General features: G+C 42.6%; 1 protein-coding gene across 1 annotated transcript; it reads right to left on the bottom strand.

Annotated features, from left to right (window-relative positions):
• Window positions 1-16655: 16655 nt before the first annotated feature.
• NDRG1 (N-myc downstream regulated 1) lies at window positions 16656-71157 on the bottom strand. Its single transcript, XM_065398619.1, has 16 exons — window positions 71110-71157; window positions 56103-56181; window positions 52194-52229; window positions 37965-38070; window positions 35517-35637; window positions 31420-31482; window positions 29990-30050; window positions 29464-29550; window positions 26708-26764; window positions 25264-25367; window positions 24833-24889; window positions 23245-23296; window positions 22367-22414; window positions 19803-19838; window positions 18244-18295; window positions 16656-16921 (listed from the first exon to the last, which is right to left on the bottom strand). The coding sequence occupies exons 2-16, from the start codon at window positions 56163-56165 to the stop codon at window positions 16656-16658; spliced, it is 1209 nt and encodes a 402-aa protein (XP_065254691.1). The 5' UTR covers window positions 56166-56181; window positions 71110-71157.
• Window positions 71158-72089: the final 932 nt, after the last annotated feature.

Genomic DNA, 72089 nt, shown 5'->3' with positions numbered 1-72089 from the left:
AAAAGTGGTGGAAAGCCCAAATACTGGCGGAGAGAAGAAAAGGCCAGTCACTAACATTCCAGGCAACAATGTCCATCATTGGCGCATGCTCTAGCCCTGACTTCCAGTCCCAATACACCAGGGATTTTAGAGGACTCTCGTATATTGCAGCACTTCATGTCTTTTGCATTCGTTTGTCAACAGTCTCTCTGCATCTGGCTATAAATGACAGAGTGTGAATAGGCCAAGGTAGTTTAGCCAGAGGGGGAAAAAAATCTCATCCTCAATGCCAAATCTGTAAATCCTAGCCATAGTGTCCAGTTGATGCACTTCCTATGTAAATAATATTTTATAACTAGAAATAAATTGCACTTAGGGAAAAAAAACCTGTGGACACAAATTAAAAACTGGGATGAATATTGCACTTAGAAAGACATTCAGAGGAGAAACTTTTCTGGGACTCTCTAGAGCATCTTGGTTCAAAGCATATCCCTGTAACTTCTCTCTTTCTCCTTCTCACTGCCCTGCTGCTAACCTTTTATAACCTTTCTGCTGGGGAGGTGTCTCTATTGCCTCAGACAGTTTTCGCCATCTCCTTGTCCACAGCACCATGATTACTTAAGCTGTCAGTCCCTACCCTCTCTGTGATTCGAGTTCCTTATAGCCTGTCTGTATTTGAAGAGGTGACTTCCAAGGGCCAGATTTTAAAAGATATTTAGGTGCCTAATTCCCAATGAAATCAATGGGAGCTAGGCAGTTAAATACCTTTAAACAAAATCTGGCCCCCAACCCACTGCAAATCCCAGCCGGAGCTGCTAGGGCAGATCCTTCAGCCAGATTGATGGAGCTATACCAGGCTACACCAGCCGAGGCGCTGCTGCTGGCTTTGCACTGGGCTCAATCCTGATGCACTTACTTTTACTTAACCCTTATTCAGGAAAAACCCTCAGTGCCCTGCAATAGGTGTTCTTCTGGGGGCAACTGGTCCATACATTTGTATCAGGAAGTGAGGATTAGCCCCAATCTCAGTTCTCCTTAGCAGTCAGTCATTCCTCAATGTATAGACCCCGCTATTAGTTCTTTCTGAGGCTTCACTGTGGCCTGGTCTACACTAGAAAATTCTTGGCTTAACTATGTCGCTCAGTGTTGTGAAAAAGCCACACCCCTGAGCGGTGTTATGCTGACCTAACCCCCCAGTGTAGACAGCATTAGGTTGACAAAAGAATTTGTCCATTCTTCCAGACTTCACCTGTCGGGGAGTTGGATTCCCTCCGCCGATGGGATAACCCCTCCCAGCAGTGTAGGCAGTATTTGTAGTAGTGCTGCTGTGGCATTTCTAGTGTAGACAAGCTCCAGAAAACTAACCCGCTTGCACCTGACTCCTGCCTGGGTGCACTAGCTGAGGAGCAGGTGCAAAGAGCTACACCACCCCGCCACCCCCCATGAAACGTCCAGGGGCCAAGGAATGTCAGAGTCCTAGAAGTCAGTGACTGCAAGGGTTGCTGTCCGGGGGAGCTGGGGGACAGGTGTGAGTTGTGCCAGTCATCCCAAATCAATGCTCATGAACCTTCGTACCACACCCACATGAGCATGCATTTTTCCACTTAAAACTCCATAATGCACCATAAAAGATTTATGGTGCTATAACGCAGAGTGGCCAGAGCCAAGAATTTGAGCCCTGATCCAAAGGCCTCCAAAGGGTGAAGAGGTTTGCGTCTATGCTTCCAGGTCATCTCTTGCACTAGCTGTACCTGAGCTATGAAGTGGAGATCAGGAGCTAAACTTTCCCAAAGTCTGAGAGAGTTTGAATCCAGTGTTCTGATTCAGGCTAATCTGTAAACCCATGTACATAACACTGGGCACTTGTTTGTGGATATATACACACACCTATGTAGGGCACCATAACGCATTTTCCTAGACACTTACAATGGCAAAAAGAGGACCAGGCAAAAGGATCAAAGGATATAACATAACCAGAATCATGCTCCAGGGTGCATTTGTTTAACTTTTTTTCATGTTGTGATTAGCTAAACATTAGAAATGCCAGAATGAACTGTTGGCTGTGGATGGGACGCACTGTTTACATCAATGGCTGAAAGATGCGATTGTGAACTGATACACGCCCATCATCTCCAGGATATGGCTGTTCTCAAGTGAAGTGAATGCCTATCAGCCACAGAGCTTTTGTCAAGACAATTCTGTGTTTCATTTGTACCAGAACTCCAACTGAGAGAATAACAGTGGAAGCAGGTAAACTCCAGTTGTGGTTTGAGATGGAGACCTTCTCCTAATATACTTTCGAGAGAAAGATTAACCTTGTAGTGTAAGACTGAGGACATCTGGGTTCACTTCCTGCCTCTGCCACAAGCTTCCGGTGACCATTGACAAGTCACTTAATCACTCTGTGCCTCAATTGCCCCATCTGTGAAATAGGAACAAGAAGAATCTTATTCTCTATGCTTTGTCTGTCTAGTTAATTTAGACTGTAAGCTCTTTGAGGCAGGACTGTCTCTTGCTATCTGTTTATACAGTGCCCTAGCACAATGGGATGCTGATCTCAGTTGGGACCTTGAGGTGTTACAGTAATACAAATAACACAATAATAATGCTAGGGAGGAAATACCAATCTCTGAGCTGGTGCTAGAATTCTTTTGGTGCTACGTTCTACAGCAAAGATAAAGCTAAAATACTCTGTGCTGGGGGAGGGCAAAGACAAGGCCCTTTGGCCCAAACCCTGTTCACTCCATGCACGTAATCCCAGGGACATTCATGTACTTGTATGAGGAGAGGTGTGTGTGGAATTTGAGGGTCTGTTCCTGCTGTCATCAGCAGCAAACCTCCAGTTGGCTTTGAGGTCAGTAAATCGTGATGTCTCGCCCTCTGTGGGCGCTTTACCTCTGTAAGGACTGAAGGCACAAGCCTCAGTGGTTTGGAACCATTTAAAGCAATAAGTACATCTGATGCAAAAATAAAAGTACCAAATATATAACTTAAACGAGGTGCCTTTGCACTGAGTCAATTATAACTTAAAAACACTGAGAAATGTATATGAAATTGTAACCCCTGCTTGATGGAAGTGGTGCTCTGTCCCCCTCTAGTGGTGGCTAAGCCACCTAGAGATTCATGAGCCTGCTACAGCCTTGGATAACAGACATTTGTCGTTTAGCTCCAGAGGTCCCAGGTTTGATCCTTGCTGCTGAAGCCCCTGTATGGGTCTTCTGTGTTACATAATTAAAATGCAAGTACATTGCATTCTGTTTGTTACTGTCAGTAATATGATCACTAGCATTGTATTGTATATAGGTAGTGTGGGAAGTTACAGTGCTCATAAATACTATGCAATATTTTAAATTAAGCCACTGATTCCCCACCCCCCGCATTTTGTTTTGTTTTGGAAGACCAAAAAGTGCAAGGTACTTTAAGAGCAGCGTATTAAAATGATGGGAATAGAATGCTCAGTATTACAAATTAAATCCAAGCACAGCCTTGTTCATACACATATATCATTTCAAACTGTGATTTCATTATGTATGTAACTGCCAGAGCTGTATTTGTAAGTATCATTTTCTGTGGTATTTAGAAATCTGTTGGGAAGGTGCAATTGGTTGGGGTCAAGAAGCCTTTGAGTTATGCTAGCTTTATAACAAATGTAAATGTAGGACTTGGCTGTACAACATGGGGGGGGGGAGGGGTGTTTTCCCGGCAGAAATGCTACAGCTACACTTTAAAGGGAATAAATTACTGCAAAAATAATGAATTAATACACAACTGCCTCCTTATTCAGAAGTGTTTAGAAAGTGTGTGTGTGTGTGTGTGTGTGTACACACAAACATATACATCCGTCCTGTTCCTTCCTTCTCTTCCGTACCTCTCAACCTGCAGGGCCCAAATATGAGGTGTCATGTGTGTCAAAGACCCAAAATGAAAGAGAGACAAAAAATTAATCATTCAGGAAACGTAAAACACAGCGGGATCCTTTCCTCTAGCAAAAAGCCCCTCATGCCCCAAATACCCTTTGATTTGTATCCACTTGTCTCCTGCCTTCTACAATACATCTCACTGAGCCAGGACAACCCTGCCCCTACTCTTTACCCAAGCCTGAGTGGGTAGTTTGGGCTCCATAATGCCTTTCAACACCTCCCCTTGGAGGGTGCAGGGTTTTCCTCACTAGGGAGGAACGGCTTGCAATCCCCACACAAGATTTATTGACAGACAGAAAAAGGAATTAAAAGAAGCTATTTACTTAGTGTATTCAGATTTACACTTCTCCTACGCTAGAGAAGGCGCTTAACTAGAGACAAAGCTCATTACTGTGTGAGGTTTGGTCACCTTTCTCCTCAAAACCAGCTTTTACTAACCATCCCCTCCCCATCGCAAGCTAGGTTACCCAACCCAAGGGGAAGTGCAGGGGAGCGACTGTTCTATGGAAAAGCGCTTGGAGGCCAAGGAGGCCAGATGCCTATATCTATAACTCTTCTATGACCGAGGAATGCTGTAGCCATGTCAGTCCCAGGATATTAGAGAGACATGATGGGTGAGGCAATATTTATTACTATTCCTTGAGGCATATAAGACACGCTCAACCCACTTTCCAACCCATAAGACTGAAAAGGGATGGGGGACCTTGCAGAATATATAACACTGTTGGGAATTAGACGCACAGGAGGAACGCACCTTCTCCAAATTCAGGGCCTTGATTGCACCACAGCATGAGTCCTAGCTGGTACCAATGGCACCACTTGGTGGCACGTACCCCAGTAGCAGTGTCAGTCACTGCCATGGGGGGAATATTCAGCACCATGGAGGTTAATAGAAATGCCAGGTACGCTGTCACATGTAGATCTCCTGGTACCACAAAGGTCCTCAGTTCAGCGATGGTGCCACAATTCTCCGTGCAGGAATAGACTGCACCAGGATGGGTGGTGCTGAAGTGAATAATGCTGAAACAGACGATGTCAAGGTGCATGGTAGCCTGGGAATCGGGTTCGAAGGGACTGGCACTGAAATGAGTGCAGAGAATGGCACTATGGGCTTGGTATCCAAGGCAGCAAGTCGTGGTGCCAGAGATGGTGCCATGGATGTACTGTGCACCCTCGGGGCTCCAGCAGTACCCATCCCGCACCATGAAGTCCCCTTAGAGTGGGAAGTGACTTTGAATCTCTTTTTGCTGGGAGTTTCCAATGGATCTTTGTCCCCACTCTCCCCAGAGGAGCGATGTGCCTTTTTCTCCAAGGAGCTAGCAGTCCTACTTGAGTCCCCATCATGGCAGGCTTAGAAGATGGCACTCGGAACCTAGATGCTGATCTGGAGCTCACTGATGCAATTATGGACTTAGACTGAGAAGGTCCCGGGGGGGAGGAAAGGGGGCATCATGCTTGGGTGAGAGGAAGGCCGCACAGAGTGAGCTAACTGGGACAATTTAAGGCTGACCTCTCTTGCCCTTTGGGCACTTTTAATAAAAGACTTACAAACAGAGTTTTTCAGGGACGTAACCTTCCCCAAGGCAGAAACAGTAACTAGTGTGGCCACTATCAGAGGGAAAGGCTGAGGACTGAGGCTTGACCATGTACCAGAGAAAATCTTCCAGCCAATAATCAAACAAAATCACTCCACTGTGAAAGAATTGCCAGTGGACACGCTGAACTAATACACTAGTGCTAACTGATGGGACCCCCGTATTTACACTGAATTTCAAAAGAAAGGGCCTTGAGAGGTGCACACTGTGGCATTCTGGCTCACAGCCACAGACACTGAGAGGGAGCTGAGAGGTGGTTTACCCTGCACTGCCCAACCACCCCTCAGTTCCCTCTCTGCCAAAACGACTCATGTCAAATCTGCAAATAGTTTCAGGTTGACCAAAGCTGCGTTTCCCCTCAAATAAATATTCATCTGGAAAATTTCCACCCAGCTTTACTGAACACTGCAGGCCAAGAGAGTCTGATCTCAAGTACATGGGGGTGGAGGTGCATGCACCCCAACAGTGGAAAACATCTGGATGCTCACCCTAAGAAGCAGCCTCAGTTTCTCTCCCCAGGTTTTGTTTGCAGACTCTGTTCATTCATTCGTTCAATCAAGGCAGCTTTGGATTCAGTGGATCGTTGCCATAGTCAAAGCCCAGACATTTGGTCGTTGCAAGGAAAAGCATGAAAATACAACCTGAGAGCTCAGATCCAGAAAGCATCAAGCAGCCAAGTACAATGCGGGCCTGCTTTATGCCTGGGTGGCACTGCAATACAAACAAGAGACCTAAACGTATTATTTATAAAACTATCCCATGATTTTTTTTTTTAACATTTGGGTGGGCAGAACTGCTTTGCAACAACCGCTCCTGGAGCTTGCCCCAGCCAATTGATTTCCCAGACAGTGAACACATAGCCCTGGCTGGCTCTCAGCCACTTTCACGACTGTTCATGTCACTACTAGGTTCTCAGCTAATTTGTCTGTCAGTTCCTCAGACGAGATGAGAAACAGCTGTCCACTGCTTCTCCCTCCCAGACACGTGGCATCTCCCAAAGCGTGCGGCTTCCAGTTGACAGCCGCCGGCCTTTTGTTTTACTGGCCACATTTGAACCAGATTACGGAAGCCACCCGAGTCTGTGTCGTCTCCACTTTGCGTGCTAAGACCCCATCTCAAAAGGGTGACGCACACGTCACATTTTATGCATGTGATAATGTTCCACTGAACCAAATGAGGCTGCTCAAGTGAAGCCTGGGCTAGATTCGCAAAAGGACTTGGGTGCCTCACTGCCCCTTTAGGTGTCTAAATCCCAGAGTCAGGACCCACAAAACCCTCCGAACCCACAAGTGCCTAAAATCACTGAGCGCCCCGTACATTTTTTGCAGTAAAATCTCTCCGGGTGCCTGTGTTTCTGCCTCAGTGAGCATGTGCAGTGCAAAAACTCATTGGCACAGGGGCCTCTCTCTCTCTCACGATTCTTTCATTGCTTATCCAGTGGAACAGCTTCAGTGGGAGAGACTGAGACCGCCACAGCAGAATGGCCCATAGCCCAGGGATCCTGCCTGAGAAATAGCATATCCCATCTGAAATCCCTTCTCCCTTCCAGGATGGGACTTGAACCAGGGGCCTCCCACCTCCCCCGTGAGTACCCTAACCACTAGGTTAAAGTTATGCGGGGTGGGGGACTGCAACTGCTGCCTCCTCCTCCCCCACCCTTGCTAAAATGGCATAGGCACCTCACACCAAGAGAGGGTTTGCAGTTGAGAATCCCAAGCAGCAGGAGGTGCCTCCCTCCAGTCCAGACTTGGGAGCCTATCTATCTGAGAAAGGGGCCGAGCTTGACGGACACCCCTTGGCTTGGCAGCTAGCTTAGGCGGGGAGCCTCTGAGGGTGCTGGCTTTTGTGTCTCCCCTTCTGAGGTGCCCGTCTCTCCCCATTTGTTGTACGGGGAGCCGAGGCGCTCAACTCGGCTTGTGAATCCCAGGGATTTTTCTAAGCACCTAAAAGTTAGGCATGGTGATGTTGAGCTTTCCCACGCCTGAGTGTCTTTGAGAATCAAGCCCCACATGCTTAGGGTACATGCAGGATCAAGGCTTTAGTCTTGTCTCTCGAAGTCTCATTTGAGACCTCAACTGAGAGGTGTCATTTCTTCAGCGGGCCTTGCAAAAAAAGAATTGAGTTTAGATTTTGTTTCCCCAAAACTATGCCTGTCACAAATGTGGTAAAAAAACCCACGTGTCTAGCACAGTGGGATCCCGATCCTCAGTGGGGCCTTTAGGTGCTGCCAATGATATTACAATGAATTGTTTTGATCAGGACAGGGCCCACTGAAGGAGCAGGAGCTGACCGGAGTGGAGCTCCAGTAAATATTTTCAAACCCCTTGGAGATTTTATAGCATTGGGGGCGGGGGGCATGAAATTATAAGAATTTAAGCCCTGCACATGAGAAGTGTTTACTACAGGGATCAGCAACCTTTGGCACACAGCTCGCCAAGGTAAGCACCCTGGCGGGCCGGGCCGGTTTGTTTACCTGCCGTGTCCGCAGGTTCGGCCGATCACGGCTCCCACTGGCCGCGGTTCGCTGTCCCAGGCCAATGGGGACAGCAGGAAGCGGCAGCCAGCACAACCCTCGGCCCGCGCCGCTTCCCGCAGCCCCCATTGGCCTGGAGCGGTGAACCGCGGCCAGTGGGAGCCGCGATCGGCCGAACCTGTGGACGCGGCAGGTAAACAAACGGGCCCGGCCCACCAGGGTGATTACCCTGGCGGGCTGCGTGCCAAAAGTTGCAGATCCCTGGTTTACCATAAGAGCTCACAATCTATATCACTCACCGTCCTCAGGATGAGCAAATGCAATGAACACAACCACAACAAAACACAAAAATACTAAGGAACAACAAGGACGAGGCCACCTAAAACAACACGGCCTGGTAACCTCTCTATTTGCAGGGCTCACAACTAGTTAAAACAAAAGAGGAGCACAGCGACATCGATAATACAATTAGTGCGGATGAGGAACAACCTCGGGAGGGGCCCTTTGGATGAGCAAGGTGAGCTTTCATCCAGGCCAGCATTGTCAGGGCCAAGCATTCAAAATGTACCAGTCAGATTCCCACCCAAAGTCCCGAGATAGATACAAAACCTCGTGGCTGTTAAAAGCAGTCTGTATAATGCCGCCTTCTGCCCTTTGAGCCTTCGGTGGGGAGCAGCCCACCTCCCATTTGTGGCTGATCCTTTCTGATTCAAGAGTCAACCTGAAATGCAGGCCCAAAATTGCAGGCTCTCTAGCTGCATGTTCAGAGGAATTTCCCCTCTTCTAATCTCTGGGAGGAGGGGAGCTGGTGCCTTCCTTATCACTCTGTAGCCTCCTTCCCTAATCTTCCAGTCACTTCCTCCCTCCGTCTCTTGCCAAGTCACATTTCCCCTTATGTTGCTTCACAATCTCCTGTGCCACAGCTGCTCCTGTATACGGATTGCCTCCCTCCCTTCCTCCATTCGTCAGGTGCCTCTCAGTCTCTCTCTCCGTCCCACCTTTCCCTTGTCCCCACAGATCCCTATCCTCGCATTAGTCCTCTACTCCCCACACAGTCCCAGCCACGCCCCTCTGGCTTCCTCTTGCCCCACACATTCCCTTGACCCCCTCGCCCCCTTAGAGGCCTTGCTCTCCCCTCTGGCTCCCGCACTGTGAAATGACAGGGGAGTTGTAACCACCAGCTCCCGCTACATGGAAAGGACACTGCTCCCCATCTTCCCATCCCTCAAGACCTCACTTCCTCCCTGCCGCCTCTGTTGTTGCTGCTGCCAAGTTGCCAACCCCAGGGCTCAAGGTTTTGCTGATTGCATGCGACGAGGAGCCCAAAACTCGCCAAGTGCCAGTTTACTTCCAAAAGGCCAAATTTTTGCCATTTCAAAAGAACTGCTTCTGGGTTTCTACTCCCCCCTTCCCCACTGACTGCCTCCCCGCCCAAATGGCTGCATCCCGCAGCCAATAGGAAACCTCACTTTGCCATGGCCAGAGGGACTCTGTTGCCAACAGCGTATGTGCCACATGGCTTCTGCTGGCCAAGGAAGGTGGATTTGGTCCACCTGTGTATGCACCTGCATGGCTGCTCATTCATAAGGCCACCAGGTGGCAGCAAAGAGACAGACACCAGGGAGCAGCAGGGAGCTAGGTAAAATTGCCCAAACATCACCACAAGAAAGTGGTGGCCAAAAAGTTACCCGTTGCCACTTCAGGCTTAACTGGCTATCGCCAAGGCATTTTAAAAGTAGCCCAGTCAGAAAAAAAAGAAAGAAAATCAAATCACCGAGGTTGGCAGCACTGGGCTGATGCCTGGGATGGCCCTGCCCCACCTGCATCTCAGCTTCCCGAAGGACATCTCTCAGCTATTTGGGGCGGTCGCTAGGGTGACCAGATGTCCTGATTTTATAGGGACAGTCCCGATTTTGGGCTCTTTTTCTTATATAGGCTCCTATTACCCCCCACCCCCTGTCCCGATTTTTCACACTTGCTGTCTGGTCACCCTAGCGGTCGCAGACCATAAGAGGTTGAGAACCACTGGGCTAGGAGGCTGTGTTGGAGACAGTGTTGTCATCTACCCCTCCCCAACCCCTCAGGCCCTAGCGGGGCTAGGTTTAATCTGAGATAAGAGCTCCATCACCAGCCATGCCTAACTCTGGAAAGCTGAAGCAGGGAAGGAAGCTTCCTTGACTGTACTCCAAAAGACTCGGCAAGTCTCCTCTTTAGTCCAATTGGCTCTTGGCAGGTCAGACAGCCCCCGTGCCCACTTGCAGAAAACTGACTTAGGATGTTCAGCAGATGAGGCGAGCAGAAGCTCTTTGGGGCTATTACTAGTCAGGAGTTGTGTATGTGTGTGTGTGGGGGGGGGGAAGTGCGCATGCTCTGACTTGTTTAAATATCAGGCATAGGGGTCACTAGTTACCAAACGTAAAACCTATATTTGGCTCAGTGGAAATTCCCTATCCACATGTTAAAACCTTGCCTATTGTGGTAGCACCAGCTGTTCACATATGCAGGGGCCCGGTCTGTAGAGAGAGTGTCAGTAACATGTACATGATGATGATGCCAGGAAAGCAGAATGCACACGAGACATGGCAGTGCAGTGCCAGGTTATAACCTATACATGCTAGAGTCACAGCTTCACAGGACAGCACAGCTGAAATCAGAACATACTAAGACCATGTCCAATGCTGCAACAGCTGCTTGTTGCCCGAGAAGACACGAAGAGGATTCCAAACAGCAGGGAGAAAAATAAGCAGCTTTACTGAAAACGGCTTCGCCCGCTTGGCCCATCATTCACAGCAACATGTGACACTAATAAAAATCACATCTAGGTTATTTATCTGGAACTGGAGCGTTCCAGCTGTTTGGCCTGCAGCAACACGTACGCTAGCTCGCTTCAGCGCACACAGCCTGCTGTGTCAACAGGAGCCAGGTAACAACTCATGTCCTCCTGTTACTGTTACGCATTTAAAAGGACAGAGGGGGAAATCTGGGCCAAAAATCTATTCAGAACTGTCCAGAGGGGAGGCTCTCAGGGGGAGAAGAGAGAAAGCAACATTCAGACCCAGATTTCAGACATAACACCTTCCTTTCCTGATTGCGGAAGGAAAGTACGATGTCTCAGCTATACCAGATAGCAACCAGTGATATCTCTCATGGGCCCCCTCAGTATAGTATCTGGGAACTAGCATAATGACAGAGCTGTCAGTAAGCCCCCAGGGCCACATTTGCCTTTGGTGCTGTCAGGTAGCAGGCATGGAAGGATTGCTGGGAAAGGGGGGCAGGAAATTGTGTGTCAAAGTTTTTACTGCTTCTCTCCAGGTAAGATCCTACCCTGTGGTTCCCGATACACAGCCCAATTTATTCCTTTCTTACAACTGCTTCTGTTCTAGAACAGACTGTGAGAGACTGGCCAGGAAGAGTGGAGCGCTAAGTGAATGAATAGGAAACCTTTGTACTGAAGTAGCCAGCCTAACCTCTGCCTCCCATGAGGTAAGCAACACAGAGCACACATCGTCTGAGCTCTGGGTAGGGGCCTTGAAAATATTTTAACATGCATCCAATAACCACCCCATTACCTTCAGGTGGAGTAACAGCAAGTCACTTGAAGACCAGCACTGGGGAAATTATTATATCCCACCCTTTGTACTACTTTAGTCTTAGCTGACTACATACCCACCCTTTCTCAGAGCTACCACACATCTTCACGCTTAGGGCCCTGAAACCTCTTGCAGATGATCACAGAGGAAAGTCATTTTTCAGGCAGAAAGTCAGATCCATCCCATCCCAAAACACTGATTTACACCACAAGAGACTTGCTGAAGGAAAGTTCACAGAGTAAGTCACCTAGGGATTAGTTTGTCTTCTTTGAGCAGGAGACTTACTTTTTAAATCAGCTCTACTAACCATCTGAAAACAAAGTAAACTTTGACAGGCCAGTCCCACAATTTGTTAATACGATGAAAGTCATGTTCTCCTAGTAATTTAAGCTTTTCTGAAGCACTGGGGAACACTGACAATTTTTGTATACATGTAGTTGCATCATGCCATAAAGTTATTAAAAGAAAATCTATTTAAATGTATATTATCAGCTAATGTGCCTATTGAAAACTGACATCTACCAACCCTGGCATTAATGCCTGAGAGAGACACACTAAAAGCCTTAGTAATGTAGTATGACTTATATCACTATAAGATGCTTGCTAGGTAAATTCTGGTGTAGCTTAAGAGGCAAAGTCCTCTGGACAAGATTTGGAAAAATGATTGGGAATTTTGGATGCTTCTGGCCTCTTTAAGACCTGTTTATTTGGGCACCCAAAAATTGATATTTTCAAAAATCTTGACTCTGGATGAGATTCTTTAGTTTTGTACATATTGAACAAAAATTCATCCTAGCAACATGATTTGTAAAGTAGGGATGTGAAAGTAGTACAGCTGCAGAGACTTGGGTGCAGGATCATGAGGAGTTATATCTGAGTGCTAACTAAAAGCTACAGTTCTTCAGTAGCATCAAGCCTAGTTCTTTATATAGTTCAGCATTGTTCCTTGCCAAATGAGTGCTTTTGTTGCAAAGTTGCCATTCATCATAGAGGCCCCGAGCAGCAGGTCTCTTTATTGCAAGAGGGATTGGATAGCTTCCTGCTTGTCTTAGGGTACGTCTTCACTACCCGCCATATTGGTGGGTAGCAATCGATTTATCCGGGATCGATATATTGCATCTTGTTAAGACGCGATATATCAATCCCCGAACGCGCTCACCGTCAACTCCGGAACTCCACCAGAGCGAGTGGCGGTAGCACAGTCGACGGGGGAGCCGCAGCCGTTGATCCCTCGCCGTGTGGACCCCAGGTAATTCGATCCAAGATACTTCGATTTCAGCTACGCTATTCGCATAGCTGAAGTTGCGTATCTTGGATCGATTCCCTCCCCCAAGGGTAGACCAGCCCTTAAAGTCAAACAGTTAATGTTTGTGTAACAGGCAGAATATACTCCCTGGTAGGAGTGTTTACCCATTCCTGGAAGAGATGAGAGAAGGGCACACTTGTACCCTTCTTTCATAGGATGGTTTGGCACACATTCACACTCGGGTTTTACAGACTGGTTATTAAAAAACAAGTCCAGCTCTTAGGATCCATGCTGTCTAATCACTGCTGCCTGAAATGCTGTTACTAGGCTCAGAAACATTAATGATTTTTAAATGGTTTATACTTAGACCAGAGGGAGGAAAAAAAATGGGACCAATAAAGTCAGAGCAAAGCTGAAAATCCATCTATTGAAAATCCTGATCCTTAAATCACTCCCCATGTAAGGACAGTTTATTTATCCAACAAGTACTTACTAAGCTCTCTTTATCCAACACACACACCCTTCTTCTGTTAACCTACTTCAGTTCTCTGCAGAACCTGCACACATTGAACTTGATCAATATTTCCCTATGTCAAACACTCACTCACCATACCATTTTTGAACTCTACTGCTAACTAGAGCTTGGAGGGACTGCTCCTCAAATGGAGTGTGAAGGTCATGGCTGTCCCAGAGAGAATGATTCCAGTTCAGGCTTCATGTGACTTATGATGCCACTACATTGCAGAATAAAACTAGGGTTTTGCAGTAAACAGACACTCAATGTCTGTAACAGCCTATGCCCTGGAAAAACATACAATTCCAATTAGTTCTAAAATGGAGTTGGGCAGAGATTGGTTTAAGAACAGACTTAAGTTTTAGTTAACAGGAAGCTGTATTTGAGACATGTTCTGGACAGGTCTATGAATAGGACTGAGAAAAGGAGCTGTAGTTTAGCACTCAAGACCATAGTCTCTCCCCCCATCCTCCCTTTGCAGGCATAGGACAAAGGGATCTTCTCCAGATCTCCACCAAGGGAATGCAAGTCCAGACTCCTGTATTCCACTCCCAGCTTTACTCCCATGTGACCTTGGCCAAGTATTTTCCCTATTTATAAAATGGTGATAACATCTCCCTCCCCCCCAGGGGTGTTGTGGAATTCAACTTCTGTTGAGTACTTGGTCACAGGATCTCAAATTCAAATTAGAAATTCAAAGTATTATAGTGTGGGACAGTCTAAAGTCCCCATTATGCCTACACATGGAAAAACAATTCTTGCACTGAACAGCTTACAGCGACAACGGACAAGGGGGAAGAGGATCATAGAACTGGAAGGGACCACAAGAGGCCATCTGGTCCAGTCCCCTGCACTCAAGGCAGGACTAAGTATTATCTAGACCAGGGGTTGGCAAACTACAGCCCGGGGGCCACATCCGGCCCTTCAGACATTTTAATCCAGCCCTTGAGCTCCCACTGGGGAGCAGGGTCGGGGGCTTGCCCCACTCCGGTGATCCAGTCAAGGAGCAGGGTTGGAGGCTTGCCCCACTCTGCGCCTACTGTGGCTCCACACAGCTCCTGGAAGCAGCAGCATATCCCCCTTCAGGCTCCTAAATGTAGAGGCAGCCAAGGGGTTCTGCATGCTGCCCCCACCCCAAATGCCACCACCACAGCCAATGGAATTTGCAGGGGCAGCGCCTGTGGACAGGGCAGCATGCAGAGCTGCCTGGCCATGCCTCCGTGTAGGAGCCGGGGACATGCTGCTGCTTCTGGGAGCTGCTTGAGGTAAGTGCTGCCTGGAGCCTGCACTCCTGAACCCCTCCCATGCCCCAACCCAGCCCTGATCCCCCTCTTGCCCTCTGAACCCCTGGGTCCCAGCATTGCACCCCCTCCTACACCCCAAACCTCTCATCCCCAGAGCCCTCACCCCCTCCCCCAAACCCTGTGCCCCAGCCCAGAGCCCCTTCCCACACACTGAACTCTTCATTTCTGGACCCACCACAGAGCCCGCACCCCCAGCTGGAGCCCTCATCCCCTCCTACACCCCAACCTGCAATTTCATGAGCATTCATGGTCCGCCATACAATTTCCATACACAGATGTGGCCCTCGGGCCACAAAGTTTGCCCACCCCGGGGCTAGATAGCAGGCAGGGTAAGCTTAGCCTGAGAGTTAAGGCATGTGGAAAGGATAAAGTGCAATCATCTTGAAAGATTTCTATGCTTAGGATACAGGATTAAGACACAAGACACTGCAAAGTTACAAATTTATTTGTTTTGAAATAAATACAAATAGTTCGTTAAGAAAACTTTTGATAGACTTTACACAATAGTTCATTCTCTTTAATATCTGTTCTTCCTACCAACCACCATGGAAACTCTGCACAAGAGTGTAAGTTAGTCAATGTGGAGTAACCTAAAATTAAAGTTGTGTTCTTCTGAACACTGAGAACTACCCAAAATATTTAGGTATTAACACTTGCTATTTAATTACTCAATCTGATTTTTCATAGCTACATAAGAATTGTGATGTAGCAAATAGGTATCAAAGCAAGTGAAAGACTGTCCCAGTATGTATGGAAGAAAAGCTGAAGAACACTATGAAAACCTGTGGGTGCCATGCCCACTTACTTACTTCCAAAAGAAGATAACCTGGGAGATATCAATAGGTTACACTGAGATGCAGAATCATGCATTGCTAAATTTACAGTCACTAAATATTATGTTTATCAATTACAAAGTTGCCCCTCCCACCGCTGTGGAATACACTTCTCAGCACCAGCAAATTCAAAATCAGAGGTTTTAGGAGCTAGTAATTAGTGACAGTTGAGTGTACAGTATTTAATTACAAGCCATCCCTCAGTTTTTCATCTTTCCTCAACAAAGAACAGCTGCATCTGGCTTTGTTTACAGAATTCTGAGATTTACAATTGTGCTGGATACACAAAAAACCTCAAACTCCAAAGATTAAAAGCCACCGAATGTGAAAGTAAAACTGCTTCCACTGAGCAGTCATCTTTGTCATGTACAGCTACTTAAGTGTCAACTACGCCACCAAGCTTTGCTGTGTTGTGAGCTCTTTGGTTCAAGATCCCGCCAAAGAGAAAATATTAACCTGCTTATAAAAGTTAAACCTGGTCTTCACTTTGTTAAGCAGGTCTTAGGAATGGGGGAGGGTTGGGGGGACTAAATCTCAAAAAAACCCATCAAATACAAAAAATTTGCCTATTTTAGTAACACATTACTGTACTTAGGTAAAACAGGCTCAAATACTAATTAGAAGGCCTATAAATGCACAAGTTTAATTTCAAATAGGAAAAAATTAAACTATATACAGTTTGAGTTTAACTCCAGCTTCAACATGAGGCTGTACCATGTTTTGTTTTGTTTTTAAAGTCACCCATAAAGCACTGCTTTCCCTCCCCCACCCCAAAAAATTTTTTTTAAACATGTGCCACAAACTGGGTCACTTTATTTAGCCAAAGAAAGAACAAGAGATAAGAAGTGGGCATATCCTAGTTTCAAAACTTTGTTTGAACAGGATGTTAGGTAAGTCTGGTTTGATTTTGAAATGTTCACAGCCATATTAACTTTTGGCAAGCAGCCCTTAAATTTTGGCATCAGTTGGAGGAGGGCACAATAGCAGCAACCATCCGTATTAAGTAATAAAAATAGAGCAATTGAGATGTTTGCTTTCTTTGGTCCCTTTTAAACTCTGGTGAACAGAGTTCATCTTACAGGAAAGCTTGAGATTAATACCAGCTATGTGTTGTGATACACAGTGGGCAACCATTAAAAAGGTTTACAGTTTCAAACTACATCCAGGTTTTTGGTGTTTTTTTTTTTTTTTTAAAAGGTATTTAACAGGAAACTTCCATGGATTTGGGGCTAAGTTGTTCAGCATTGCTTGCAGAGTTAGGAGTGAGCTCAACGCGTGTGTCTGTGTGAGCGCGGTTCCTGGACCCATCACCAGTATGGGATCTGTTCCTGTCACCCTCACTGGTATGGGACCTGCTTCGTGTTCCTTCCCCAGTGTGAGATCTGCTCCTCTGTCCCTCCAAAGATGTGACGCTGGAACCAGATGCTGTACGGGACCTCATAAGCCTGGTCATACTAGCTGAAGGCACTGAAAGAAGAGTCCTGTATTAGTGGATTTGTTTAGAACAATTCAGTGTGCTTGAAAACAAGCCCTTGTCTTGAATTCCCAAGCTGGACAGACTAAGGCCCTGATCCTGAACACTTTTGCACATGCTTATTTTACACATGTAAGGAGTCCCACTGTTCATGATGCATGAAGTTAAACAGTGCTTTGGTACTACAGTACATGTGGGAAATTGGGTATAAACTGAACAAACAGGACCAACTTCTTAGATGTGCAAATTGAGGGGCAGTCTTTTTTTTTTTTTTTTTTTACCATGCCTCAGTGTTTAAAGCAGACTAGTAATTTTACTCCAACAACTGACCTTGATTCTTCAATTCCAATTTACACACCTCAAGTCAACTGTGTCTGCTGGTTATTACAATGTAAGAGAATGTGTAATTTCTAAAGCTAAGTAATTTTAGATTCATACTACAGGTATTCTGCATGTCACAGCAGAGCCAATGCTGTATACAGAAGATGCCAACTCAAACATTTACAGGGGGGTTAAGTTTTCCCCTCAAGTTTTAAAATTCAGTTTAAATATCCATGCATTATGTGAATACAGGGGATATGCACAGAAACCAAATTCCAAAATGTCTGCTCTGCAACCAAGTTGTGCATGTATTTTTAAAATTCGCACACATTTCTAATTGGGTGTACAGACAGCCAGTGTCCTATCGACCTGGCCTTTATACAGCCAAGTCAGATGTTTGCAAGTTTGTGCACAGCTGCTAGTGTGCCAAGATGACCCATAGTTGCATGCTCAGTTTGAGTCAGGCTCTGAAAATACTGGTTCAAATTGTGCAAGAGATTAATTTCTTCAATCCATGAGGCAAAAACAGAGAAAGGGGAATAAAAGGCAGTAAAGAGATTCAACTTAGTTCAGTTCATCTCTGTAGATTTGATATAGCAGTACGAGAATGTTTTGTTCTGTGTCTTCTAGTTGGAAAGGAGCACTTTAAAGGGCATCTTTACAAGCCATGCATCCAAACAACCTCCAAGTTGGCACCACGGCAATTTATTACCAGTGAAGTACATACAATGGTCACAATCAAGTCACACTGAGATAGCAGGGACAAGACAGGAGAACTGCAGTATCTCAGATATCACTACATATAATATCTGTGGGCACCAATATCACTGATTGGACTAAGAGTCCTCATGCTACTCTGCTATGGTCCACAAGCCCTTCCTTCCCTCACAGACAGCCGAAATTGTGGTGTAATCTAGATTTTCACAGACAACAACAGGTTACTCTATTAGCCCACTTAACTATAGCTAGTAATTTTCTTTTAATAAATACTTACTGTATCCCATTCCCTGAACAAAATATTTGAAAGCTTCTGCAAGTTTTGCAGGCTGTAAAAGGAAACGGAAACATATTGAATACAGTAATGGTCAAATGAGAGACACCGTAGTATATACACTGTCTTATTGTCTCCCTGGGTTCTACTCAATAGTGTTACACATGTAAAGAATGAGTACACAACTGAGAAAATTCCCCAGTTCCGATTTTGTTCTCTCCTCCTCTGCCCTGCTTCCCCCCCCCCCCCCCCCCCCCGGTTATATACCTATTGTACATTAATATTAGCGTGCAGCATGTTAGTTCAGTCAATTCTCCAACTGACCTCGGCCTGAACCAGGCCCAAGTTTTGCTAATGCAGTTACTGAAGCAGAAGGTTCAAAGGAACAGTGTCTCACAAAGCACATAGGACAGTTTATTTATAGCAGTTTCTAGACCAATTCCAACTAGCTGAAGTTTTAAGTGTGTTCTGCATTGACAGGTTTTTCCTCCATAAAATGAGTGAGACTATGCAAGAATCATTTAATAGACTGCTACTACTCTTGAACTGCTGCACTGACACAAGAATGTTTTCCTCTGCTGCCAGGCAAAGCAGTGACTCAAGTAACAAACTGAGGTGACAATATTTGTAATTGAACTTATGCAAGATTGTACCTTGCAGTACAGGCAACTTTTTTTTTTTTTTTTTTTAACACCCCAAATCTAGAGAATAATGGCTCTTTTTGGTCTAAATTTACATACATCAATGGGAGGGGCAGAATAAGCTCTACATTGGTATTCAAGCTTCTTACTTAAAGTTTCACCATTCTAAACAACTTGAAAAAAAAACAAAAACAAGGATGGAGTGTCTTTCTTGCACCCCTCCCGGTCACTAATCACACTATACAATGCTAGCGCAGTCCTCCTCTTTTCAATTGTAGCTGTTTACAAATTCCAGTTTCTTCAGAGTAACAAAAATTCAGGCCTACATTTCAGAATGCCTCCATTTGGCTCAGACTATAACAAAATGTATACCCTACAAGTTAATGTAGAGGCCAGCTTCTTTAGTAAATCACCACTAAATAATATAGTTAAAATTGTAGTGTACATAGCCTGTTGTATTAGGAGCCTTGGAATTTATGTCTAAACATGTTTCAAAAACACTTCATTCTCCTAAACCAGATTAGTGCATGCAAGAACAGACTAGTTATTTCCTGCCTCCCACCATGAACTATAAATAGCACAAATAACTAAATGTTTGACTTAATGATCATCCAGAAGCAGTAATCCATGTTAGTTTAGTAGGCATTCCCAATGCATTCTACATTCCCAATGCAAACCTTTACACGGTTAAGGCTTAATTAGTGGAAATATATATCCCATCCTAACCTTAATTTTGTGCTTGGTTGGTCTTCAGAGAAGCGAGATCAGGTGACTGAATGCCATCATTACTCATGAATGCCCACCAGTCATTTTAACACTTGGGAACAATGAATACCCTTCAAAATGGAGCCCATTTGTCACATTTTGCAAAACAGATTAGTGTAAGTAGTATTAGCAAGTTTTCAGTCAGTCAAATCATACCTGGGAAACTTGAGGGAGACCACCACAGTCTGCCATCTACAAGAAAGTAAACAAAAGGTAGGTCAGCATAATGCCAGAACAGGAGTTCCTTTCTGAATTCAGAGATTGTACCAAAGAAATATATTCAAGGTTTGTTTATCTGGCACTTCAAAGCACTTTAGAGACAGACATTTATTCTCATCACGGATAGGAAAGCTTGAGTAGAAGGCAACATGTAAGGCTTTTTATAAAGTGAACACCAGTTTCTTAATGTATTACCCTAGAAATCTGGATATCCAGCTCTTTTTACTGGATTTCAGTGGTATGTCTTGGCTATGAACAGGGAGATGGCACACTGGTGAAGAAGGAAAGTACCTAAGATCCTTACAGGTGAGGGTATTAAAATCAGGCAGCAATGGCTGAGACGGTGGAAGACTCCAACAGGAGGTAGATTTGTTAAGGGAAGCCAGATCTGTGAAGGCAGTCAGACTGCCTTCACATTTTTTGTACCACTTCAGTTTTCCTGCTTGTCCACCCCTCAATCAACAAGAACAGGGCTATTCCAGTGAAAGCTATGAACAGAAACAGTCAAATTGTGAATTATAGAAAGTCTGCAGTCCTATCTGGATTAGCTAAAACAAATCCTGCTAAATTCAGGGCTTTGGAGCAGAGCCCAGAGCAGCTCTGGAGCAGTGGAGTTGCAGGTTTTTGCCTGGAGCTGGAGCGGAGCCGGAGCACAGCTCCAAAGCCCTGCTGCTAATGGTCTAGAAGTAGGACTATAACATAATTCAGAATCTCAACCTCAGAAAGAGTGGTCATGTAAGGAGGTCTCCAGCTGAACAATGGCAGAGATGAAAATTTATGATTGCAGGGTGAAGGGGGCAGGAGAGGATTTGGATGGGTAAAATTCTCTATTAATGTTAGACAAGAAAAAACATCGAGAGTCTATTGCTTAGACCAGGGGCAGGCAACCTCTCACATGATTTTCAGTGGCACTCTCACTGCCCAGGTTCCTGGCCACCAGTCCGGGAGGGGGGAGGGGGGTCTGCATTTTAATTTAATTTTAAATGAAACTTCTTAAACATTTTTAAAAGCTTATTTACTTTACATACAACAATAGTTTAGTTATATATTACAGACTTATAGAAAGAGACCTTCTAAAAACATTAAAATGTATTACTGGCACGCGAAACCTGAAATTAGAGTGAATAAATGAAGACTCGGCACACCACTTCTGAAAGGTTGCCGACCCCTGGCTTAGACATTAGCACTGACTAACTGCCTTCTTTAATTATATCCTAGTAGGGAATATGGCAAGAACTCCAAATCCTGAGCAGACACTTTTTTCCTATTAACTTTTATTTAACAATGGTTAAGTACTGCAAACTACAGATGCACCCACTGCATGACTATCAAATAAAGGGAAATATTAGAATACATTTCTGATTCTGAGCTATGCTGGAAAGTAGCCCAGAGTAACAGAAAAGGCAGCCAGGTATGACAGTGCATGTAAATCAGAACATTATGTATTTATTCTACAGAGTAATTACAGCTTGTTTTGTTATTGCAGGAAGAGGTAGTGAGAGTATGGGTACACAAACAGGGAACTCACATGAAGCTAGCACAAGTATAAATGCTGGTTGCAGGTGGGTTTGTACTTGGTATAGCGCAGTAATGCCTCCACTGCCACCATGGCTATGCTGCTGATCTGGGCTGTAGCCCGTGTCTACCAAACTCAGTAAAATTGATTTAAGTCTGTTTCTTTATATATGTAAAATATTAAAATGGTTTTCATTTTACTTCAGATATAGCCTAGGTCTTGACACAAGACAATTAAGATAAAGTTGTTCACTTGTGATTAATAGATTCTACAAAATGTCCGGCTACTAAAATCCAGAAGGAAAGACATTTGTGACTATTCCTTTGGAGGCAAAAATATCCTAGTAGCAGAAGCCTGACTAGTTCACTCTACAGCAGCATTTTGCACTGACAATACAGTTTTACTTCATTAAATGACCTCCTAATCCTGTTAAGTGCCAGTTTTTAAAATCCATTATAGGATAAGTTTCTAAATATACAGCCAGTATCATCCGCCTCTGAATGTTTAGCTCAGGGTTTCAACCCCTGAGGTTCTGTATGTTCATGAATAGGGAGTCTACAGGTTAAAGCCACTTTTGTCCGCAAGTTTAAAGTACTGTGTACATATGTTGTGTATAACGAAAATAGTCTTTAATTTAAAACAAACAAACAAACAAAAACCACAGAAGATGAAAGTGAGCCCACAGCTATTTCCCCTCCCTGCTAAGTCTGAAGCATGCAAGCAGATTTTTCTCCCCAAATATTGTTTCTGCAACTACTGACCTATTTTTTATCCTCCATTCCAGTAATATTTCATTCACTAGTGCTGACTGCTCTGTGCTCAAGAAAACACTTTCCCCAGTTTACTTAACTAATCTTAAACAAATGCTCAGTATGTACAGTCATGCACCACACTGGGCTAACTTGTGCTCTCTCACTTGTTTAAGACCAATGAGGCTGCATCATTGTAACACAAATATGTAATTTACAGTTCTTATTCCTATTACCTTTAGGAGTGTGGTCTTTGTTGGGTCCAGTTTAGAGTTGCACTCTACCTATATGGAAAAATAGCACTGTTATTAGCATCTTATTCTCATCTTCAAGACCATTATTCTGAACTAATTAGTTCTTCGCGGTTCTCTCATCCAACTACTTTTTCCTTAATTGTATTAATACCTAGTTCTCCGAAAGGGTTGGTATATCCTAAAAATTGCATATTTTAGATTTTCCCCCCTGAAGCTTTTCTAAAATATTATTCAAATTTTGCTCTAATAGTCTATTCCCACATGTACAAGCAAGTCCATTAGCAAGGAATTAGGAGAGTTTTGTGCTTCACACACTGTAGTGGCAACAAACCCTGTCATGTGACTGGGGATCATGTGGTAGAATCCCAGATGGTAAGCAGCTATATGGCCAAAGAATGGACATAAAACATTGTGCCTTAATGGGTAAGTCATTCAGCCATTGAGGCTAGCTATATCGGCCAAAGCAACACACTGCTTCCAGAGTAACCGAGAGCAAAACTCCATTTAACAACAGAGAACACGTTACAATACTGGCTACAGATTCTCCTCTAAAGGAAAACATTTGTAAATTACATTTTTCTCAACCAGCTCCTTATATGCCTAAAGTACTGCTGTGGCAACTGTCCTAGAACAGTAGCCATTACATAACGGTATCCAGACAGAGGCATAAACATCTAAGAACAGTGACAGCTCTGTCTTGAAAGGTGTGAAAGGGAAGCGTTAACTGGGCTGGGTCAATAGCAGGAGACTTTCCTATATGGGGTATGATTTCTGCAATGCCAGCATAATCAGTATGCAAACTCGGAAGTTAATACAAAGGAAAAGAATGTTCTTTATTATGAAAGTCTGACTATACATACCACAGCATCAACAGCAGGAGAACTGTCACCAACCACCAACAGTGAAGGGCATCTGCAAAGAAGAAGAAAAAAAACATACACCACAAGACAGTGGTTACTTCTATGCTCATTTCAACTTTTCTATGACTCCACCCTCGCTTTTCCCAAAATTCTCCTTTAGTATGATTGGAAGGATCCTGACCTGGTTAAGTGAGTAGAAGAAATAGCATCTGCTGTCCCAAAAATGTAACTGACTAGTTTTATTATTATTCCTGGAATCCTCTATATATTAGTGAGCAGCCATGCATTTTCTCTACTTATCTCCTGAATTCTTATGCATCTTCCCCCCCCCCCCCCCAAAAGCATTCATCAGGGAAATGGTTATTTTTAAAAAAGAGTGGAATGAGTTTGGTTACAGAATTTTATTTACATGTTACATTTCATGAAACTTGTTTTTTCTACTAGCTAATGTGCAAATTTGTCCTCTTATTCCCGCCCCACCCCCAGTAAATAAAAACTTTGTAAAAGCACTCATGCTTCTATTTGTCATATATTATTCATACTTATGTTCAAATTGCAAGGTGATTGACTTAATTTGGAGCCTTACCCCACATAAGAAAACAATTACATCCACTTTCTAAGTAAAGCAGTTTAAACACCTTAAACTCAGGTTTACAAATCCATCATGGGTAAGAGTACAAGCACCACCAGGCATCACCATCTTCTCCACTATTTAATCCCCACTTGAAGAGCTACCCATCACCGGCATGCTTCCCCTGTGACAAATTTAACTAGAGACTCTTGGGGGGGCGGGGTGAAGAGATTAGAGTGACAACACACTCAAAGAGATTTAAATGCTTGCAATTGCTCCTCCCTTCAGGCTAATTAAGTTTTTAAACAAAACACTATACTCTGATCTCTTCACTATTCAAGTTTGAGGGTCACTTTACACCCAACTTGTGAGACTGCAACTTTAGGAGGGCACAACAAACTCTTCCTAAGAAAGTCCAGGATGTGCAGCAAGTTTTTAAACCCCAAATCCAAATTTTGAGACCCCTTTGTACCCATAAGCAGCAGCATGCGTCTGCAATACTGAGCTTTAAAAAAAAAAAAAAAAAAAAAAAAAAAAAGTCTACTGGAAGCTTTTATTTCAATTACAAACCTGGAACGTGTATATGCAGAACACCCACCAATCATACCACTGCTTTAAGGCCTTTAACACAGCGATACTCGAAAGGTGCTCTTTAATGGGTCTCCTTGCGGCACATTATATTAAAACACTTATTAACCAAAGTTAATCAGGATGCTTTTATTATGTTATTAACCAATTGTAATTGGGAAAATACTTGGTCAGTCATTTTATAAAAATATATTTCCCATCATACTGTTTAAATATTAATATATAGTATTATAGTAAATGAAACAATAAGTTCACACTCACGTGGTTCTTTTGGGTAATGCTGATTGCTCATTTGGCTCCTGAACCACTGAGGTCTGAGTATCACTGCTCTAATGACTGTCCCCATAACAGTGTCCATGCCATTAACAGTTACTTAAATCTAGCACAGATTTTACATTTTTCCAATTCATATGAACCAGTAATACTTACTGTAGAGTAACAACATTTGCTCCAGGAATAGGACGCTCAATCTCAAGATCTCTTCGACTGAAGATTGAGAGACAAAAAGCTTATTGATACATTGGGCTTCAGGTATTCACGTGAATTTCTACACATTTCCAAACATGAAATTATACAAGTTACTTAAAGATACATACATATACACACACACACACACACACACACCTGAATTTTCTTTGGATTTGTAGTTTTAGTTTAGTCAGCCCCTGAAGTTTAAAAAAAGGACACACTATAGGCAGTGTCTCAAGATGACCCTTTGATAGAGTTATGGTTTCCAATACAATTCTGCTTGACCTTTCATTAGAGAGCATCTCTGCTGCATAAATGATATTTGCTGGTCCCTTGAGTGATTGCTTAACATGTTTCACTGTAAAGACTAATTGGAGAACAAAGTATATTACCTGTTGTACGAGTTGACAAAGAGATGAAGATTGGTTTGATTCATATCGTTGACAATATGTTGGCGATAAGTATGGATCAGATCATGGTTGTTATGAATCTCTTCCTAGATTAAAAAGTGTCATTTAATATTAAGATACTACTATGATAAATGGCATTGTAGCATTGCTTAATTACAAATAAAGACTTATTAAAACAAGCAAGCCCCTTTAAGAAGCTTTTCAGGCATTAAGTGTTCTCAAACCATTAGTACCAATATTTTTTTTTCAGGGTTGAAGTAATGCAAGTTGTCTGAAAGTCAGTTCCAGACTTAGTTGTACAGTTTTATTAATTCAAGGCACTTAATCTCATAACATTGCATGGTTTGCAGTTTGCTTGTGCAGTGTTGATGATCAACCTGAAATCCACATCCTTTCTAACAAACCAAAGGATGCAAGGAAAAAGTCATTGAAGAGATGTATAGTATCAAGGAAATACAGTTGAAACTGCTGAGAGACTTCAGGATTAAGAGCCAGACTTTTAAAAACAAGTCAAGTTAAAAAAAAATAGTAATTATGTTCAGACCAAAACAGATGTTCAAAGCGTGACAAAAATTAGTGAACATCTACAAAACTGCGCTCAATTTTGCAAGACAAGAGCAAGTAGCAGAGCTTCAAGGTCATTAAAATAGTTGTCTTTGAAAGTTAGTGCTTTAGAGTCTACCTCTACACAAGCCTTAGAAAATAGAGTATTTGACATTAAGGTAGACACACCCAAAAAAAGCTTAGTTTATACCAGTAACTTGTTTTCCAGATTTATGACTTATTATGGTGCCAAAATACAGCAGGAGAGCTCTTATCAGGAGCTAAAACAATAAGCCGTATTGTACTATCAACGTTTAGAGCAGAAATTGCCACTGAAATCAGTGAGGAGTTCTGCTTAGAACTTTATTTAAACAACCAATTTAACAAGCAATTAAATCTCTCCACTATGGCTATATGCAGCCTTTCATATACTGCATATCAAACTTCAGTGATAGGGCAAGTTGCACCTGGAAACATTTGAATTTAAAATGTTGTGAACAGTTTGTGGTTGAGACAGAAGTTACAGCTTGTGTTTTAGTTTTGGTATTTTAAAATGGTACAAAGGTACACGTTTTCCAATGTTTGAGGGATGATACATTAGCACTACAGAGCGTGGTGGCGTGCATGCACCTGTATTCCCAGCTACCTGGGAGGCGGAGGCTGGCAGATCACTTGAGCCTACAGGTTCTGGGCTGCAGTGTGCTATGCCAATCGGGTGTCTGGTGCCACTGACAGCCTGGCCAGCGGGTAGTTAAAGGAATGGCTAGAACACGAACGACGTGTTGTGATTGGCACTCTCTCTGAGAGGACTGATCGATCAAGGTGACATTAGCATTCCCCGCAATATGAGAGCTAAACAAGTGGGAGCCTCAAAGTAGCTTACCTTCCCAAAAAGATGTGAAATGACCATATCTGGAAGGGCATGAGCCCATCCTGAGATCTAAACAATGAGAAAGAGTTAAACAAGAGACATTGAACAGCATAATCAAAAAGGAAGATTGGTCAGCTAGAAATATCTTTGCTCTCCCATGATTGGTCAGATATTTACACTAGTTATGTCAGAAGGCACTACAAGTGCAAGTAGCACAAATCACACTTGAAAAGTGCCCACAGGATAGAACTCTTGGACTATCCTTGCAGTTTACCTAGTGTAAGCACATAAGCGTCAACATAACGAACGCACAGTAGATGGGGAAAGAATGCCCCATACTCATGCAATCATTCCTTAGAACTTTGGACTAGCTGACATGATATGGGCAGTTTGTGAACAAAATTCTACCCTTAGGACAAAACCTGCATCTGGATAACGTTCCTAAATTGGTACCCAAGACACATGCAGTAGTAGTTCCCAGAACAAATGCAAATAAATTTTGAAAGGAGAAAGGGGCAAAATCCAATGGTACCACCTGCTAGGCTCAGTGATTCCAAATGAGTGTTGAGAGAAGCATGGGGATTGGGACACTGAAGAATTTAAAATGAGCCAAGGCTATTGGGTGAGGTGATCACCTATTTTGCAGGCCAGTTAGCCCATCTTTATAAGTAGCTTTCCAGTCCCTCCCAGGTCAAGTAATGTTTGTTAATCCAGTAAAGTACAAAAAACCCCACCCTCTTCTGTTGTTAAACCAAGGAGGTAAATAGCTCTCAATCTGAGAAAGACTGTCCTACACCCCCATCTCTGGAACCAGAGCACATTGTGTCATGACATTACAAGGTGTGCATTGATTTGCTCAATTTGGGACTTGGCAGACAAGTTGTTTAGCCTAGAAATACCAGAGTTTTTGTAGCTTCCAATGGATAAATGTAGGAAGTTCTATATGCAGAGATTTAGAGCCACCCATCTGTTTTCTGGGGTGCAAGTGTGCCCACACACTTTAATATAAACATGTTACTGGACAAGATGCATGTTTTTGGACATGTTTGTATTATCTTGTACAGACATACATTTGTGTACCATATGCAAGCCTAAAAATGGTAACATTAAACCTATTACTCCTCACTCATTTAAATGTTAGGCCTTGAAGCTTACAGTCGTTAGTATTCCTTAGTCTTCAGATTAAAATGTGGTCAGAAGATGCATGAAGATTTTGTTGTGCATTTTCCTGCACAGCGGTGTCACTTCTAAAACAGTAGTGACACATTCTTGACAATCCTTTGTCATGATCCTCCTGGCTATTTTAGTTATTTAATGCATTTGTCTGATTTCCTTAACATTTTTGAAACATGTACTCCCCACCCCCCCTAATTTTCAATACCCTAGCTCACATTATGGATTGCTGGTTGGCAGGCAAAGCTATGGGCAAAGAAAGGGTTACTTATCTGTAACTGAAGGGTTCTTTGAGATGTGTGGTCCCTATCTGTATTCCACTAAGGGTTTACACATGAATACCATTCATCTGGAGCCAGAGAATTTAAAAGTACAGTGTCCATTGGTGCATGCATGCGCCCTTGCTTTACCTCCTGGTTTCAACTGAGGTAATAAAGAGCAGAGCGGACTGACTGTGCCTCCAGTTCCTTCTCCACAGCAAATGAACAGATCCACAGCAGAGGGGAAGAAAGGTGGGAAGTGGAACCACACATCTTGAAGAACCTCCAGTTATAGGTAAGTAACCTCATCTTTAAGTGATGGTCCCTATTGTATTCCACAGAGGGTGATTAATAAGCAGTACCTAAGTTGGAGGAGGGTGCAAGGAAGAGGATGGAACAGTTGACCAGAGGACAGTCATGCCAAACGAGGCATCTGTCAGAATCTTGTGCAAAGGCGTAATGAAGGTATGTACTACCCTACATGTCTGGAAGCAACACATTCCACAGGGCGGCCGTAGTCAATGCTTGCACTCTTGTGGAATGGGCTCTCAACCCAAGGGGTGGAGGCAATCCCAGTAACCAATAGCAAAGTGTAATGCATCCTAAAATCCATTTAGAAATCCTGTGTGGAGATTGCCTGTCTCTTAATCCTTTCAGCTATAGTGACAAACAGTCTAGGAGATTTCCTGATTGGTCTCTTCCTCTGCACTTTTGTAAAAGGCCAAGGTCCTGCGGACATTGAGGGAGTGAAGGCGCCGCTCCTCTGCTGAAGTTACATAAAGAAAGTAGCTAAGTATGGGTTGGTTGAGATGAAAACCAAGAAACAACCTCTGGTAGAAACTTGGCTTGCAGGTTCAGGGAGACTGCCCACTTGGCTTGAGTGGTCTGCGGTCCTTCTGTTCCGGTCAGTACTTGCCTATCCCTCATTGGCCACATATCAGCCTGCATGTACATCACTAGCTTTCTCGCTTCGCCTTCGCTGTCTTCAGCTGTGGCTCCAGAGAGTCTATCCACCTATGCGAGCAACGGGGTGGGGGAGATCCTGGGTTGCTCTTAAATTCAGAAAGCGATCTTGGGCATAAAAAAGTTGGAGACCACTGAGCTAAAGTTTATCAACCCTACAGGAAGTACTCTAGTTAAAACTGAAGAATGGAACCAAAAGCAATTATCCTTCAATATTGCAGCCACAATTTTAATAGGGAATACACACTGAAAAAAGCTTAGCTAAAATCTGATGTGACATTTTAAGAGCCCATTGTTCAAGCGCAAACCTTCACATGCAAACTCAAGATAGACATTTATTGTTTATTTAAAAAAAAAAAAAATTTTTTTTACCTTAGTTGCTGCCCAGTCCATCCATCCTTCAGCACAAGGGTTTACATTGATGAGAACTAGTCCTTCCACCATTTCTGGATTGTTCAGCTGCAGTTTAAGAGATCATGCAAGTAGCCAGATACATGTTGTAAACAGATTAACAATACAGAGTTTAAATTAGAGGGATAATCATTTTGGGGCAGGGCATTGGGAAGTCTAATTTTATCATGTGAAAGATATGCAATAAGTTTGTGTCTTTACTCAAAGTAATTTGGCTGGACAACTTTGATAATATTTAACTTCTTCTCCATCTTAAATTTAAGTAGAGAATTTCCATTAAGAAACAACCATCCACAAGTTAACTGGGTAGAGCCCTGGGTTTAACAGATTTGATCTTCTGAATTTACCATCCTGAAGATCAGGTTATTCCACTTTAAAAACTTGACTGCTTAAATAAGTGGGTATGGCAGGGTAGGAAATATTTGCATAGGCTACAGGTGTCATGTAGATGAGCATCAAGGTTTTAAGAAAGCTCCATGAAACTTACAGCAAACCTAGTTAAGATGTAGGCACCAGCTCCAGTTCCCATTCCAATAACACTTTTCAGCCTACATAGAGCAGTTATGTGCAATAAAACAAAAAGAGAAAGTGTCAGTAAAAGTGCACTAAAATAAACAAGTTCCATCCAACCAATCTCTCTCTTTTAGGTCACAACTACTACATGCCAGTTCCTGTTTATTATAGAGCGGGTCAGCAGTTGGTGTAAGTGGTCACAACTGCATGGACTTCAATGGGGCTTCAAAAATTTACACCATTAACAGATCTGCTCCTAGCAGTTAGCAAAGTAACTCAGTGCTCTCTTGGTTTCAGCTAAATAGTTATATTCATGGGACAACTGTCCATCTGCTTTCCAGTATTGTGACAGTTACAGTATTTCTTTAGAGAAATATACTGTGTGAACTATAGTATTATTCTGATTCTGGCAATCATGACCACTGGACAATGTCACCCCAATCTTTTTTTTTCCTTCAGTAGTGAAAGAAAAAGGCTGCTATGCTAGTTATCAGGCAATACATAAAGTTACCAGAATACACTAAATTGAAGCTAGTCTTATGAATAACTTGAACGGCATATACCTGTTAGGCATGAATAGACCAATTTCAGTTCAGTGCAAATTAAAGCATTTACTGCAATGGGGTCTTTGAAAACCAGTAGAAGGGGAGAAAAATCAGCACAAGACAAACACCTTCACAAAAACAAATCATACAATATTTTAATAAAAAGCTGGCATGAGACTGGTGTATTCTAATCAGTGACATTAATAAATGGAAACATATACCAAACAGGCTTATTGTTTAACTTTTATCTGAATCCACCTTAGAATGTCTTGCTCTCTGAGAGGAAAGATGCTAGGAGAATTTTCAGTGATTCAGAGTCTTACACAAAAATATTGAGACATTTGATCACATTACATTTTCAAGACAACTTTATCACCGTTGGGGCAGGGAAAGAGCAAGACAAAAGGAGTTCTGTCCAAGTTCTTGCAGTAAGTAGTCTGCACCATGAACAATTTAAATTAAACTAAATGAGAAAAGTCTACCCATGGACAAATTTGAAATGGTTTAAAAAATTTTAAACTAGCAATAACTGAACAAGACTTCTCAAAACAAGGACAAGTACCAATAAAATTAAGTACTTTTAGAAAAAAAGGACAAGTGCAATATAGGGAATAAGGTGGAAATTAAAACGAAGAATAGCAGTGAATCAATCTTTCTATAAAAGGATTTTTTTTATAAAGAGTTGGGACAAAAATTGAGAAGCAGCGCATATGAACATTTGAGTTTAGAAGCTGGACACATTCTCCCAAAAGTTAGGCGAACTTTCTTATCTATTCAGTACACCACATGCTGAAGGAACTGTCAGAAGACCATAAAGACCAAAATGAAGGCTGAATGATTAGTAAACAACTCTACTCACCCAAATTGTTTTAGGATCCCAGGGAGCATTTCTGCCAGCTGATCCATGGAGGGATACATGTATCTACAAGAAAAAGGTATTGGTAAAATTTGGTAATTACCCATGCCAGGAAGGTTTCATCCACGGGAGCAGACACACATTTAAGACTAAAGAAAAAAGAAGTAGGTGTTACATCTATAACACTTTGCACTTCTGGCTCAATTCAGGCAAGGATCTTTAAGTGCTTTTAGAAACAATTAAGCCTCAGCACTGGTACAATGGAGAAGTCATCATTTTGCAAATGGGGTAAGGAGAGCCACTGGGGGGGGGGGTAGTAGGGCTGGAAGGAAAGTCAGTTAATGAAAAAAAAAATTAAGTTTTGATATTTGTTTTTGTTCAGATATGGAACCAAAGCCATCATGAGTTTTTGTAAAACAGCCTGGTGGTTGGGGCACTCACTCGGGACATGGGAAACCCAGGTTCACATCCCTGCTCTGCCTGATTTGGAGCGGAGACACAACCCAGGCAAGTGCCCTAACCACCAGGCTACAGCAGCAGTCTCTCTCCATCTCTCCAGTTGGAGCTATTCCACTGTGTGGAAATTAAATGTTCACTGTGCCAGAGAAACTGACTATATAGCCCAGGGATTAAGGCACTTCACCTGGGTTGCAGGAATTAAGCAGAGCCAGGACTTAAACCTGGACCTCCCACATTCCAGGTGAGTGCCAACCAGACTACTGGCTATTGTAGAGTCTCTCCTCCCCCCACCCAGATCCTGACTGATCTTGTTGAAACGGAAATGTTTCGCGAACCCAGACCGCGTTTTGATAGAAAAAAAAAGTTTAATTAAAAAAAAAATAATAATAATAATAATAATAAAATAATAATAATAATAATGTTGACCACCAACTCTAAAGGTAAGTGACTTGCCTAATGCCACTAGTTTTGTGGCAGGAGCAATTAAATGCAGAGCTCTTGACTCAGTTTTGTTCTTTGGTCATTAGAGGCTTCCTTAGTAAGGAGACTGTTTACTGCCTAAATTCAATGACCGAACAAACTCCCCCCTTTAGAGCATATTTCAGCAAAAAGTTATTTTTGTGTAATTTTTTCCACATGATTTATTGCTTACTAGCTAACAAGCCTAAAAAAGCATCAGAAAACCAAACAATATGTGTCCTAAATCCCACCATGCAGTGAATAGGCTGGAGAAGTTTAAGGGTCAAATTCACTGTAGATATAAATTGGTGCAGCTCTATTGAAGTCGGAACTATGCCAGCTTGCCCCCGGGGTTTAAAATAAGCCCATTTGCCTTAAGCGTACTTCATTATTAGCGTTAACCTATGGCAAGTCTAACAGTCAGTGTGTCTATTGTGAGTCTAAGAGAATCAGCTAATGGCTAGCTGGGCAAAATTTTGGGAATTAACTCATTACTAACTGGCCAGAATTTTAATACCCTGAAGTACTGGCCCCTACAAAGGCAATAATACAGGACTTTTATAGAAGGCGTCCAAGTGGATTTTGTTTTGGAATCCAAGAAATATCCCACCAAAGTAGATGCTACTGGGGTAAGCAAAATGAAGCCCTTGCTGCTGACTAGTGTTGAATAACTGATGAGCCTCTCTTAAAAACACTTGGCAGAAAACCACAGCTATCTCCTGTGACGTGCCTACTTTCACTCATTATCAGTTTCCTTGAGGTGAAGCTATGTTGGGTCATGAAAGAGGTTTTGTATATTGGGCAAGAGAGAGGAAAGGTATTTGGCTTCCTACTCCCCCTTGAACCACAAGCCCCCAATTAATGCTGGCACTTAACAGTAGGATAGAACTACATTTAAAAGTTTTGAATAAAGGAGGCGCTCTTCTCTCTGTGATGCCAATTGGCGCAAGGGGGAATGCCATCATCCCTGCCCCCAGCCAGTTTTTGCACTTGCTCAAAGTTCCATAGGCCATGACCTGACCACTTTTAAGAAGAACCCTGCTTAAATCAATACAGTTGCTGCTGGAGCATTACTCTGGCCGCATGGTTGCAATATCACTGAAATTTGACCTGCCATCCCTCTGTACAGACAGGAGAGGCAGCCAGGCCAAATTTCAGTGGGTGGTATTGCAAACTGGCTCATGGGGTTGCAATGCCACCCCCAGATAAAGGGGAAGCTGGGCCAAATGCTGTTGCGACCTGGCATACAAAGTGTTCCTCTACGACAGCATATAGGGGTGTCCACAGAGAACTCAACTCCTGGTGGCACTGGCTCACGCACTGAGAGTAAAAAAGGGGAGACTTCCTGGTCGACAGAGACAGGGGTCTCTGCAGGAAGATTGGGGAGGAGGGATGAGCAGGGACTAGAATAGGGTCCCTGACAGGGAGGCAGGGGCTAGAATTTGCCACCCCACTCCACCAACAAGAAATATCTGAATTGACACCATACTGCTATCTCTACCCACTTTGGGCTAGAAAAAAAGTGTTTGTTAAAAAAAAAAAAAAAAAAAAAAAAAAAAAGACACAAATAGTGTTTTCAACTATTTCTACCAACCTGGTTTAAGAACATATGTACAGAAGACAAACTGGCACAGGGGAAGAATCTAATCCAGTGGCCCTGCCAGAGACTGAAGTGACATTCCTGATAGGCCACTCAAAACGACAGCAAGCCCCAAAGAGAAGATATTCCACAACATGTACAAATTGCATGCGTTTCCTAACTAGTGAAAGCAACAACACTGTTGGCTGTGGTACATGTAGTCTTTTCAGCAATGTCAGCTAGGGGTGTGATTTTTTGTGGGACCGCATTTCTATACTGGCAAAAGCCCCAGTGTAGATATAGTTGTCCTATAGTTGCTTTCTGCCAGTATACCTGATTTTGCTCAAACTGGTATGAACTATCTAGCTTAGACTAGGCCTTTGTCTATGAAGCCTCTAACTCCTAGGTTGTGGTTTTTTGTTTTTTAAATTAAGTCTATTATAGGAGATGTTGGGCAACGTTAGCGGTTAGGTTGCTTAGAAGCACAAAATCTACAAGTTTGAGTAGATGAGAGACAAAGCTCTTGCACCAAGAAGTACACTGAATTCACATAAGGTCAGATTATCAGCGGTTGTAAAATCTGTGTAGCTCCACTGATGTAAGTGAAGCTATGTCAATTTAAGCCATCTGAGAATCTGGCCCCCAATCTTTTCCAACGAGACTTCTCACTGCCATACCAGCTTAAAAGCAAGCGATCTAGCCCAACTCACATAACATGGGTAAAAGTAAGCCAATTAATTAGTACTACTACACCTAGCTCTTACACAGTACAACTCTTACTTCCTTTGCCCATTTCCCTTTGCCTGGTGGAAATTCCTTCTACATCATGTTGAGTATTATCCAAAATATATCTTAACTTAGGGCAATCCAGTCTTATTTGGCTAAAACATCAGACACACACTTTGGCCAAGATAATCCTTTTACACGTTGGCAGGCTTTACTAGTACAAAAAATTCACACTGAACAGGACAAAGGATTTTCAGCAGGGTTACAAAACAATGCTCAGGAGTTAACAGCTTAAGATGTATAAGGCATCCTATTAAGGAACTATTTGTGTTAATATTCAGCAAATTGGATTTTCCAAGTAGCACTAGCATTTTAGTTTATCAATTCTGTTTTACCTCTTTTTTTAAAAAATAATTTAACACGGTCTAAAGATACCACAAAAATGGAGATAAATACCTATAATGTTTTTATTCTGATTTCATTTTATGTTTGTACTTTGGATAGATACAGCTATGAGGGAACAAGATACAGATCCACCGCAATAGTAGGAATAAAAGAGCTGGAAAGCATTCTTTAGAGATTAAATTAGTTGATTCATAATTTAAACTGACCAAAGCACAGATTGCTTTGAGAACCACCCTGGGACCAGAGTCTCATTTAAGAAATAACATATTGAAGTGTGAATTTGCAGACCCAGATTCTGATCTCTATCACACCACTGATTTAAGTGGAGATTCTCTACAGATACCAGTTCAGAACATACAGAAGTTTCCACAAAAGTTTTCTAAATTAAAACTGCAGATCAAAAATATTCTTTTCTGACCAGTTAACAAGCCAACCCTGCAAGCATCAAGATCTTTCCCCAGCTCCAACTCACCCAGCTGGGAAAGATGCTGCTCCATCTTGTTGCCCTGGTGCATCCACATGACAGACTGCGAAGTGTTGTGTTATTTCCTGCATATCTTCAAAGTTGAAGAGGGGGTTGAAGCAAGTTTTGTCTTCAAGAAACAGAGGGGGAAAGAACGTAATAGTCATTAAGATGAAAGACTGAATGGCTTATACAGTTTTAATCCAGATATCACAAGAAACTGCAATTTGAGAGTTTGTATGAGTATTTTAGTCTGAGTTTCTTTAGGTTTCTCTGCAGATTTAATTTTTCAGTAATTTGCAGTATGGTTCAACCAGCTCAGCTTTGTTGCCAATTCTTCAAGAATGTACCACTTTATTGTTAGAAAGGGGATTAACAAAATCCTGCTCCAAAGATAAAGTAATAAAGCAAGTTAGCACCATTTAACACCTTGAGGCAGAAAACTGAACAGTTTCCCAAGAAATTTTTTCATGTAAGTGGTTAAATTCTGGTACTCGTGGTCAAAATTTGTGGCAGACCAAAGTCTCAAGGAAATTCCTGACATGAAAGTTAAACTAGAAGTCAGGTGGGGCAGAAGTGTTTATCCCAGGATTTGGCTTTTAAAACAACTTCCATTTTACTTCACTTTAGTCATCTTTCTTAGGGTTATAATAAAAGAGTGGGGGGTGGGGGGGGGGGAAGCAAATCCAAAGTAGAATCCAAAGTCAATCATCTTTTTTGCAGTATTCTCTTGTCCTTATGTCCAAGGACTGCAAGTTACACCAAGCTAGTCTGAGATTTCCTATGGTAGCTACAAGCAGAATACATTAAGATGAAAATTTTTACAGGAATGCTATCAAACAGATTAGGCCTAAAATTTAGGGTTCTTTAGAAATATGAACTTCTCACATTAAGGTTTCAGCGGAAGCCTGTTTAAGGCTTATTCATTTCCTCCTGAACTTAAAACCTAATGCCAGCTGTATTGCACTAGGGTGAGACCCAGACAGAAATAACCTATTTATACTGTTCAACATGAAAAGAAATTCAGAAGTTAGGCAATGCACCACAAATAGATAAAGTAATTTTTTTAAACCCTTCCCTTGTTAAAATGCAAGGTAAGGAACAGCAAAGTTAGCATAAAAATGTTTAAATATCAACTCCTTTAACATCACATGTAACTTAAGAATTGAGAAGTTTTAGTATAAAATGTGATGAGCAATAAAACTTTACATAGCATAGACAGGTTTTTCTTCCTTCCTAGATAGAAGTCTTACAATCTCAACAATTGTTAAGGCCCAGAGGCCACCTGTCCCTAATCCATGGAAAATAGGAAATGAAATATAGGGATGCTTCTATCAAGCCACCATGAAGAAATGAGTTACAATAGGCTTACTGATGGAAAAGTAAACTCTTTGGAGCAGGGACCATGACTTTCTGTGTTTACACGCAGCACAATGGACCCCTAAATCCTAAATGTGGTAGTGTCCAATAGTAAACATTAATAACTGAGTAAAGAAATGCCGAGTCTTGTGGAGTGACAGTGGCCAAAACATATTTGGTATTAGACAAAAAAGTCAAAATCTAACTGGCATTTTATTGGATTGCATCTATACAAGATTAAACCATGCAGCACTGAAGAGAAACGTCACACTTTGTGCTGACACCATTTCATCATCCACTGATTTATTCTAGTTTGAATCTATACAAAGTTCTAGAGACATCCTGACACATACATAGCTAAATACATAAAAACCCTCAGCAGTATTAGGACAATTATTCAAAAAGGAATCTTCCACAAGCTTCTTTCCACCCGTGTGTCATTTTGTGACACATACCCTTTTCCCTCTCCAAAATCCCTATCAAGCACATGTTGCTGCATGGTGCTTGGAAGGTCCCCAAATATAGGCTATTTTTGACCCAGAGGTCCTTCACCTTTCATCTAGAAAGATTTTATTTATAGGTACAAGGATTTATACAGAGGGAAAAATCCTCTTAGAACTCAAGCCACTTTGTCCCTTAAATCAGGGTATTAAGAAAGTCATGTCTATGAGAGGAAAGAGTGGCTCCACACAAGCCAACAATTAGTCTTTTGATGCCCTTTATCTTAGTAGAAAGGCTGTCAAAGGGCACCACTTTCTACTCACATTTGCCTGCATTCAGCCTCAAGTCCCTCCTCCTGACTGCCAGCTAGCCCATTTCTACCAGGAACAAAATCTAGGCCCCTTGTTCATCTGTACCTCCATGTTGGTTTGTTGCATATAATGGCTCACAGCAAAGTCTGGGATGCAGCAAAGGCCAACCTGGATCAATCTGCACTGTGCAACAATTTACTGGCAAGCTCCCACACCAGGATCCTAATTTTACCCCTGAAAATTATATGGTGCAAGGATCATGGCAGGTTGTAAGTTAAAGAACCACAAAGTGATCAGCTGTTACAGCTGGCCATCACTGTGCTGTTGTATGAAAGATCACACTTACGATTCAGTCCAATATCATGGTATGTTAGGATGGCAGGCCTGTTTCCTTTGGGAGTCCCATACATAGTAACATGGACAGAGCCATGCAGAGTCTCAACATCTTGCTCCTGCAAATATGAAACGATTACTTATTTTAATGCTCCACTCAGTAGATACTACTAGATCTTTTGCATCATGCACATCCAGCATAATTTGAACATCATTCAAAGTGAAAGGAAAAACCTTAAGGAACTCATCACAGCAATATTAAGACTCTTGATACAGACACGAAGTTCATGGTCATTTTTATTTTATGGGATAGATGTCAAGAGCACTGGATGGGTGTCTATAGATGTGTTTTAAAATCAGACTAAATAAGACGGGGGGAGGGAGGGGGTTCATACACTTTGTTGCTTCTTTAGGCCAAGCTTATTGCACACACAAAGGGTTCCTTGTATCCCTCTATTCTCCACCACAAACTCCATGTGCCATCCTCCCATTCCCCTTTATTTTAGGGACCCAATGCAACCCTCCTTCATGCCAAGGCCAGGATGCCCCCCCCATACCAGAATTGATCATTCCCCACATGCCAGGGGTTGTGTGCCCCTCATTCCCCCCCCCCCCCATCCATGCCAGAGGATCTGTGGGTCTCCCACCAGGATCCCCATTCTACCCCCACCAGGGGTTCTACATGCATCTCCAATCCCACATGCCTGCCATTCTTCCTGCCCCAATCATTCTTTTTCTCCTTTCTTTGGTCTTTCAGGATGTCAACATTTCTCAAATGTATTGAGGAAATGGGCAGACCTAAAGTGAAGGGTACTGTTATCCTGGAATGCATTAATGGACACCATCAACTGGTTATTTGATCTACAGACAATTAAATGGGCAGCTGAAGCTGCTAGCTCTGCTAAACAGATGCTAGAGGGTAAATGTGTCGTGTCCCCCGACACCCAATTTCTTCCTTTCAGTTTTCCAATTATAACCAAAAACAACACTCTGCCCTCTAATGCCTTGAACACTCCCTGAAGTTCTGGGATTGACTGGATAGGATGTTCAAAAGTTAGTGTTACATTATCCAAAGAGAGAAAGGTTTTGAAGTGACTATAAGGCCTTGAAAACTTGGCCAATAAATAACCACCGTTAACAGCATGTACAGAAATCAGAATGAGTCACATGCAGTGCTGTTGTAGCCATGTTGATCAAGATATTAGAGAGATAAGTAAGATAGCATTTGTCAAGAATTCCCACACTGTGGTGCTTGTGATGACTACAACATAGCCCTTTACTTTAAAGAATAACCTTTACTATGGCAAAGTGCCCTGTTAACTTCATTGATTTTTACTGTAATCATCCACACACAAAAGTGTCACACTCAGATATCAGGATGACTGCATCATCTCTAGACGTCTGTGGTCAGTACTAGATAAAGCCACTCCATGAGTGTTATAACCAGTGGTAGCCCAAATCTTAACTCCATTAGAGGAAGAGACACTAAAAACAAATACAAATAAGTAGTACAAAAAAAAAAAAAAACCAGCCACCCCTCGCTATGCCTGCAAGTGTTAAATGACAAACCCTTATACTGCACTAGTTTGAAGTTTAGAACATCTTACAGCAACTCTGTGGAAGGCCATTGTTAGGGGGCTATGTTTCTCATTAAGCAGATATCAGTAGCTTACTCCTGGGGGAATACTGCACCACTGCACAATGCAGAATTTTGCAGAAATTTAAAGTCGTGTGCAGAATTTCCTTTCCCCCACCGTAATACGCTGCAGTGCTGCTGGCTGCCACTAGTGGCCACTGGATCCACTGCTTGGGGGAGGGGGCTAGAGGGTTCCTGGCAGCTGCAGTTCCCAGCACGCCCTGAGGGAAAGAAACAGTGGTGCAAAGGAAACTCTGTGCAAGCCTGGGACCAACTATCAGGCTGTTTCTCCCTCTGGGCTCTGGTATGTGGAGGGGGCAAGTGAACATGAGTACCTGAGTTGGGGGGGCCCTGCGACTGAGTTTGGGTGTATTGGCTTGGGGGGCAGGGAGGGAGGAGAGTTGTGGGTGTCTGACCCCCCAGCTGGCCTCTAGGGGAGGAGGGGGCAGAGGAACTGGGTTTTCAGAGGGGTTTCTTTAACACTATTTCTGAGGGAATTTTGTGTATCTGTATTGTTACAGACATACTTGCTGACTGGCATTTTGAAATAAATTACCAAAATAATTGAAACTAGTGTGATTATGTAATGTTATTCTGACAAATAAAATTTGCAGAATTTATTTTTTGTTGCAGAATGTCCTCAGGAGCAGTAGCTGTAGGAGTTGTGGTTCAACCTTGTACTGAAATCTAGTATCTGCATGATTTAAAAAAAAAAAAAAAAAATTAATAGTTTGAAGTTTTCATTACACACACACACACACACACACACACTCTAAATTCTCAACTAAGTCTTCTTATGTTTTAAGTACCAAAAGAGGTGGTGGAGAATACAGGAGTTTATGAAATATTTTATTCACATGTTAGTTGTCTACATCAGTGTTTTTCAACCTTTTTTTGGGCAAAGGCACACTTGTTTCATGAAAAAAATCACGAGGCACACCACCATTAGAAAATGTTAAAAAATTTAACTCTGTGCCTATATTGACTATATATAAAGTAATTCTCTTGAATAGGAATCAAATAAACACAAAGAAAGTATTTTATAATTACTTTATTATGAAATAGTAAGTAAACAGAAATATGAAAAATTATAAAATACTTTATTCAGTGCGCAACCTGGGCCTGTTTGGCTGAACACAAAGCTGATATTCTGAGCTATTTATAGTCCTTAACATCAGTGGTGGGATTCAAAAATTTTAGTAACCAGTTCCGACATTCAAGCATGGTTTAATATTTTTTTCCCACGGCACACCAGGCAACATCTCGCGGCACACTAGTGTGCCGCGGAACAGTGGTTGAAAAACACTGGTCTACATTATGGTTGACTTAATGCTTATCTAGTGATATGGACTTACACTACTTATTCATGAGATATACATCAATGTTTTCAGTCCCATAGCATACTCCTCCACCCTAGGCATAGTTAATATTAACTACAAGGGGGAAGGAATGCAAGCCAAAATAGGGAAAGAACAGGTTAAACAATTGTGACACTCTATACCTTGGGGAACACCCTGCACCTACCTCCCCCATGTTCATCCTTATAAAATGATTGTGTGGTATCCAATGCAGTTTGTCATGCCGGGTGTCTTTGGAAGGCTCATGATGCACTCAGCATTGTTATTGGTTGTAACTTCATGTACAGTAACTCCTTGCTTAACGTTGTAATTATGTTGCTGAAAAATGCGACTAAGCGAAACCATGTTAAGCGAATCCAATTTCCCCATAAGAATTAATGTAAAGGGGGTGGGGGGGTAGGTTCCAGGGAAATCTCACACACACACACACACACACACACACACACACACACACACACACACACTTTAATTCGGTACACAGTGATAATGGTTGTGAAGCTTGGTTGAGGTGGGATATTTCCCAGGGGATGCCTTACTGCTAAATGATGAACTAGCAATTGGCTGAGCCCTCGAGGGTTAACTCATTGTTGTTAATGTAGCCTCACACTCTACAAGGCAGCAGAATGGAGGGAGGGGAGACAGCATGGCAGAGACACCCTGTGTGTGAGAGAGATGCGCATTGCTCCTTCCTTTAAGTATGCTGACCCCACTCTAAGTAAACTGCCTTTCTAAGTTGCTCAGCAAGCTGAGCCGGCAGCTGCTGCCAAGAAGCTCCCTCTGTCCTGAGCCCTGTCGTGTGTGTCCCCTGCTCTATGGAAGATGGGGTAAGTGGGGTGCAGGAGCATGGGGGAGGGGGACACCCTGACATTAGCCAGCCCCCCTCCCCCGCACAGCAAGATAGCAAGCAGGAGGCTCTGGGGCAGAGGACAGGAGCAGCACATGGCAGTGGGGGGAGGGACAGCTGAACTGCTGGCAATTGGTAGCCTGCTGGGCACCTGCAGCACAGGGAACTTAGGAGAACGAGGGGCTGATGGGGGGGGCTGCTGGTTCACCCTGGTTCCAAGCCCCCCACCAGCTAGCTGCAACGGGTTGCTCTTCCTGCAAGCAGTGGACAAAACAGGCAGCTGCCAAATGACATTATAAGGGAGCATTGCAAAACTTTAAACGAGCATGTTCCCTAACTGATCAGCAATGTAACAAAACAACGTTAACCAGGACGACTAAGTGAGGAGTTACTGTATATATTTATGAGGCTGAAATGGTGTCCTCATGGCTTAAAACAAGCCCAGTCCAGGACTGTCCAGGAGCAGAGGGGCAGTTCACACCTCATCAGGGCATGTATTGGACAAACCCAGCGCAGCCTCACAGGAACAAAGGACACTGGCCTAGGCAACAAAGGATCTGTTGGACTCTTAAGTGAGTCACCCCCCCCTTCTCTTGGTCAGTTTGGGACTACGATGAGATAATGCTCATCTGACTGAAGCTGCGGGGGGGGGGGGGGGGGGGGGAAGAGGGGAGGCAAAGCCAAGAGGGAAGAAACAAAAGGGAGAGACGTTTGCCATGCTCTCTCTCTTTTCCACCTCGGTCTACAGACATCACCAAGCAACTGAAGCGCTGATCAAAGGGGAGAGCCTGGCTGAAGGGCGACCAGCCAGCTTGTGGTGAGAAGCATCTAAGTTTGTAAGGGCACTGAAAGTGTTAAGATCAGCTTAGAATGCATTTTGCTTTTATTTCATTTGACCAAATCTGACTTATGTTTTGACTTATAATCACTTAAAATCTATCTTTTGTAGTTAATTTGTTTGTTTATTCAGTGCGCTTGGTTGAAGTGTGTCAGACTCCCCTTGGGATAACAAGCCTGGTACATATCAATTTCTTTGTTAAATTGACAAACACATATAAGCTTGCAGTGTCCAGTTAAGCCTGCTGGACACTGCAAGACAGATGTTCCTAGGGTTGTGTCTGGGACCAGAGATATTGGCTAATGTCATTTGGTTGTACAATCCAAGCAGCGGCTAGCCAAAAGTGCTCACTCACATAGCTGGGAGCAGCTTAAATGCTAGACGCTGTGTGTGAACAGCCTGGGAGTGGGGGTTCTCACAGCAGAGCAGGGTAAGGCTGGCTCCCAGAATCGAGGATTAAAGTGGCCTAGCAGATCAATGGTCCAGATAACACCAGGGGAATGTCACACCAATATTTAGATAAGTTAAATACAGTCAGTCAAGTTGGTAGGGCCTGATAAGTACCTTAGGATGAATTTTAAGGAACCAGCTGAAGCAATTATCTTCAAGAACTCATGAGGGTAAGTGAGGTTCCCACAGAGATGGAGAAGGGCAAACATAAGACTATCTTTAAAAAAGGGGAACAAAGAGGACCTGGGAAATTAAAGACCTGTCAGCCTAACTTTGATACTCAACGATGCTGGAACAAGTTAAGCAATCAGCTAGAAGGATATTCGGGTTAAGGAACAGTCAACTAATCATGCCAAACCAACCTAATTTGATTCTTTGACAGGGTTACTGGCTTAGGGGATGGGGCAAAGCAGCAGACCTATTTTGATTTTAGTAAGGCTTTTGATAGTCCCACATAACGTTCTCATGTGTGAAGTAAGGTCTAGATGAAATTATGAGGTAGATGTACAACTGGTTGTAAGACTGTACTCAAACGGCTCACTGTCAAACAGAGAACATATCCACTGGTATCCCACAGGGGTCAGTCCTAGGTCTGGTACTATTCAATATTTTCATTAATGACTTGAATAATGGAATGGAGAGTATGATTATAAAAGCTGCCTACCAAGCTAGACAGGGTTGCAAGCATTTTTTAAGGATGGATTAGAATTCAAAATGATCTTGACAAATTGGTCTGAAATCAACAGGATACAATTCATTAAAGACAAGTGCAAAGTGCTTCACTTAGGAAAGGGGGGGGGGGAAATCAAATGCACAACTACAAAATGGGGATAACTGGCTAGGCAGTAGTACTGTTGAAAAGGACCTGGGGGCTATAACAGATCACAAATTGATTATGAGTCAGCAATGTGATGCAGTTATGGAAGAGGGCTAGAATTCTGAGATCTACTAACAGAAGTGGTGTAAGACACAGGTGGTAATTATCCCACTTTGCTATGCACTGGTGAGCCATCAGTTGGAATATTGTGTCCAATTCTGGGTGCCACACTTTAAGATGTGGACAAATTGAAAAGAATCCAGAGAAGAGCAACAAAAATGATGAAAGGTTTAGAAAACCTGATCTATGAGGAAAGGTTAAAAAACTCTGCATGTTTAGTCTTTAAAAAAAAAAAAAAAAAAAAAACACGACAAGAAGGCTGTAAGGGGACCTAATAGTCTTCCAATATGTTAAGAGCCATTATCAAGAGGACTGTGATCAATGCTTCTCCATCTCCACTGGAGTGAAGACCAGAAGTAAGGAGCTTAATTCGTAGTAAAGGTAGTTAAATTCTAGAATAGGCTTCCAAGGGAAGTTGTGGAATCCCCATCATTGGAGGTTTTTAAGACTAGGTTAGATGAACACCTGCCAGAGATGGTCTAGGTTTACTAGGTCCTGTCTCAGTGCAGGAGGCTGGATTTAATGACTTCAATGTCCCTGCCAGCCCCACATTTCTAGGATTCTGTGAAAATCAGTACTAAAGGTAGCTGAAATAAAAACTCAAAGAAAGGTAAACCACAAAAGATTATGCTCAAGTGTAATGAGTCTGACTAGCCAAGCAATGAAATTCAGGTAAGAGCAAGAGTGCTTGGTAGAACCTTATTCCTAGGTATCGCATCACTGTACTGTATGGTATGGAGACACCCAATGTTTTGGCACCCTGCCAGCTCCAGGCATGCATTTTCTTTTTAACTTGCCTTTAAAAAAAATTAAAAAAAATAAAATAAAAATAAAGAGCTTTGCCTTAAAGCATACTTTCAGGGTAGCTTTGTTTTTCTCATCAAATCAAATAAAGGACTGCACAGAGGAATGAATATATATCCACATCTGAACACCTTTACAGTACAAAGCCAAAATACCCAATACTTATAAGTAGGGTCAAAAAACACAAACAAAAAAACTTCACCTTTAATCTAATTCACAACTCAGTAATATTATAAAAAAAATACACAGTACACCTTAGACATCTAATACTAAAGTAAAGTAGAATTTACAAATTCTAGCATTAAGTTTCTCTTTTTCGTCACATTTTTGGTTGTATCCGCACCAAAATTGCAAGACCCACAAACACTAAATGAGCCTAGATAACACTTTATCTGACCTATGTTCAATGTCACTAACATTCAGTCTCAAAAGTATTTTCACACCCGCCCCCCAGATCTCAATACTTACTGCATTATTTATTAGGTAAACAGTATCTTCCACATCCAGCACCATTTTTAGAAACAGCAGTGTGATATAAATCCAACAAGTCACCAGGCAGAAACAAGCAGCAGGTTTTAGTTTGACTCTGTAGAAAACTGGGTTATATAGACAAGCTGCTATTCTGCATAAGCTCACAGCTCCCGTGATACTCCAGACAGAAAACCAAAACAAACTAATTTAGGAGGACGTCATTCTTAAATAGGATTTGAGTCAGGTTTGATCAGAAGACATGTCTATTCAATACAGTTCAGATAAAGGGCAAAATGCAATTCTCCACTGTACATAATGCTGAACAACCTGTTCTGAGGGGAAAAACAAAAACAAACGAAAAAAATACAACCACACTTAATACACCCAAGTCAAATAATTAATTTTGGATGCAACTCCTGTTAAATGTCACATACACTGGTAGAAGCAGAACTCCAAACTCAACTATTTTGGATACAAGAAAATTCAAAGCTTTTAATCGCAAAGTCTACATTTCCCCCCCCAATGTAAAATTAGATACACATTTTTCTGAAAAGTACTGAGTTTGAAGAAGCTTCTAGTAAGAATTTGAAGGTATACAATAACTTTAAAATAGCACTTTTTCTTCCAACAGGAATGATTAGAAGGGCTACTTCTTTTGTTACACATGCAGACACACTTACTTTGCACTTGTATGGCTTATTTTCTAAACAAGGCATGAACTATAGAAGGGATAGGCAACCTATGGCACGCGTGCTGAAGGCGGCACACTAGCTGATTTTCAGTGGCATTCTCACTGCCCGGGTCCTAGCCACCGGTCCGGAGGGCTCTGCATTTTAATTTAATTTTAAATGAAGCTTCTTAAACATTTTTAAAACATTTATATACAACAATAGTTTAGTTATACATTATAGACTTGTAGAAAGAAACCTTCTAAAAATGTTTAAAATGTATTACTGGCACACGAAACCTTAAATTAGAGTGAATAAATGAAGACTCGGCACACCATTTCTAAAAGGTTGCCGACCCCTGAACTATAGCATTTATGGATTTAGTACACCTCAATACCAATAATCTCACATATCCTACAATTATTTTTTATTCTAGCTAGAGATACTGGTATGGAATATTACTGCATGGTAGCTGCTGTAAACATTCTCTCCATTTCAGTGGTTGCCCCTGGAAAGAATGCAACTCCCCTCTTTTATAAGAAAAGTCTACATTTAGAATTTAAATACTTTTTTCATTTTATCCATTTGATGGAAAGATCTTTAGACTTCAGCTAAACAAAGCCATTGACATTTAACCTACACAACCCACTGACCCTTCACTATTCCAATTTGCCCAATCTAAAATTTGTCTTAACTTCAACCCCTAGTGTCAAACTATTTTTGGTTGAATCACATGTAGGATTGGGAGACAAAAAATTCTAATGGTTGATGTGAATAAGACTGCTCTTAACAGGAGGTGTAATTCTTCAGTCTTTATTAGGAGACTATGGTATAGATTTTTACCTGACAGACTATTTTCCCACAAGAGTTTAATCATTAAGAATTCCAGAAGTTCTCATACCTGGCCAAATCAAACCAGTGTCCTTTATATAAAGCTAACTACTTCACATCTCTACTGAGCCTTATTACAGATCCAGAAATCTGTCTACGTGATGTTGGGGATGAGCGTTTTAAAATGTAGAGCACTGAAAACAGATGGCAGCACATCCCAATCAACGTCAATGTTATATTAAGAGGCTCTTCACTGACCAATTCGTATTAAAACACTGTCTTGGAAAAAAATCCAAGGTACACTAATCCTATATAAGGATAAAAGACAAACGTGCCATCTGTTCTTATATCTCTAGCTTTTAAAAAAGGCACATCCCTACTGAGCGTCCTATAAACAAAAACCACACAAAGTTGTTATGGGAACGTTCTATATAATGCAATTTGAGAGAAGATGTTTTAGTCTGAAAAAGAGTTTATCCATTTTAAAATAGACACTTTGGTCATCAAATGACACTGTTGTGTAGTCATACGGTTAGAGAAATGAAGCAATTTGTACATTGATAGCATGCAGAGAAGCCCATTTATTTCCTCTCTTCTCTAAGGCTTTGGCTACACTGGCCCTTTGTCGGCAAAACTTTTGTTGTTCAGGGGTGTTAAAAACACTGCCCCCGAACGACAAAAGTTTTTACTGAAGAAAACAGTGCTTTGTCGGCAGGAGAGCTCTCTCCTGCTGACAAACAGTAGCCACACTGCGTGCCTTTTAGTGGCACGGCTGTAGCGGCACAGCCGTGTCACTAAAAGCCTCGTAGTGTAGCCATAGCCTTAGACTGTTGAGGAAGGTGGTTAAGTTGGATATATGTTTATAGTTTTTAAACTATGGGATATATGCTCAGACCATCGTAGACACTAAAAAAATAAAGAAATAAGGTAGGCATTTTGCTTGAAGCCAAATATTTTGTGTTTCAACTCAAACTAGTGCTACATCAACACTATTTGAAAGTGTAAGCTTATCCTTAATCCCCTATTCTCTACAAGTGCTTTATTTGGATTTATTTAAAAAAAAAAAAAATGTACAATTCCCTCGTTCTACGCACACTAGGTCTTTTTTTTTTTTTTTTTTTAAATATAAAGAAAAGGGCTTATTAACCTAAACTTGTGTAAACTGTATCCTACCTTTAGGCTTGTTTTAAACCTATATTACTTATAACTTCTTGGATAATTGAAAGTGAAAATTTAAAATCCCATTTACTAACTACTGTTTATGCTCTGTTTAAATTCTATTTCTCTATTGATTTTTTTTTTAAGTGTACAAAGCATTTTTACTTCTAATTTAGCACACAATGTTTGGTTCTCTAATTGCAGGGTAATGTTGGTCTAAAACTGCATTCACTGAATTTTTTAACGATGGTCACCACATTTTTATCTATGTTTAGTTATGTGTAAAAGCCTGGTCAAAGTTTAAACATGGAGCCTAAATTTAAATTGACAGTGTTCAGTTTAGTGGTCAAAATCTCCCTACTTCAGTTGCATGGAGTTGGGCACCTTAACAGTTTGATTTCAGTGGTGCTGAGTTCCACAGTCTTCCATAGCAATTGTAGTTACTCAGTGCCTCGGAGTCAGGCCATTTATAACACTATTACCACTGTCTAGATGACATTTTGGTACCTTATTGCAGGCACTCTAGTTCTGGCCAGTGATTGTTCACATCGTAATTAGCAAACGGGTTACACTATTTTGCCAAGATAGTGTTTCAATGCATCTCCCCTCAACCATCCATTTGAGAGAACACCGCTATGGGGCTGATCACTGTAGCTATGACTACTTGTACCAGTTGGGGATCTGCCCTTGTAAGTACTGAAAAGAGATAGACTCTTGTCAATTTATGACATGGCTCTTTTTGTAAGAAAGATACAGAGCAGTAGGGGGAGATGAACGGACAGTCACTTTACCAGTGAACAATGATGGCCAATAGCCATGGAGTTTTAAGAAACGATTGCAACTCATCTCTGCCATCTACAAATATAGTGCAGCAGAAACAGTTGCACTCAGTTATTTGGTAAATCAAAAGTGGGTTGTCAGCCATCAAACTTTTTAACTGCGATCATTGTAAGGAAAAGAATTATGACCAATAATGTCTACCAACCCTTACCTGCTTAGACAGGTCCTAAATTTATGATGCAAAACCAAAAAGTTTATGCTCTATTCTGCATCAGTTTTAGCATAGATTGGTATTAAAACAGCTCCCCTCATGTCTAGAATTTCCAGTGCTCATGAATTACGATGTAACAATTCCAAGTGATAACTCAGGTTTTAGGGTTAAGTGCCCAACTAATACTGACCAACACATCCAGACTACATTTGCCAGCTTTCACACGGTAAATAAGCACCCTGACTGTCCACAATAAGACAAAAAAAATCAAGCTAATCCCATTTCAAAACAAGGCCAAAACAAGCCAATCCCAAGAACCCCACCACTCTATGTGACTGGATCCCCCAGCATGCAGTCTGAGACTATGGTGGGCCCACTGTGCACCCCGACTCTTCCCCCCCCCCTCGTCCCCTGCTTGCCCCCCCTTGCCAGGAGCAGATAAAAAAAACAAGCCAAAAAACTAGTCAACAAGCAACTCACAAGCCAATTAAACCAAAAACAAGCCCAATTTCCACTCCCCCCCCCCCCCCCCCCCCCAGGTTTGGCATGTCTGATCCAGACATGAGAAACAATTTAGGAGTTAATTATGTCAACTTTTCCCTTGTTTTTATTATGCTCCTTAGTTGAGCGCTTCCACACAGAGTAAAGGTATTAGCCATATATATTTGGATTAGATTACATAAACTCTTCAGGACAGGGACTGTTTTGCTGTATGTTTGACAGTGATAATTTCCACTATCATAATCTGGCTATTTCTCTCCCAAGTCCTACAGTTCAGGTGGGTATATAAAACAGACTGCCTACTCCCAAATCTCAAATTGAATTACCAGCTAAAACATCTCCTGAAATTCAAATGTCATTGCAGAAGCAGTCTATAGCAGTGGTTCTCAACCAGGAGTCCGGGGGCCCCCAGAGGACCACAAGCAGGTTTCAGGGGGTCACCAAGCAGGACCAGTGTTGGGCCCGCTGGGGCCCAAGGCAGAAAGCTAAAGCCCTGCCATGCAGGACTGAAGCCCAGGGCCCTAAGCCCTGCCACCTGGGGCTGAAGCTGAAGCTTGAGCAACTTCGCTCCATGAGGCGCCCTGTGGCACAGAGCCCCAGGCAATTGCCCTGCTTGCTACCCTGTACCACCGGCCCTGGCTTTTATATGCAGAAAACAGTTGTGGCACAGGTGGGTTGTGGCATTTTTATAGCATGTTGGGGGGCCTCAGAAAGAAAAAAGGTTGAAGTTTTCATTAACTGGAAGAAATAAAGTCATTAATTTGCAAATATTTTAGATAGCCCCATAAGATTTTGAACAACATTTCTGAATCTAAAGGTAGGGACCCAAATCCATATTTAGGCATAAAAAAAAAAATAGGCCGATTTCTTCCCCCCCACCCCCTTCCCTCCCAAGGTGCTGATCAGCTTAGCTCCCATTAACATTTGACTTGTGGGTGCTCAGCACCTCTGAAAAAAAATTGCCACTTATTTAAATACATAATTTTAGGTACCTTAATTAGCAGCACATGTGTGCTCTTCCTTATCACCAGTAGCAATTCAACATACTGGACTATCGTGTTTCAAAAAGAAAAATATATAATTGCTACTAAAGATGGCAGATGTCTTGTAAGGCAGAGCAAAGAGAAAGATCATAGATTTGACACAAAGTTATTGTTGGCTAAATAATACAGTCAGGACATTGTTGGTCTGGATTAGTGGTGGATATATCTGAATTTTTATTTTTGGTTTTTCATTGCAGTTAATACTCTGATTTATAAACCAAGCAAATTTGAAATTAAAGTAGTCAGAATAGAGACAGGACACAAAAGGTCATTTAATCAAAATATTGCAATACTCCAGTTAGCAAACTTAATCTGGGATTCAGATTAATTTGGAACAATTGATCAATCTGGACCCAAACAGGAAGCTTATCTTCCACATGCTGCTTAAAACAAAACAAAAAACAAACAAAACCACAATAGGAAATCACATGCTAACTAGTTTATTCCATCAGCTGTTGCAAAAACAACCAAGCCTGCTTTTGCAACAATTCTTTAGCTAACTACAGTTATAATATTTAAGATACAGACTGTCAAAAATCATAAAGATAGAAAGAGGTCTTACTTCAATGAGTGCTATAAAACAGATATTTACTGTAGATAAAACACAGGAACAAGCCCCCATGAGAAGATGCACTTGAGGGTTTGGGGTTCTGGTTTCCAAGAAAAAAATTGCTTAGTTTATTAAGTGCTGTATATTTCATAGCAAAATTGCACAGTACTCAAGTGAGAATGCAAAGAGATACATTTAAAGTATACTGTACTTTGCAAGTTCACATCTTTCCAGTATCTACTTCCCCAAATTTAGTCATCAGCAGAAGTCTGACACTGTATTTAATGCCGGTCTCATTTCTTTGAGGAAACTGCATCCCTTGGACAAGAATGATAAGTTAAGGTCCCCCACCAAAAGGGTAGGTTTTTTTTACATGGTCTATGGGCTCTGGCAAATTCTGATGTATGAACAGAGGAACAATCTTATAGTCCTTACTCAGACAAAACTCCCATTTGAGTCAAGTGTGAGATGAAAATATTTTTCCATTTATGTTCACATTTTCCATTGTTTCGAAGTTACATCTCTGCAAGAATAGGAAGCAGTGTTTCTGGACATTTGTTTAGATTAGCCTGATCAACTATCTTTAGCAGTATCCTCTTTCGCCAAACACAAGAGCCACTGCAACTTTAAGTAGTAAAGAGATTGAAGAATTTGGGAAGTCTTTGAAGGCCTGATAGACAAGTGTGGCTAATGGGAAAGACATCACTTTTTGAACTGGATGTGGAGGATTCACAAGTTTAGAACTGCAGACCATGGACTTTGTCTGCTCCTTACTTGTAATTTTTCCAAAACTTACTGCTTTCCACTGCTCAACATATGCCAAGAATCTCTTGGAAACTAGAAACTATATACAACTGAAGACATACAAGACCTACCTGCCAAGAGGAAGTGCACGTACTTCACTGCAATATAACAATTGATTTCACCTTCAACCAGGTTGCCAGTCACATCCTCTTTAACAAAATGCAATGCTTTTTCCTCTTTAAGTGGATACTTCCTCAGAACCAGTTTCTGAAGACCTCTCCTGAATAGTCCTCTTTACAACATTATGAAATAATTCTGATACTATTCAGCTTCATGCTTTGTAATTATACACTTGATCAGATTTTGCATAAATTTTGATTTACCAAATGGGAGAGTGGAAAAAAGTGTTTTTACTTGCCTGAACATCAAAATCCGGAAGAAGGCGAGTGATTGCCTGTGAAGAGAGATTTGTAATCTATTAATGCAGATATGCATTGCAGCTGCAAAGTTAGTCTGAATTAAATAAGTATACACTTATGTAAAGCTCCCAAATTTACAAAAAAAGACCAAATTCAATAGCACCCCCCACCAAAATACAGTAAGACTTCCATTACCTTCAATGGGAGTTTTACTCAGCAAGTGAAGAATTTAGCCCCAAGTATTTTACAGACACTAGTTATGCTTCAAGAGATGTACTTGCTTAATTTGTAGAATGTATAGTGAAGTACAGAGAAGCTAATTCATTACTTTAGGTTAATCATTAAGTCAATGGACTGAGAACAGAGAATAGAATCCAAGAATTTTAACTTCCATTCCTTGTTCTAGCAGCTAAGTAGCACTCTTTTAGGGCTTCCCTCCACTGGAAAGTTGCATTATGTTAGAACAGTGGTTCTCAACCAGGGGTCTGAGACCCCCTGGGGGCTGCAAGCAGGTTTCAGGGGGGTTGCCAAGCAGGGCCAGCTGGGGCAGAAAGCCAAAGCCCTGCCACATGGGGTTGAAGCCCCACCACCCAAGGTGGAAGCTGAAGCCTGAGCAATGTAGCTTTGTGGGGCCACTGTGGCAAGGGTCTCAGGCAGTTGCGCTGCTCACTACCACCTAAAGCCAACCCTGGCTTTTATATGCAGAAAAGCAGTTGTGGCACAGGTGGGCCATAGAGTTTTTAATAGCATGTTGGGGAGCCTCAAAAAGAGAAAGGTTGAGAACCCATGTTTGAACGAGCTGTGAAAACGTTAGTGCATGTTTATGCAGCTGTTACTCATTTATGTGAATTTCCACTGAAGTCAATGGGACTACTTGTCTGTGTAAGGCAGGAGAGATTTAACCCTCAGCATAAACAAGAATTGTGATGCTTAACCCTGGTGTCCGCCCAACATTAAACACTGCCCAACACAAAGTAGGCATACTGTACCACCCCCCCACACACCTGCAAGCCAAGAGGGTTTATAACCTCCTTAAGACAATAAAGAGCTAAATGTATGCCATCTTAAATATTTCTACATGCAATAATAAAATAAACAATGTGTACATATTCGCTGCATAGATTTTGAGAACAGAGAATTTAACTAGGAAGGAGATGGTGGCTGAGGACAATATGGATAAGAGCAGCAGGACCTAGAACTTCATATTCATCAAGCTACACCAGGGAAAGGGCTGAAAGGAAAAATATACATGCAAAAAGAACAAACAGACCCCCCGGGGGCAATGAGGCCCCAGAAGACTAAACCAGGATACTTTAGTGCAGTGGTTCTCAAACTTTTGTACTGGTGATCCCTTTCAAATAACAAGCCTCTGAGTGAGACACCCCCTTATAAATTAAAAAACACTTTTTTATATATTTAACACCATTATAAATGCTGGATGCAAAGCAGGGTTTGGGGTAGAGGCTGACAGCTTGCAACCTCCCCATGTAATAACCTCATGACCCCCTGAGGGGTCCCAACCCCCACTTTGACAACCCCGCTTTAGTAACTAACATTTTGGTCTTGACCAATAGCATCATGATAAACTATCAATTAGAAATATAAAATGAGGCCTCAATGGAATGATTGCTTTATCAGAAGTCTGAGGGTATGTCTACACCCAGCCGCTAGTTCGGCGGCTGGGAATTGAAGTTCTGGGTTCGACTTATCGCGTCTTGTCTGGACGCGATAAGTCGAACCAGGAAGTGATCGCCGTCGACTGCGGTACTCCAGCTAGACGAGAGGAGTACCGCGGCGTCGACGGGGGAGCCTGCCTGCCGCATGTGGACCGAGGGAAGTTCGAACTAAGGTACTTCGAACTTTAGCTACGTGATTCACGTAGCTGAAGTTGCGTATCTTAGTTCGAATTGGGGGGTAAGTGTAGACCAAGCCTGAGTCTGGATTACAAGAGGGCTACAGAAAGCAAGGTATTTATATTGGTAGCTAGGCAATATCTCATTGTGCAGTAAAATATAATAAATAATATATAATAAATTAATGGAGATATCCTATCTCCTAGAACTGGAAGGGACCTTGCAAGGTCATCAAGTCCAGCCCCCTGCCTTCACTAGCAGGACCAAGTACTGATTTTGCCCCAGATCCCTAAGTGGCCCCCTCAAGGATTGAACTCACAACCCTGGGTTTAGCAGGCCAATGCTCAAACCACTGAGCTATCCCTCCCCCCATAACGGCAAGTTTGTAACCCCCAAAAGCATCAGTGTTGCAGGGTGAGAAGTTTTTGAAACCTCCTAGAGCTGGTCCTGTTTTTATTTTTTTTTTACATATATTAAAGAAGAAGTCCTCCTATCTTGTAGGAAACGGGTTTTGTTTTGTTATAACCAGGAACAATGTTATACATAGGAACATGTCAGATAGCTATGCTTTCTACCATTAACATTTCCAGAGCCAATTCATTTATTCACCACAGGGTTCTGTGGTACTCTAGAGCTGGAAGGCAGGTAAATAATATGCATCCAAAGAGATTGTACGCTACTTAGACTGTGTGTTTAGAAATAAGATAGCATCTTGGGTCAGAGCATGTAATATATTCCTCTTTTGCTCAATAAGACCAATTTTTCATCTGCCCAGGACAGAGATCCAGAGAGTTCTGCAGCGTTTTGTTAGAGATGTCAACACCTTTTAGAAATAATACATGCTTAAGGCGAGACTTCAGTGGTGAGACATTAAAGCTCAGTGCTTCTCGTCTTGCAAATATCACCCCGAATTTAAAGTATGAAAAGAGGATCTTTGTTTCTGAACAAATTACCTGCTCCTCTTACCCAGATTCCAAATTGTTTTCATGCAAGCATTCTTGGTAATAGAGGAGACTGGAGAACTATTTTAACACAACTGAAACAAAGTGGTTTGTGAGTGGATTTCCAAAGTTTTGAGGTGTGTAACTAAGCTTAATGAAGGTGGGTGGATGAAAGAGTTACAAATATAGGAATTAAGAGTTCTAGCATGGAAAACAGTGCAGAAAGCTGTGCAAGATTTACTGTTGCCAGGAGTTACAGCCACATGTTAACAAGACTTAGGGTATATGTCTACACTGCAAAGTTGTAGACAAAATTAACAGAACAATCTGGCCTACGTCTGGGACATTGGCGCTGCTTCATGGATCATTGGGATGAGATGTTCTAGGACTACTGGTGCTTTCCATCCAAGTATACAGGTGATCTAGAATATGGAACCAGAGCCACTGAAGCACACAGTGTTAGCGCTATTGATGATTAGGATGGCCATGAAACTTGAATGCTGTGGACAAAAGAGCAAGTTGAAAAATTCTCCAATACATGGGGGAAGACTACTAACCTTAAAGTAGAAACAGTGGTATAAACAGAGAGTAAGGGTGAGTTTACAGGTTTTGCGCTGTTTTGAAGTGCTTCTAATCAGTACAGCTTATTTCTGTAAGTTGATCAGTAAATATATACAAATATATAACTGCATCCACATTAGAGGATTGCACCAATGTAATTATCAGTTTCTAAACAGATAGTCAAAGTGTATAAAAATTATGCAGACCAGCCCTAAGCATGAGGAATGAATGGCTGAAAGGAAAAGAGAATGACAACCTTCCTTGCTCTGTGGGTCATAGTATGACCTGTATGAAATTTTATTTCCAAAGATGGGAGGCGGGGGGGGGGGGGGGAATTGAGTATACATGGTTTGTTTTTTAATTAGGACTACATAACAAGGCCCAATCCTACTCTGATTATTTTCAGACAGCAAGATTAGCCCCCAGTGTTTCCATATACCTAACATTTGCTTTTTTCTGAAAGGATTAAGAATTTAACAATTTTTCAGATGAAGAAAAAATGCAATTCAAGCAAGTCCCAGATTACAAAATGTAACTGTTTAGTTAAAATTACCTCATCTTTCTCTACCAGAGGTTTCACCTCTGCGAGGTGAGCATCCTGGGGTTCTGTCGACATGGTTAGTAGCTGATATCTGCAAAGATCAAGAAAGCTTCAGCATATTTGTTATTTTATACAAAGGAGTTTTAAACAGATTGGGGGGGGGGGGGGGAGAAAACCACCAACAACAACAAAAACAGACCACTTCCTACCTCCTAGAGTCTCAGATTAAAGATTGTGAATCTGCTGGGAAACATACACCCCCCCCCTTCTCTCACCCCCACCTCCCTAGTTAGAATATGAAGGTTACAAAATCAATTAACACTGCACAGAAGTGAGGCAATGATTCTATAGCAAAAAGATAGAATGTGTTCATGTCACTCAAGGGTGTATCAAAGCATATGCACAAGGAGTCAGAATCAAGGTTGCATGGGTAATTACTTCCGATATGTCCAAATCCAAATATTTGATTTTGTAACCCTAGTTGTTCTCCCTCCCCCCCCCCCCCCCCCCCCAATTAGACTTTCCCCATGTAGTTTTCTATATTTATGGGAGTGGGAGGGAATCAAATCCAGTACACTCATTAGCAGTTTTGGAATCTTGGACAGATTCACAGCACTGAATTCTACCACTTTAGCTAACGGAGTAACCAATAGCAAATATAAACTGATTCCGTCCATGTAGACAGCCACAAGAGGGATAGGGATGTAATACACTGCTATTTGCTGGACAGTAGAAGAAAGGTGGGAATCAGGATACTTGCATTCTATTCCTGGTTCTGGGAAGGGAATGTCGTCATCGAAGACCAGAAGTAGGAGACAGCATAGCTAAGGATATGGATTTGGCACAGTCTGAAAGGTAGTGTAGCTAAGTGGATAAGATTCTGGATTTATTCTATTAGACACCAAGTGCACAGTAATCTTAACACGACAGTGGTAAAGGTGCAATCTGAACTCAAGACGTATGGTTCCCAGACCAGTACACCTAGGCTAATATGTTTTTTGATGTGGGAAAATAGGCTGGTGCAGGCAGTTTAAAACTTCACCCTGAGCAGTGGTGATGGGATTTCCAGAAAATTAAGAAGCAAGTGTTTAACAAATGCAGCTGTGCAAAGGCACAGCAAGTTTCCAGAATTTAAGAATCTGGATTATAATTCATCCAAATTAGATGACATTTGGGAATATTACTATCCCCTATGAAAACAATCCCTCTGTCAAATTTCAGTTCCAAGTTTTCTGCTCCAAACTCCTGATTAATCATTTGTATTGTGGTAGCACCAGGAGATAACCTCACTATACTAGATATACTAGTCTGGCCCTACCCTAAGGGGCTTTCAATCCAAGTATGATCAAGTGCTAGCAGCAGCACCCTGATCAGACATTTCTGCAGCATGACGACTGCAGGTCCAGCTGGAGGAAGTTAACCATTTTCTATTCAGGGATTATGAGTAAGGTTGCGGGTTTGTCAGAGGTCATGGAAGTCAGATTCCGTGACTTTCTGTGACCTCTGACTTCTGCAGCGGCTGGTGCGCCTGGCTCAGCGGCAGCTCAGGCAGCCCCTGCTTGGGGCAGTCTGGGATCACTGTGCCCCCCATTCCCGCCCCCAGCAGCAGAGTTTGGGGTGAGGCAGGCTCTGGGGTGGTGCTTACTGGGGGGCTCCCCAGAAGTGGACATCCCCCTCGCTCAGCTCCTAGGCAGAGGCAGCATGCAGAGTGATAGCTTCACAGCACCCATTGGCTGGGAACTGCAGCCAATGGCAGCTGCGGGGGGTGGTGATTGCAGGTGGAGGCAGCACGCAGAGCTGCGTGGCCATGCCTCTGCCTAGGAACTCAGCAAGGGGGATGTCACTGCTTCCGGGGAGCCCCCCAGGTAAGCGCTGCCTAGAGCCAGCCTCACCCCATCCTGTGCCCCAACCCCCCTACCACACCCAAACTCTGCTGCTGGAGGGGAGGCATAGAGCCAGGTAGGGAGCCCGCTGCACCCTCCCTCCCTCCCCTCCCCCCCCCCCCCATCAAGTTTTAGTCAGGGGTATATAGTAAAAGTCATGGACAGGTCATGGGCCATGAATTTTTGTTTATTGCCCATGACTTACTAAAAATACCTGTGACTAAAACAGCCTTAATTATGAACACCTGGGTGGTAATTACTGGGCTAAGGATGTAATTGGGAGGACACAAGTAGAAGAAACAGGAAGCTAAGAGTAACTGGGCTAAGGAGGAAGGCTGCATGGAAAGCTCCTGCTACAAGATGCTTGTGTTATGTTCTGTGTGTAGAAGTGCAGAGGAATAAAAGATACACATGGTGAAAGGGAAACAGCCTAGGCATGTTTATGACAGTGAGTTGACACCAAGTACTAAAGCTATTCAAAGTGGTCAGGAGACCAAAAAAAAAAAAAAAAAAAAAAAATTACTAGCATGACTATTTTCCACCCAATCTTGTTCTCTGAAATGGATTTACCATTTTTGCTTAAGTTTTTCAGAAAAGTTTCAGCCTGAGGTAGAGAGTAGGAATAAAAATTTTCATCTAAAAAATTAGAAGTGTCAGTTATAAGCAACTGACAATGAAGGCAAGGGAAAATGTTAGGCAACCTTGAACAGAAGTCTATGCAATCCATAGTCAGGTACTGTTCACAATAAATGCACTATTTAAAAGCTAGAGATAGGTCTCTATTGTCTGATAGCTAAAACAGGGATACTGTGAAATAAAGTTAACCTTTCACTGAATTCCACAATATGGACTGAAGAATGCAAAAACAAAAAACTGTCATGCTTTGATACAAATCCATTAGTTTCAATTCAAGTTCATAAAAGTAATGCAAACATGGTCTTCATGAGCAATTGTGAAAGGTAAGACTGCATTTTTCCAGTATTAGGTGGGAACCACACCACAACTTGTATTTTTGTGGTAGAAATACCCATAAGTTTTTACATGGAATGGTTTAGGTTTCCAGGACATTAGAACACAAAACAGAAAGGATTTAAAAAGCCATGCCAGAAAGAATACCTTAGATATCTTATGGCACTGAAAATGATTGTTTTTGCAAGAGTTCAAAGTTGTTACATTATGTTTAGTAAAAACTAAAGCTAGGAAGTGCTGACCAACATGCTCCTCCACTACTTCTGTGAAGATCTAAAGAGAAAAAGCTTTGTGTGTAACAAGATTTATTTGATATCTGGAAATCACTGGATCTTCAAATCGTACTTCTGCATCAGCTCAGGCATTTCTGATTTAGTATGTTTTCCTTCTATCAATTAAGAGCACTTGAAAGATTTTCAACAAAAGCCAATATTCCTGATATAATTGGCATAGTATTGTTCCACTGATTCAAAGACTGAAGCACAAACAGTATCTGACCTCAGTGAGCCAATTTATTTTCTGAAGAGAAAGTTGCTTGGGGAAAGTGGTTTTACACATGTTCACTGCAAGTTTCATTATGTTTAAATAGGTGCTGTGTGTTGCCCTCTAACACTACACTGTAGCTTGTAGTTGATTTAACGGCATAACTTTCCTGGATCAAAATAGTTTTTCCCTGCCCAAGTGCTCAATACACAAAGTTCATCTATATTTGCAAGCATCTGTGTAAAGTTGCCAGCACCAGGGAAAAACAAAACCCCAAGGTTTTCATTTCACTTCACCAGGTCAGCTTTTGGGTCTATATTAATTGAACATCCTGCCAACATATTCAGCAGTAGGCTCCCACAAACTTGAACCTGGTTATTAGATGCAATTCCAGCCAAGGTAAAGGATTAAAATTTCAAAAGGCTCACACATGATTACTGAGGAGAATTAAAGCCTTAATGCACCTTAATTATTGGAACAGAGTCTTCTCAAAAGTGATCAAACATCAGTGCTTGCCAACCTGCAGGAGCAGAATCACATTAGCTTATGGCAAGGCAAGGGGAACAGGAAAGGAAACCTCAGTTCATCCATTACAATGGGGGCTCCAACAAAAAAGTGGGGAATCTCATTAATGTTTTTAGGCCCTATCTACATTACACTGGTGTAGCTATAGCAATCCTCTAAAATACATACTATGCTAACACAAAGAGGGTATTGTGTGTTGGTGCAACTTGATCTTCAATAAGACACTGGTGCAGAGGATCTACATTATGGGTCTCCTACAGAAGTAGAAGAAAAAAAGACGTTCAATTAGAGCTAGTCTACACTGGCAACATTAAAGCGCTGCCACGTCAGTGCTTTAACGTGGCTTGTGTAGTCACAGCAGAGCACTGGGAAAGAGCTCTTCCAGCGCTCTTAAAAAACCCACCTCCACAAGGGCCATGGCTCCCAGCCCTGATGCACTGTCTACACTGGTGCTTTACAGCGCTAAACTTGCTGTGCTCAGGTGGATGTTTTTTCCACATCTCTGAGCGAGAAAGTTGCAAGCGCTGTAAAGTGCCAGTGTAGACAAGCCCTTAGACAGGCAAAGTGTTGCCCTAGGTACCTCAGATAAGTCAATTATTCCTTTGGTAAAATAATCTTTTCAGTTCTAGTGATAGTGTTCAAATGCTGCATAATTCAGGAGTTGGGGAGTTTAGTAATCCCTTGCTCTATTGGACTATTTAGAAAAACTGATGAGCACAAATCCATGGGGCCGATGCGCTGCATCCGAGGGTGCTAAAGGAGTTGGCGGATGTGATTGCGGAGCCATTGGCCATCATCTTTGAAAACTCATGGCGATCGGGGGAGGTCCCGGATGACTGGAAAAAGGCTAATGTAGTGCCCATCTTTAAAAAAGAGAAGGAGGAGGATCCGGGGGAACTACAGGCCAGTCAGCCTCACCTCAGTCCCTGGAAAAATCATGGAGCAGGTCCTCAAGGAATCAATTATGAAACACTTAGAGGAGAGGAAATTGATCAGGAACAGTCAGCATGGATTCACCAAGGGGAAGTCGTGCCTGACTAACCTAATTGCCTTCTATGATGAGATAACTGGCTCTGTGGATGAGGGGAAAGCAGTGGATGTGTTATTCCTTGACTTTAGCAAAGCTTTTGATACGGTCTCCCACAGTATTCTTGCCACCAAGTTAAAGAAGTATGGGCTGGATGAATGGACTATAAGGTGGATAGAAAGCTGGCTAGATCGTCGGGCTCAACGGGTAGTGATCAATGGCTCCATGTCTAGTTGGCAGCCGGTTTCAAGCGGAGTGCCCCAAGGGTCGGTCCTGGGGCCGGTTTTGTTTAATATCTTTATGAATGATCTGGAGGATGGTGTGGACTGCACTCAGCAAGTTTGCAGATGACACTAAACTGGGAGGCGTGGTAGATACACTAGAGGGTAGGGATCAGATACAGAGGGACCTAGACAAATTAGAGGATTGGGGAAAAAAAAAAAAAAAAAAAAAACACTGATGAGGTTCAACAAGGGCAAGTGCAGAGTCGTGCACTTAGGACTGAAGAATCCTATGCACTGCTACAGACTAGGGACCGAATGGCTAGGTAGCAGTTCTGCAGAAAAGGACCTAGGGGTCACAGTGGACGAGAAGCTGGATATGCTCAACAGTGTGCTCTTGTTGCCAAGAAGGCTAACGGCATTTTGGGCTGTATAAGTAGGAGCATTGCCAGCAGATCGAGGAATGTGATCGTTCCCCTTTATTCAACATTGGTGAGGCCTCATCTGGAGTACTGTGTCCAGTTTTGGGCCCCACACTACAAGAAGGATGTGGAAAAATTGGAAAGAGTCCAGGGGAGGGCAACAAAAATGATTAGGGGTCTGGAGCACATGACTTATGAGGAGAGGCTGAGGGAACTGGGATGGTTTAGTCTCCAGAAGAGAAGAATGAGGGGAGATTTGATAGCTGCTTTCAACTACCTGAAGGGGGGTTCCAAAGAGGATGGAGCTCGGCTGTTCTCAGTGGTGGCAGATGACAGAACAAGGAGCAATGGTCTCAAGTTGCAGTGGGGGAGGTCTAGGTTGGATATTAGGAAACACTATTTCACTAGGAGGGTGGTGAAGCACTGGAATGGGTTACCTAGGGAGGTGGTGGAATCTCCTTCCTTGGAGGTTTTTAAGACCCGGCTTGACAAAGCCCTGGCTGGGATGATTTAGTTGGGAATTGGTCCTGCTTTGAGCAGGGGGGGTTGGACTAGATGACCTCCTGAGGTCCTTTCCAACCCTGATATTCTATGATTCTATGCTCCTCATGGACATTGGCTTACATCACAAAATCACCCACAGAACCCCATGATGGGCAGGAAAGATCCATAACTCAAATCAAGTGTGTTGGTACATTGATAATTAGAGTTTACCACCACCACTCTTGGACTTCACACAAAGCTATAGAAGCAAGGAACTAATATCAGTCACCCAGAGATCTTCTACATAACAAATCGGGAATTGCTCATGAAAGAAAAGACTGCAGTCCATACTCTCAAGATTCTCCAAAACAGACCATCCATTCCACTCTCCAGTAGTTCAGTGAAGCAAGAGATAGTAGGAATGGGAAGGAGTAGACCCTGGTCCAGCTTATCTAGGCTGGCCAACTGTATCTGTTTAAGTGCAGAATGGATGACCCTATGCTCCAAAAAAGTAACAGAGGGTCCTGTGGCACCGGACCCTCTGTTACTTTTTACAGATTCAGACTAACACGGCTACCCCTCTGATACTTGACACCTATGCTCCAAGGGAGCCCTTGCTGGAAGCCTGGTTTACACTATAAAGAGTCAAGAGACTCAGCCAAAGAGTTCTCCCCCTCCCCCTGTTCCAAATCTTTTAATGGACTACATTTTATATTCTACAAGAAGTGTAATTTAGCTTCAGTACAGTTGAGTATTCAGAGGTCACACAAGCAAGAAGTTGGTGTGACAGATACACAGCTGAATTTACCCTTGCCTAAATTGCATTCTCTCTTCCTAGTTACCTGATGGGGCGAGGAGAATGAAAATCTATGGTGTGGGAAAGACTTAAGACTGACCAGTTCATAAGGCAATTTCCATCTATCAGCTGCTATAATATTGATTGTAGTGGAGAGAATACTTAAAATAAGAATATATAGTGAGAAGGTGTTCCAAGATGCAGGACAGCACTGCTACCGCAAGCAGTACTAGTGAGTAGTTGGAATAGTACCCACTACTTACAATTCTGCAACTCTTGGAATGGTATGTGCTTAAGTGGGGAAGGGATAGCTCAGTGGTTTGAGCATTAGCCTGCTAAACCCAGGCTTGTGAGTTCAATCCTTGAGGGGGCCGCTTAAGGATCTGGGGCAAAATCAGTACTTGGTCCTGCTAGTGAAGGCAGGGGGCTGGACTCTATGACCTTTCAGGGTCCCTTCCAGCTCTATGAGATTAATATGTGGAGATATACCTATTATTATTATTAATAACTGTCATGTATGTGTATAGATTACAAAATAGTTTACTACTTGTACTATAGAAGCTCCAGTAATGGACCTGAAACACCGCTGTTCTAGGTGCTGCACAAAAAGCAACACAAAGATAGCATCTGCCCCATAAGAGTTTATAGTCTAAGCAGAAGAAGAGAGTGATGGATACAGTCTGATGGAGGAGGACATGGTAAACAGCGAGACAATATGGGTCAGCATGATAAATTGTTAAATTAAGGTTCTAAAACATCCTCAGTACTCCACAAAAGTTGGTAATTGAAACTGATGAGATAATCCTTAAACTAGTAGCAAGTTAAACATCAATGGAGGGAAAGTGACAAAAGTCCAATTGTTTGACACTAAAAACAAAGAAATTTTACATGATGCCCAAACAGGCATTGTCAGCCTTTTACTGGACCACTTAGACTATTCCTGTTGCTAACAATGGGAGCTGTATACTGGTCTGCCCATGAATGGCATTGACAAAATAATAACAGTAATAATGAGTTAACACCATCACTGTTTTAACTGCACAGGGCCCTTGAGCTTTAGAAAAACTCCATCTCAGTTGAACTACAGAAGACAGGAATTCAATCAATGGAAGCACCAGTGTATAATACTGCAAAATTTAAGCTATATTCATCAAAGTAGTTCAGCTTTCATTAGAGGTATTTTTATAAAGAGATCTGAAAAAAAATCAGTTTCTCAATGTTTGACTAATTGGAAAGTCATCTTGCCATAAAAATTATTATGATGAATAAGTATTCAGATAGTTCATGCACAAGTGTCAGCCTACACTTTGTGAACAAACTATTTAGACTATTCACTATGTTACGTGGGAAGACTGGTCACTGAAGTCACATATTTTCTATGTATTGACTGAATTATTGGTACTATGGTGAGGTCATCAGCAGCAATCCCTAGATTCAAGGATGATCTCTACCACAGATTAACATATGGGTCCTGAGAGGATTCAGGAGTCCGATCCTGGAACCACAGATCCACGCACAGCATGTGCAGACATTTCCTGGTACATCAGCTGCCTGCTGGGAGAAAGTCCTCTTTTTCCTTACTTTTCTCTCTTCAGCTTCAAGGACAAGGCACTTCTGCTCAAAGCAGGCCACTGCCTGATGGAGGATGTTGGCTGCTGGCTTACTTCTCCCAACTTGTGATATCTGGTTTTCTTGATATACGCTTTCAGTTTGCCTTCGTAGCATTTCCTCTGGCCACCATGGGATCCCTGACCATGGGTGAGCTGAGAGTAGAGGCTTGGTTTAGGAGGTGAGAATCTGGCATTGGCATATAATAGCCAGCCCAGAGAACTCATTGTTCTTTTTGTTCTCCTATGATAAATCTATCTTAAACTCAGCATAGTTAGTTCTCTGAAAGTTTCCATTTGCACATGTTCAATAGAAGTTGTTCTACATTTGCGCCTTAACTTTCTGAACCTTCCTACTGCTTGCTTTCTTGTCCACCCTCTACTTCAAGTTACCCTTTAGTCTAAGGGAAAGTGCACTGATCTGGAAGCTGTGACTTGGCTTTTCCACAGATGGGTGGAAATTTGGGGTATAACACAATTTATTATAAAGCAGAGCCCCATCTACCCTAGCAAGCAGCCAAATATCAATCTGAAGTTGCACATGGTCACTACTGGCAAAATTGGAATCAATAAGCAGATTCATACACCTTGCCATGCACCAAATTATCATGCTTGGCTTTGCTTTCAGTGAAATTCAACTATCCAACCATCAAAGGATTTGGAGCATTATTTATTATTAACGAACAGTACCCCAGATTCCTACTTCAGTCCACCTGTTCTGGCTACTAGAGCACACTCCTAGAGCCAGGATGAACACTCAGGAATCATGACTCTAAAGCATTTCATTGCTGTCGGGCAGTCATGCAATCCACTGGCAAAGTGCCACATCCCTCTCCAGTGGCTACTCCACAGAGAATCAGTTATTACTGCCACCAATTACTTTTTTAGCTCACTTATGCGAAGTCTGCTCTGTTTGTAACAAGTAGTGTTTATTTGAAAGGAACTGTGTGGTAGGTCTCCAGCTATGCAGATAAATACTATTATTGACAACTGAAAAAGATTTAATAGAATTGTAACAACTGAAAGGGAAGTAACGCAAAACAAAAGGAACACAGGAAGTGTTGTCTGACACATTAAAATCAGAACTGTAAAATTCACGTGCATCCTGCTTTGTGCAAACATAGGTCTGGAAAATATCACCAGACTACTCAGTCTTACATCAGCAAACACACTGTATATCTATGCTATACAAAGTCAAATTTGGCCTATGGAATTGGGGATAGTCCAGAGACAATAACATTCTGTTATGCGAGTATGAAGAAAACAGGCCTGATCCTGCACCATCCACTTGATCTAAGAGTAAGTGGAAACTGACTTCTTTAGTTCAAGGTGTAGGGGCTTCTTCTACTCTTGGGGCTAAAGGACCCAAGACTGATGAATATGATGTCTGCATGTATGTGAACCATGTTCTCCTGCCCAAGGAGCTCCTGCTACTCTTGATGAAGTCAATGTGGAGAACCCACCAAAATCAAGCACTATTTAGGCTGTGTTATATTCAGATATAACTATTTGAAGTGATACATATTCAGGAATAGTTCTGAATTGCTTCTTACTGCTGCTATTCCTTTAACATACATTAAAATAAAGATGGATAAATTTATGAAAAGAATCATGTTGGGTTGCTTGTGATGCAAGGGACTGGACTCATGACAAAGGAGCTCCGTTCCAGTCCTATGTCCACATCATTGCACGGCTGGAAAGATTAGGTTTTTATTGTGTCAGTAAGGGTCATTTCACCATGCACAAACCCATGAAAAAATATTTTCATTGAGAATCAAAATTTACAGATAATTTAAAATGATAAATGCTTGTTTGCCTAACGGTAATGGATATTATCCAACAAAATTATAAAAATCTAATTCTGCCAAGCCTCATAGCCAAGCAGAATTGGCGATGGGGATTACATCCAGCCAACTGTTCACTTCATCTTGATCAAAGAATGCAGAAGGGAGAAGGATAGGGAGGAGAGCATGATTGGAGAGAATTACTGAAGTATTCAGTAATCAGTGGTACTGAGCATGATTTTCAAGTGGCCTCACCCAGATTTTAGTCATCTTCATTGGCATCCAAAGCAGTATTTGAAAAGGGTGTTGCTGTCCACTGCAAGCCTTATATAAAAAGTTTAAGGCTACCTCACGTGTTTCCAATGCCAAGGAAACTATTTTCTTTTTTAAAAACATGCACCTCTGAGAAGTACATTGTGACCCAAGTACAGCTTTTAAGAGGATGGAATTTACTATTTCTTCCTCCTTTTGCTATAGAGCAGTAAGACTCACTGAGAAATTCTTGTACAATTGCATGACATGATGGTACAAATTTTCCAAACACCAATCGACTTCCAAATATGATTAGTTATAAGGCAGTGATGGGAGGAAGATTAATATTGTGCATGCAATTTTGATAAATGGTACACCAATTTTCTAATATTACTTCATTTTGTTTTGGAAGAAAGTAGTAATGTGGTTATTGATAATTGCATGCATTTTGTTCTTAGTATTCTTCTGTTCAAACTTGCTTTATTATTTAAGGGACAAGAATGTGAAACTTAGACCTGAACTATAGAAAACTGAAAATGACTACAATGATTCCGTTTTTTTTTTTTTTTTTAAATAATCAGCATTTAGTCATTCATTATTTCAATGACTGATGCATGCAATTACTGCTTGAAGTTCTCACTGCTACCACAATAATATTCCTTCAAGCACTCTGCAATTTCTATTTTGTTGTTCAAGTAGGATTTGCTCATTGGTACTGCATGCTGGCACAGTCTGAACTAATTCCATCTATTTACTTTCCCAGGTTTTTCCTATTTGTTTCATACAACTAAAAAACACACTTCTAGACTCTGGAGAGGACATATGTTGAGCTAAAGAGAACAAACAGTTAACTTTCCAGAAAGGCCCCCATGGTGCATATGTATGTGGTTGGTAAATCTTAAGTGCAGTTTTTATTAGTTTTGGAAGACAATAGAGTCTACTGGATAAGGCACTGGATTGGGAATCAAACCACTTGGATTCTGTTCCCAGCTCTGTGCGACCATAGGTAAGTTTTTTGCATTTGTCAGGAAAATCAAAATGACACTTTGTTTTGAGCTGACCCAAATCAAAATACTTATTGTTGTCAAATCAACATTGACCTTGGTCAGTTGCTGCAGTGTCTCATGGGAGTTGTAGTTTGAGTGCCTTGTGAACTCATTCTCTTTAATAGACCTGGCTCCCCAACTGGACTACATCTCCCATGATGCACTGTGGTTCCATATCTGGTTGAACCACCACTGTTCATCATTCAAATCCCATGACCACACTGTATCATGGGAGATGTAGTCCAGCTGGGGAGCCCAACCTATGAAAAGAAGAGGGGCAGGAGACAGCATGGCAGCTCAGGTGGACACAGATTAACATCACTGACCCAAAGTGTTTTTATTTTCTTCAAAGAAACAAACATTTTAGTTTAGAACTATTGTAACATTTCAAATCAGAAGTGTCTAAACAAAACAGTGATGTTTCCAAACTGATTGAATAGAACTTTCTGTTCCGAGAAAAATTAATAAGATGTTTTGTTCCAAAACAAATGTGGAAATGGAAATTCTGATTTTCGTCCAGATTTATTAATAAGTTTTCAAAAAAATACAACCACACTTAAGTGAACTAGCACCAATACTTCATTTAGGCCAAGTATTCTTTTTATCCTGTAGCACAAGAGTTCTGCTTTGTACTACAATTTCAAATAGATTTAGCAGTCCAAAGAATCTTTCTGCCCTAGTTCTGACAGCCATTGTCCAATACAGTACATTCAACTCTTTAAAAACTTCTAGGCTGTGCTCACCACAAGTTTGGCTGAGTCTAACCATTATCCTATGTGTTCATTTCCCTACCATGTGACAGTTTTCATGTCTCTGCTCACTCATGCTCATTTTAGAAACTCTGGGCCCAAATTCTCAAAGTTGAATGCCAACACTCAAGTCTCAAGAGACTACCTAGCCTTAGTTTTTACCCCAGTTTGAAACCATTCCACACTATAAACCCTATGTCATGGTATCTGTGCAGGTTGTACTGCAAAGTACTAGGTAAACAAATTTCTGTAATATTCCTATTTACATTAATCTATCAAAAATTTTCATCCTCACTGCATTAACTGTGTTTTCATTGTATTGAGCCCTTTACAATGACTAGCTCAGACTAGTATTTCATAAAGGATTGTACACACAAAAAAGATACACTATACAGTTTCTGAAAACTCGTGCTTTCCAAACAGACTAATGCACAAACTTGCATGGAAGAAATTTACTTGTATTCTGGGTATAGTCTTTTTCTCTTGCTTCCAATTTACTTCCCAGTTTTACTATTTGATCTGTAAAATCATATTATTCTTGCAGTGCATGGAAGTATCTAGAGCATAAACACACCACAAACAGCACTATGTGTTTTTATCACATGCATAGGAAAGGCATTCTGAGTCAAACTATGCTAGAACAAGGATTTTAGATTAATGAATACAAGTACCTGTTGGTCCCAGCACTAAATTTAAAGTGACATAATTTCTAATGCATGTGTCTGAATTTTTGCTGCCATTGTTACAAGTTACATCTGATTGTTGGAACTGCAAATTAGACAAATAATGTTTCTCCCTATTTTTAGTATTTATTTTGACCTTATGACAAGTCAGTTTCTCTTTGCATGTCTTTTACACAACAGGAGACCAAAAAAAAAAAAAATGTCAAACATAGGAAATCATGACCCTCTAACTACAACGTTTGGCAAGGACACTCAAGGACAGCTATAGGGCCTGAAACCACCTTTGATTTTTTTTTTTTTTTTTTTAATTTTTTACAATTTTCTAGATTTCAAGCTGACCATTTTACAAACCAACCATTTCCCTTTAAGTTACTTCTTTTGGTCCTCCAAGATCTATTTTTAGATGATGCCCTCAGACTTTTCAGGAGAAATTAACACCAAATGTTTACTGCCATCTTACTCATTAACCTCTGCAAGCCTTAAGAAGGGAACACTTCTTGGGGGCTGTATAAAACAATGGGTAAGATACAGGGGCACCTCAATTTGCAAGCATTCCAAAGGAAGGCAGCAACACTAAAAAAAATATCCTTAACCACACACTTTCACCCAATTCCATCTTCAAAGCAAGATGCTTTGAACATGAATAGTGCCTCAGAAGTATTCAATATACTTAAACTACAGCTATAAACACATAGTGAGACACACAAGAGTAAACAATGAAAACTGATCTGTTGCAGTCAAGGCTGCAGTTGTGCTAGAAAATTTGGTAGATATGGCTGAAATACACTAATAACTAACTTATGTAATGCCGTTCACACAAAGATAAATAGTTTTTCAGTTCCAAACCCTTCCCAATTCTGTAAGTGCAAAGAGGCTGAATCATAGCATCAGCATCTAACAGGATTCCAGCTGTTTCACTGCTTTCAGAGAGGGGCAGGGAGAAGAGCTGGGACATCTGCTATGGAAACCTGAACTGCCAGTACTTTGCATCTCTCCCATTAGCCACAAGTCTCCAGTGAGATTTCCAAGCCCTAAGATTCTAGCAGACTTAATATAGAGCCCAGCTAGTAAATTTGTTCAGATAATACATTAATAACTGGCCAAACTGAAGCAGTCCATAGGTACCAGGATTTCCCCCAATTTTTCATGGTCCAGCTGGTGGACACTATGGATCTCACCCATCTTGACTCCTATCAACACACTGCTGCTGATCCTGCCTATTCCATTCCTTCCCCTCCCACCCATTCCAACCAAAGAACACAAGGGACTAACTTCCTCCCCAGGGTGCAGCCCTCAGATTCCACACCTCCCCTGTCCGTCATACCCACCCACAGCCAGCAGGGACCCTGCCAAGCTGGAACATTGGAGCAGAGAGAGGGGCAGGTGCTCCTGTTCTCCAGGCAGGGCTCTGGGAAGCAGGGTGAGGGAAGGTAGAGGAGCTCAGTGCACAGCCCTTCCAGAGCAGCAGAGCCACACTGGCTGGGATGCTCAGCCCTCAGAAGAGTCACACTTTGGGAAGTTAAGTAGCCCTCCTTCCAGCCCGCCACAGCAGAGCAGCTCTGACCACTAGGTCCTGTGGGAGTGAGCGAAGGCTTGATCCCCACAGCCATGGGGGCTAACACACCCACCCCGCAGGACAGGGCACTTGCATCCGGGACAGCAGCACCAAATTAAGCCCACTGGGCCCCCTCTTCCCTGCAGTCAAGGGGGAGAATGGGGGCAAGCATGCCCGAGGGGCCCCCTTCCCTGCCCTGGGAAGGGGGAGAAACATGGAGGAGGGGCATGGCCATAGGAACCCCCTTTCTCTACCCTCAGAAGCGTCTAGGGGACAATATGGTAGGCAACGGCCGAAGACCCCCCCCCTTCCCTGACCCGGGGGGGAGAGAGAATATGGAGGGCCGGCAACGGCCGAAGGACCCCCCCTTCCCTGCCCTGGGGGGGGGGGGAAGGATATGGAGGGGCCGGCAACGGCCGAAGGACCCCCCCGTCCCTGCCCTGGGGGAGGAGAAGTGGGGGGCGGGCAGGGTCCGCCCCTTGTTTGCGGGGTTTCGCGGACGAGCGGGGCAGGAGCCGGGCTAGCGCCGCTCACCTAGCGAGGGAACCACCGCCTCTGTCTGTCTCTGCAGCCGGACCCCGTTCCCCAGCCAAGTCACAAACCGCCGCGATCCTGCCAAGCCGAGCCTGTCTGGGTCCGAGCCCCCGCCTCGCGAGGTATTTATACCGCTCCGGCCCCGCCCCCCGCCGCCGCCGCCCCCGGGGACTCCCCGCCCCGCTCGAGCGCTACCTGCGGCCGCCTGTTGCGCGGGGCTCCGCCTGTCCGCGGGCGGGGAGAGGCGCGCGGCTGGGCTGGCAGAGCCCCCGCCCTGCCCTGCCCTGCCCTGCCCCCGGGCCCGCGCTGTGCGCGGAAGCTGAGGGAAGCTACCCTGGCCCGTGAGAGGTCCAGGCTGGCACCCTCCCCCTGGCCCGTTACAGGCCCGCCCAGCTGGACCTGAGGCTGCGGGGAGCTGGGCCCCGCCTGCCGCTTTGGGCCAGGGATAGTCACAAAACCACCCTTTGGCTACCAGCCAGCCAACCCCGCAGGCCCCGATGTTTCTGCCCCCTGGCCTGACACCATCGACAGCCCGCGAGCTGGAGGGAGCCTTTGCCAACGCCCCACCAGCGAGATGGGCACACGGGGTGCTCGAAGCCTAGCTTGCCTGCAGGGCCCAAGGCCATAAGCCTGGCCAGAGCAGGCCTGGCCCTCACGAAAGATGGCAAAATCCACCCCCCTGAGTAACACAGTTATCTGACCTAGCCCCAGGTGCAGACAGTGCTATGTCAATGGGGGGGCTTCTCTCGTCAACATAGCTACCACCTCTCTGGGGGGTGGAGTACCTACGCCAATAGAAGAAGCTCCCCATCGGCATAGGTAGCATCTTCGCTGAGGGCTTGTCTACACTTAACTGCGCCGCTGTAGCACTTAGTGAAGACACTACACCTAGGGGAAAGCGTCTCCTGTCAGGGTAGCTGTGTCAATGGGATAAATCCTCCCGTTGACAGAGCGCTGTCTACAGTGGGGGTTAGGTCGGT

Source organism: Emys orbicularis, chromosome 2 (genome assembly GCF_028017835.1).
Source record: "Emys orbicularis isolate rEmyOrb1 chromosome 2, rEmyOrb1.hap1, whole genome shotgun sequence".
Lineage (NCBI taxonomy): Eukaryota > Metazoa > Chordata > Testudines > Emydidae > Emys > Emys orbicularis.
Note: the sequence above shows the minus strand (reverse complement) of the source record. Positions and strands in the feature narration are given on the sequence as shown.

What these genes read in the sequence shown, in the direction of transcription:
- NDRG1 (XM_065398619.1), bottom strand. Translation starts at nt 56,165, where the DNA reads ATGTCGACAGAACCCCAGGATGCTCACCTCGCAGAGGTGAAACCTCTG. An exon ending in GCAGCATCTTTCCCAGCTGG is followed by an intron (nt 31,483 to 35,516) that starts GTGAGTTGGAGC and finishes TTTTTCTTGTAG; the next exon opens with ATACATGTATCCCTCCATGG. An exon ending in TGGACTGGGCAGCAACTAAG is followed by an intron (nt 26,765 to 29,463) that starts GTAAAAAAAATT and finishes CTCATTGTTTAG; the next exon opens with ATCTCAGGATGGGCTCATGC.